A 63,904-nucleotide genomic window follows, 5' to 3' on the forward strand; every position below is an offset into this window, starting at 1 on the left:
TAGAATGAAAATTTTAAAGCCTCCTGTTAGTGCTTCATCTACACGTTATAGCCCTGAATTTTCCAATGCCTATCTCTTTGCAAAAGAGAGATATCGGCAAGGAAAAGCTGTATTGTACCTTTGCATTTTTCTCCCAAACGAAGGACACTAGAATGAAAATTTTAAAGCCTCCTGTTAGTGCTTCATCTACACGTTATAGCCCTGAATTTTCCAATGCCTATCTCTTAGCAAAAGAGAGATATCAGCAAGGAAAAGCTGTATTGTACCTTTGCATTTTTCTCCCAAACGAAAGACACTAGAATGAAAATTTTAAAGCCTCCTGTTAGTGCTTCATATACACTTTATAGCCCTGAATTTTCTCATGCCTATCTCTTTGCAAAAGAGAGATATCGGCAAGGAAAAGCTGCATTGTACTTTTACATTTTTCTCCCAAACGAAAGACACTAGAATGAAAATTTTAAAGCCTCCTGTTAGTGCTTCATCTACACGTTATAGCCCTGAATTTTCCAATGCCTATCTCTTTGCAAAAGAGAGATATCGGCAAGGAAAAGCGGCATTGTACTTTTACATTTTTCTCCCAAACGAAAGACACTAGAATGAAAATTTTAAAGCCTCCTTTTAGTGCTTCATCTACACGTAATAGCCCTGAATTTTCCAATGCCTATCTCTTTGCAAAAGAGAGATATCGGCAAGGAAATGCTGTATTGTACCTTTGCATTTTTCTCCCAAACGAAAGACACTAGAATGAAAATTTTAAAGCCTCCTGTTAGTGCTTCATCTACACGTTATAGCCCTGAATTTTCCAATGCCTAGCTCTTTGCAAAAGAGAGATATTGGCAAGGAAAAGCTGTAATGTACCTTTGCATTTTTCTCCCAAACGAAGGACACTAGAATGAAAATTTTAAAGCCTCCTGTTAGTGCTTCATCTACACGTTATAGCCCTGAATTTTCCAATGCCTATCTCTTTGCAAAAGAGAGATATCGGCAAGGAAAAGCAGCATTGTACTTTTGCATTTTTCTCCCAAACGAAAGACACTAGAATGAAAATTTTAAAGCCTCCTATTAGTGCTTCATCTACACGTTATAGCCCTGAATTTTCCAATGCCTAGCTCTTTGCAAAAGAGAGATATCGGCAAGGAAAAGCTGTATTGTACCTTTGCATTTTTCTCCCAAACGAAAGACACTAGAATGAAAATTTTAAAGCCTCCTGTTAGTGCTTCATCTACACGTTATAGCCCTGAATTTTCCAATGCCTATCTCTTTGCAAAAGAGAGATATCGGCAAGGAAAAGCTGTATTGTACCTTTGCATGTTTCTCCCAAACGAAGGACACTAGAATGAAAATTTTAAAGCCTCCTATTAGTGCTTCATCTACACGTTATAGCCCTGAATTTTCCAATGCCTATCTCTTTGCAAAAGAGAGATATCGGCAAGGAAAAGCTGTATTGTACCTTTGCATTTTTCTCCCAAACGAAGGACACTAGAATGAAAATTTTAAAGCCTCCTGTTAGTGCTTCATCTACACGTTATAGCCCTGAATTTTCAAATGCCTATCTCTTTGCAAAAGAGAGATATCGGCAAGGAAAAGCTGTATTGTACCTTTGCATTTTTCTCCCAAACGAAAGACACTAGAATGAAAATTTTAAAGCCTCCTGTTAGTGCTTCATCTACACGTTATAGCCCTGAATTTTCCAAAGCCTAGCTCTTTGCAAAAGAGAGATATTGGCAAGGAAAAGCTGTATTGTACCTTTGCATTTTTCTCCCAAACGAAAGACACTAGAATGAAAATTTTAAAGTCTACTGTTAGTGCTTCATCTACACGTTATAGCCCTGAATTTTCCAATGCCTAGCTCTTTGCAAAAGAGAGATATCGGCAAGGAAAAGCTGTATTGTACCTTTGCATTTTTCTCCCAAACGAAAGACACTAGAATGAAAATTTTAAAGCCTCCTGTTAGTGCTTCATCTACACGTTATAGCCCTGAATTTTCCAATGCCTATCTCTTTGCAAAAGAGAGATATCGGCAAGGAAAAGCTGTATTGTACCTTTGCATTTTCCTCCCAAACGAAGGACACTAGAATGAAAATTTTAAAGCCTCCTGTTAGTGCTTCATCTACACGTTATAGCCCTGAATTTTCCAATGCCTAGCTCTTTGCAAAAGAGAGATATTGGCAAGGAAAAGCTGTAATGTACCTTTGCATTTTTCTCCCAAACGAAGGACACTAGAATGAAAATTTTAAAGCCTCCTGTTAGTGCTTCATCTACACGTTATAGCCCTGAATTTTCCAATGCCTATCTCTTTGCAAAAGAGAGATATCGGCAAGGAAAAGCAGCATTGTACTTTTGCATTTTTCTCCCAAACGAAAGACACTAGAATGAAAATTTTAAAGCCTCCTATTAGTGCTTCATCTACACGTTATAGCCCTGAATTTTCCAATGCCTAGCTCTTTGCTAAAGAGAGATATCGGCAAGGAAAAGCTGTATTGTACCTTTGCATTTTTCTCCCAAACGAAAGACACTAGAATGAAAATTTTAAAGCCTCCTGTTAGTGCTTCATCTACACGTTATAGCCCTGAATTTTCCAATGCCTATCTCTTTGCAAAAGAGAGATATCGGCAAGGAAAAGCTGTATTGTACCTTTGCATGTTTCTCCCAAACGAAGGACACTAGAATGAAAATTTTAAAGCCTCCTATTAGTGCTTCATCTACACGTTATAGCCCTGAATTTTCCAATGCCTATCTCTTTGCAAAAGAGAGATATCGGCAAGGAAAAGCTGTATTGTACCTTTGCATTTTTCTCCCAAACGAAGGACACTAGAATGAAAATTTTAAAGCCTCCTGTTAGTGCTTCATCTACACGTTATAGCCCTGAATTTTCAAATGCCTATCTCTTTGCAAAAGAGAGATATCGGCAAGGAAAAGCTGTATTGTACCTTTGCATTTTTCTCCCAAACGAAAGACACTAGAATGAAAATTTTAAAGCCTCCTGTTAGTGCTTCATCTACACGTTATAGCCCTGAATTTTCCAATGCCTATCTCTTTGCAAAAGAGAGATATCGGCAAGGAAAAACTGTATTGTACCTTTGCATTTTTCTCCCAAACGAAAGACACTAGAATGAAAATTTTAAAGCCTCCTGTTAGTGCTTCATCTACACGTTATAGCCCTGAATTTTCCAATGCCTAGCTCTTTGCAAAAGAGAGATATTGGCAAGGAAAAGCTGTATTGTACCTTTGCATTTTTCTCCCAAACGAAAGACACTAGAATGAAAATTTTAAAGTCTACTGTTAGTGCTTCATCTACACGTTATAGCCCTGAATTTTGCAATGCCTAGCTCTTTGCAAAAGAGAGATATCGGCAAGGAAAAGCTGTATTGTACCTTTGCATTTTTCTCCCAAACGAAAGACACTAGAATGAAAATTTTAAAGCCTCCTGTTAGTGCTTCATCTACACGTTATAGCCCTGAATTTTCCAATGCCTATCTCTTTGCAAAAGAGAGATATCGGCAAGGAAAAGCTGCATTGTACTTTTACATTTTTCTCCCAAACGAAAGACACTAGAATGAAAATTTTAAAGCCTCCTTTTAGTGCTTCATCTACACGTTATAGCCCTGAATTTTCCAATGCCTAGCTCTTTGCAAAAGAGAGATATTGGCAAGGAAAAGCTGTATTGTACCTTTGCATTTTTCTCCCAAACGAAGGACACTAGAATGAAAATTTTAAAGCCTCCTGTTAGTGCTTCATCTACACGTTATAGTCCTGAATTTTCCAATGCCTATCTCTTTGCAAAAGAGAGATATCGGCAAGGAAAAACTGTATTGTACCTTTGCATTTTTCTCCCGAACGAAAGACACTAGAATGAAAATTTTAAAGCCTCCTGTTAGTGCTTCATCTACACGTTATAGCCCTGAATTTTCCAATGCCTAGCTCTTTGCAAAAGAGAGATATTGGCAAGGAAAAGCTGTATTGTACCTTTGCATTTTTCTCCCAAACGAAAGACACTAGAATGAAAATTTTAAAGTCTACTGTTAGTGCTTCATCTACACGTTATAGCCCTGAATTTTCCAATGCCTATCTCTTTGCAAAAGAGAGATATCGGCAAGGAAAAGCTGTATTGTACCTTTGCATTTTTCTCCCAAACGAAAGACACTAGAATGAAAATTTTAAAGCCTCCTGTTAGTGCTTCATATACACGTTATAGCCCTGAATTTTCCAATGCCTATCTCTTTGCAAAAGAGAGATATCGGCAAGGAAAAGCTGTATTGTACCTTTGCATTTTTCTCCCAAACGAAAGACACTAGAATGAAAATTTTAAAGCCTCCTGTTAGTGCTTCATCTACACGTTATAGCCCTGAATTTTCCAATGCCTATCTCTTTGCAAAAGAGAGATATCGGCAAGGAAAAGCTGTATTGTACCTTTGCATTTTTCTCCCAAACGAAGGACACTAGAATGAAAATTTTAAAACCTCCTATTAGTGCTTCATCTACACGTTATAGCCCTGAATTTTCCAATGCCTATCTCTTTGCAAAAGAGAGATATCGGCAAGGAAAAGCTGTATTGTACCTTTGCATTTTTCTCCCAAACGAAGTACACTAGAATGAAAATGTTAAAGCCTCCTGTTAGTGCTTCATCTACACGTTATAGCCCTGAATTTTCCAATGCCTATCTCTTTGCAAAAGAGAGATATCGGCAAGGAAAAGCTGTATTGTACCTTTGCATTTTTCTCCCAAACGAAAGACACTAGAATGAAAATTTTAAAGCCTACTGTTAGTGCTTCATCTACACGTTATAGCCCTCAATTTTCCAATGCCTAGCTCTTTGCAAAAGAGAGATATCGGCAAGGAAATGCTGTATTGTACCTTTGCATTTTTCTCCCAAACGAAAGACACTAGAATGAAAATGTTAAAGCCTACTGTTAGTGCTTCATCTACACGTTATAGCCCTGAATTTTCCAATGCCTAGCTCTTTGCAAAAGAGAGATATCGGCAAGGAAAAGCTGTATTGTACCTTTGCATTTTTCTCCCAAACGAAAGACACTAGAATGAAAATTTTAAAGCCTCCTGTTAGTGCTTCATCTACACGTTATAGCCCTGAATTTTCCAATGCCTATCTCTTTGCAAAAGAGAGATATCAGCAAGGAAAAGCTGTATTGTACCTTTGCATTTTTCTCCCAAACGAAGGACACTAGAATGAAAATTTTAAAGCCTCCTATTAGTGCTTCATCTACACGTTATAGCCCTGAATTTTCCAATGCCTGTCTCTTTGCAAAAGAGAGATATCGGCAAGGAAAAACTGTATTGTACCTTTGCATTTTTCTCCCAAACGAAAGACACTAAAATGAAAATTTTAAAGCCTCCTGTTAGTGCTTCATCTACACGTTATAGCCCTGAATTTTCCAATGCCTATCTCTTTGCAAAAGAGAGATATCGGCAAGGAAAAGCTGTATTGTACCTTTGCATTTTTCTCCCAAACGAAAGATACTAGAATGAAAATTTTAAATCCTACTGTTAGTGCTTCATCTGCACGTTATAGCCCTGAATTTTCCAATGCCTAGCTCTTTGCAAAAGAGAGATATCGGCAAGGAAAAGCTGTATTGTACCTTTGCATTTTTCTCCCAAACGAAAGACACTAGAATGAAAATTTTAAAGCCTACTGTTAGTGCTTCATCTACACGTTATAGCCCTGAATTTTCCAATGCCTAGCTCTTTGCAAAAGAGAGATATCGGCAAGGAAAAGCTGTATTGTACCTTTGCATTTTTCTCCCAAACGAAAGACACTAGAATGAAAATTTTAAAGCCTCCTGTTAGTGCTTCATCTACACGTTATAGCCCTGAATTTTCCAATGCCTATCTCTTTGCAAAAGAGAGATATCGGCAAGGAAAAGTGTATTGTACTTTTGCATTTTTCTCCCAAACGAAAGACACTAGAATGATAATTTTAGTGCTTCATCTACACGTTATAGCCCTGCATTTTCCAATGCCTATCTCTTTGCAAAAGAGAGATATCGGCAAGGAAAAGCTGCATTGTACTTTTGCATTTTTCTCCCAAACGAAAGACACTAGAATGAAAATTTTAAAGCCTCCTGTTAGTGCTTCATCTACACGTTATAGCCCTGAATTTTCCAATGCCTATCTCTTTGCAAAAGAGAGATATCGGCAAGGAAATGCTGTATTGTACCTTTGCATTTTTCTCCCAAACGAAAGACACTAGAATGAAAATTTTAAAGCCTCCTGTTAGTGCTTCATCTACACGTTATAGCCCTGCATTTTCCAATGCCTATCTCTTTGCAAAAGAGAGATATCGGCAAGGAAAAGCTGCATTGTACTTTTGCATTTTTCTCCCAAACGAAAGACACTAGAATGAAAATTTTAAAGCCTCCTGTTAGTGCTTCATCTACACGATATAGCCCTGAATTTTCCAATGCCTATCTCTTTGCAAAAGAGAGATATCGGCAAGGAAAAGCTGTATTGTACCTTTGCATTTTTCTCCCAAACGAAGGACACTAGAATGAAAATTTTAAAGCCTCCTGTTAGTGCTTCATCTACACGTTATAGCCCTGAATTTTCCAATGCCTATTTCTTTGCAAAAGAGAGATATCGGCAAGGAAAAGCTGTATTGTACCTTTGCATTTTTCTCCCAAACGAAAGACACTAGAATGAAAATTTTAAAGCCTACTGTTAGTGCTTCATCTACACGTTATAGCCCTGAATTTTCCAATGCCTAGCTCTTTGCAAAAGAGAGATATCGGCAAGGAAAAGCTGTATTGTACCTTTGCATTTTTCTCCCAAACGAAAGACACTAGAATGAAAATTTTAAAGCCTCCTGTTAGTGCTTCATCTACACGTTATAGCCCTGAATTTTCCAATGCCTATCTCTTTGCAAAAGAGAGATATCGGCAAGGAAAAGCTGTATTGTACCTTTGCTTTTTTCTCCCAAACGAAAGACACTAGAATGAAAATTTTAAAGCCTCCTATTAGTGCTTCATCTACACGTTATAGCCCTGAATTTTCCAATGCCTATCTCTTTGCAAAAGAGAGATATCGGCAAGGAAAAGCTGCATTGTACTTTTGCATTTTTCTCCCAAACGAAAGACACTAGAATGAAAATTTTAAAGCCTCCTGTTAGTGCTTCATCTACACGTTATAGCCCTGAATTTTCCAATGCCTAGCTCTTTGCAAAAGAGAGATATTGGCAAGGAAAAGCTGTATTGTACCTTTGCATTTTTCTCCCAAACGAAAGACACTAGAATGAAAATTTTAAAGCCTCCTGTTAGTGCTTCATGTACGCGGTATAGCCCTGAATTTTCCAATGCCTAGCTCTTTGCAAAAGAGAGATATCGGCAAGGAAAAGCTGTATTGTACCTTTGCATTTTTCTCCCAAACGAAAGACACTAGAATGAAAATTTTAAAGCCTCCTGTTAGTGCTTCATCTACACGTTATAGCCCTGAATTTTCCAATGCCTATCTCTTTGCAAAAGAGAGATATCGGCAAGGAAATGCTGTATTGTACCTTTGCATTTTTCTCCCAAACGAAAGACACTAGAATGAAAATTTTAAAGCCTCCTGTTAGTGCTTCATCTACACGTTATAGCCCTGCATTTTCCAATGCCTATCTCTTTGCAAAAGAGAGATATCGGCAAGGAAAAGCTGCATTGTACTTTTGCATTTTTCTCCCAAACGAAAGACACTAGAATGAAAATTTTAAAGCCTCCTGTTAGTGCTTCATCTACACGTTATTGCCCTGAATTTTCCAATGCCTAGCTCTTTGCAAAAGAGAGATATTGGCAAGGAAAAGCTGTATTGTACCTTTGCATTTTTCTCCCAAACGAAAGACACTAGAATGAAAATTTTAAAGCCTCCTGTTAGTGCTTCATCTACACGTTATAGCCCTGAATTTTCCAATGCCTATCTCTTTGCAAAAGAGAGATATCGGCAAGGAAAAACTGTATTGTACCTTTGCATTTTTCTCCCAAACGAAAGACACTAGAATGAAAATTTTAAAGCCTCCTGTTAGTGCTTCATCTACACGTTATAGCCCTGAATTTTCCAATGCCTATCTCTTTGCAAAAGAGAGATATCGGCAAGGAAAAGCTGTATTGTACCTTTGCATTTTTCTCCCAAACGAAGGACACTAGAATGAAAATTTTAAAGCCTCCTATTAGTGCTTCATCTACACGTTATAGCCCTGAATTTTCCAATGCCTATCTCTTTGCAAAAGAGAGATATCGGCAAGGAAAAGCTGTATTGTACCTTTGCATTTTTCTCCCAAACGAAGTACACTAGAATGAAAATGTTAAAGCCTCCTGTTAGTGCTTCATCTACACGTTATAGCCCTGAATTTTCCAATGCCTATCTCTTTGCAAAAGAGAGATATCGGCAAGGAAAAGCTGTATTGTACCTTTGCATTTTTCTCCCAAACGAAAGACACTAGAATGAAAATTTTAAAGCCTCCTGTTAGTGCTTCATCTACACGTTATAGCCCTGAATTTTCCAATGCCTATCTCTTTGCAAAAGAGAGATATCGGCAAGGAAATGCTGTATTGTACCTTTGCATTTTTCTCCCAAACGAAAGACACTAGAATGAAAATTTTAAAGCCTCCTGTTAGTGCTTCATCTACACGTTATAGCCCTGCATTTTCCAATGCCTATCTCTTTGCAAAAGAGAGATATCGGCAAGGAAAAGCTGCATTGTACTTTTGCATTTTTCTCCCAAACGAAAGACACTAGAATGAAAATTTTAAAGCCTCCTGTTAGTGCTTCATCTACACGTTATAGCCCTGAATTTTCCAATGCCTAGCTCTTTGCAAAAGAGATATTGGCAAGGAAAAGCTGTATTGTACCTTTGCATTTTTCTCCCAAACGAAAGACACTAGAATGAAAATTTTAAAGCCTACTGTTAGTGCTTCATCTACACGTTATAGCCCTGAATTTTCCAATGCCTAGCTCTTTGCAAAAGAGAGATATCGGCAAGGAAAAGCTGTATTGTACCTTTGCATTTTTCTCCCAAACGAAAGACACTAGAATGAAAATTTTAAAGCCTACTGTTAGTGCTTCATCTACACGTTATAGCCCTGAATTTTCCAATGCCTAGCTCTTTGCAAAAGAGAGATATCGGCAAGGAAATGCTGTATTGTACCTTTGCATTTTTCTCCCAAACGAAAGACACTAGAATGAAAATTTTAAAGCCTCCTGTTAGTGCTTCATCTACACGTTATAGCCCTGAATTTTCCAATGCCTAGCTCTTTGCAAAAGAGAGATATTGGCAAGGAAAAGCTGTATTGTACCTTTGCATTTTTCTCCCAAACGAAAGACACTAGAATGAAAATTTAAAAGCCTCCTGTTAGTGCTTCATCTACACGGTATAGCCCTGAATTTTCCAATGCCTAGCTCTTTGCAAAAGAGAGATATCGGCAAGGAAAAGCTGTATTGTACCTTTGCATTTTTCTCCCAAACGAAAGACACTAGAATGCAAACTACAGGTAGTGCTGCAGGGCCCACACCCTTTTACTTGCCTTACAGAGCAGCTCTGGAGCTGTTACAGTGCCCAGCTGCTGCAAGAAATCAGCTTGAATGCTTCAGGGGATGGGGCATGACCAAAGGAGGGGGGAGGTGTTTAATGCGAACTAGGGGTCATCCAAGCACTGCAAAAGGCCGCCATGCCCTGCATGCCCCTTTTCTCTTTTCATATGCAGATGAGGGTTCCAGTCAACTTTGGCCCACTGCTTGGATAACATCACCGTATGCAAATCCGTCTGCTGCAGACCTTCCCCCAGGAGTGCTTGTACTAGTTGTTGCATATGGTTTGATATTTGATGGTGCTTCAGTATTAGGCAGCCTTCCGCCCTCCCATGTTCATCTGAAAAGATGTGGTCTCCCTGCAGTTGTTGTCCCCAGATGAGAGTTCACTTGTGCTGCCTCAGTTGAATCTCCTTTACTTGACAGAGATGTGCCTGAGCAGCTGCCCTCACCAGCCCTATCCCAAATCATACTTATTTTGCATAGGAGATACCATGGTCATGAAGATTGTTCTCCAAGGGTGAGGTTCATTCATTGCATTCTGGGTATGCTGACCCCTGTGATTTTCCCAAATGTGGGAAACTCGACTGCATTATTTGTGGTAGTGGGGGACTGTGTTTGTGCTTTCCTCTGGTCAGCTCTGGTAAAAGTCAGATTTCTTTGTCTCAGATCTTCCTCTAGCCTTGTTCTTCTTTCGAGAGTTCCCTTGTGCTGCCTCAGTTGGATCTCTTTCACTTGACAGGGGGGTGCCCGAACAGCGACCCTCCCCAGCTCTAGCCCAACTCCTACTTACCTGCCAGGTGAGATACTATGATCATGAAGGTGCTTCTCCCAGGGCAAGGCTCACCCATTGCACTCTGGGTGTGCTGCCCCTGCGATTTCCCCAAATGTGGGAAACTTGACTGCATAATTTGTGTTTCCCCTGGTCGGCTCTCGTATAATTCAGATCTCTTTGTCTCAGGTCTCTCTCCAGCCTAGTTTGCTGTCTGTTTCCACTTCTCTTTTCTTCAACCGCTCCCTTCTATACCCTTGTGCACTATCCTGACTTCTCCTCCCGTCTGCTTACTTTGTGCCTTCCAATGCACAATGCAAACTACAGGTAGTGCTGCAGGGCCCACACCCTTTTACTTGCCTTACAGAGCAGCTCTGGAGCTGTTACAGTGCCCAGCTGCTGCAAGAAATCAGCTTGAATGCTTCAGGGGATGGGGCATGGCCAACATGAGCCCCACACCAAAGGAGGGTGGAGGTGTTTAATGCGAACTAGGGGTCATCCAAGCACCGCAAAAGGCCGCCATGCCCTGCACGCCCCTTTTCTCTTTTCATATGCAGATGAGGGTTGAAGCCAACTTTGACCCACTGCTTGGATGACATCACCGTATGCAAATCCGTCTTCTGCAGAACTTCCCCCAGGAATGCTTGCACTAGTTGTTGCATTTGGTTTGTTGTTTGGGGGTGCTTCAGTATTAGGCAGCCTTCTGCCCTCCCATGTTCATCTGAAAATATGTGTTCTCCCTGCAGTTGTTGTCCCCAGATGAGAGATCCCTTGTGCTGCCTCAGTTGAATCTCCTTTACTTGACAGAGATGTGCATGAGCAGCGGCCCTCCCCAGCCCTATTCCAAATCATACTTATTTTGCATAGGAGATACCATGGTCATGAAGATTGTTCTCCCAGGGTGAGGTTCATTCATTGCATTTTGGGTATGCTGACCCCTGTGATTTCCCCAAATGTGGGAAACTTGACTGCATTATTTGTGGTAGTGGGGGACTGTGTTTGTGCTTTCCTCTGGTCAGCTCTGGTAAAAGTCAGATTTCTTTGTCTCAGATTTTCCTCTAGCCTTGTTCTTCTTTCGAGAGTTCCATTGTGCTGCCTCAGTTGGATCTCCTTCACTTGACAGGGGGGTACCCGAGCAGCGACCCTCCCCAGCTCTAGCCCAACTCCTACTTACCTGCCAGGTGAGATACTATGATCATGAAGGTGCTTCTCCCAGGGCAAGGCTCACCCATTGCACTCTGGGTGTGCTGCCCCTGCGATTTCCCCAAATGTGGGAAACTTGACTGCATAATTTGTGTTTCCCCTGGTCGGCTCTCGTATAATTCAGATCTATTTGTCTCAGGTCTCTCTCCAGCCTAGTTTGCTGTCTGTTTCCACTTCTCTTTTCTTCAGCCGCTCCCTTCTATACCCTTGTGCACTATCCTGACTTCTCCTCCCGTCTGCTTACTTTGTGCCTTCCAATGCACAATGCAAACTACAGGTAGTGCTGCAGGGCCCACACCCTTTTACTTGCCTTACAGAGCAGCTCTGGAGCTGTTACAGTGCCCAGCTGCTGCAAGAAATCAGCTTGAATGCTTCAGGGGATGGGGCATGGCCAACATGAGCCCCACACCAAAGGAGGGGGGAGGTGTTTAATGCGAACTAGGGGTCATCCAAGCACTGCAAAAGGCCGCCATGCCCTGCATGCCCCTTTTCTCTTTTCATATGCAGATGAGGGTTCCAGTCAACTTTGGCCCACTGCTTGGATAACATCACCGTATGCAAATCCGTCTGCTGCAGACCTTCCCCCAGGAGTGCTTGTACTAGTTGTTGCATATGGTTTGATATTTGATGGTGCTTCAGTATTAGGCAGCCTTCCGCCCTCCCATGTTCATCTGAAAAGATGTGGTCTCCCTGCAGTTGTTGTCCCCAGATGAGAGTTCACTTGTGCTGCCTCAGTTGAATCTCCTTTACTTGACAGAGATGTGCCTGAGCAGCTGCCCTCACCAGCCCTATCCCAAATCATACTTATTTTGCATAGGAGATACCATGGTCATGAAGATTGTTCTCCCAGGGTGAGGTTCATTCATTGCATTCTGGGTATGCTGACCCCTGTGATTTTCCCAAATGTGGGAAACTCGACTGCATTATTTGTGGTAGTGGGGGACTGTGTTTGTGCTTTCCTCTGGTCAGCTCTGGTAAAAGTCAGATTTCTTTGTCTCAGATCTTCCTCTAGCCTTGTTCTTCTTTCGAGAGTTCCCTGGTGCTGCCTCAGTTGGATCTCCTTCACTTCACAGGGGGGAACCCGAGCAGCGACCCTCCCCAGCTCTAGCCCAACTCCTACTTACCTGCCAGGTGAGATACTATGATCATGAAGGTGCTTCTCCCAGGGCAAGGCTCAACCATTGCACTCTGGGTGTGCTGCTCCTGCGATTTCCCCAAATGTGGGAAACTTGACTGCATAATTTGTGTTTCCCCTCGTCGGCTCTCGTATAATTCAGATCTCTTTGTCTCAGGTCTCTCTCCAGCCTAGTTTGCTGTCTGTTTCCACTTCTCTTTTCTTCAGCCGCTCCCTTCTATACCCTTGTGCACTATCCTGACTTCTCCTCCCGTCTGCTTACTTTGTGCCTTCCAATGCACAATGCAAACTACAGGTAGTGCTGCAGGGCCCACACCCTTTTACTTGCCTTACAGAGCAGCTCTGGAGCTGTTACAGTGCCCAGCTGCTGCAAGAAATCAGCTTGAATGCTTCAGGGGCTGGGGCATAGCCAACATGAGCCCCACACCAAAGGAGGGTGGAGGTGTTTAATGCAAACTAGGGGTCAGCCAAGCGCCGCAAAAGGCCACCATGCCCTGCACGCCCCTTTTCTCTTTTCATATGCAGACGAGGGTTGAAGCCAACTTTGACCCACTGCTTGGATGACATCACCATATGCAAATCCATCTGCGGCAGGCCTTCCCCCAGGAATGCTTGCACTAGTTGTTGCATTTGGTTTGTTGTTTGGGGGTGCTTCAGTATTAGGCAGCCTTCTGCCCTCCCATGTTCATCTTCAGGGGATGGGGCATGGCCAACATGAGCCCCACACCAAAGGAGGGTGGAGGTGTTTAATGCGAACTAGGGGTCATCCAAGCACCGCAAAAGGCCGCCATGCCCTGCACGCCCCTTTTCTCTTTTCATATGCAGATGAAGGTTGAAGCCAACTTTGACCCACTGCTTGGATGACATCACCGTATGCAAATCCGTCTTCTGCAGAACTTCACTTGACAGGGGGGTGCCCGAGCAGCGACCCTCCCCATCTCTAGCCCAACTCCTACTTACCTGCCAGGTGAGATACTATGATCAGGAAGGTGCTTCTCCCAGGGCAAGGCTCACCCATTGCACTCTGGGTGTGCTGCTCCTACGATTTCCCCAAATGTGGGACACTTGACTGCATAATTTGTGTTTCCTCTAGTCGGCTACTCGTATAATTCAGATCTCTTTGTCTCAGGTCTCTCTCCAGCCTAGTTTGCTGTCTGTTTCCACTTCTCTTTTCTTGAGCCGCTGCCTTCTATGCCCTTGTGCACTCTCCTGACTTCTCCTGTCTGCTTACTTTGTGCCTTCCAACGCACAATGCAAACTACAGGTAGTGCTGCAGGGCCCACACCCTTTTACTTGCCTTTCAGAGCAGCTCTGGAGCTGTTACAGTGCCCAGCTGCTGCAAGAAATCAGCTTGAATGCTTCAGGGGCTGGGGCATAGCCAACATGAGCCCCACACCGACGGAGGGTGGAGGTGTTTAATGCGAACTAAGGGTCATCCAAGCGCCGCAAAAGGCCGCCATGCCCTGCATACCCCTTTTCTCTTTTCATATGCAGATGAGGGTTCCAGCCAACTTTGGCCCACTGCTTGGATGACATCACCGTATGCAAATCCGTCTTCTGCAGACCTTCCCCCAGGAATGCTTGTACTAGTTGTTGCATTTGGTTTGTTGTTTGGGGTGCTTCAGTATTAGGCAGCCTTCAGCTCTCCCATGTTCATCTGAAAATATGTGTTCTCCCTGCAGTTGTTGTCCCCAGATGAGAGTTCACTTGTGCTGCCTCAGTTGAATCTCCTTTACTTGACAGAGATGTGCCTGAGCAGCTGCCCTCCCCAGCCCTATCCCAAATCATACTTATTTTGCATAGGAGATACCATGGTCATGAAGATTGTTCTCCCAGGGTGAGGTTCATTCATTGCATTCTGGGTATGCTGACCCCTGTGATTTCCCCAAATGTGGGAAACTCGACTGCATTATTTGTGGTAGTGGGGGACTGTGTTTGTGCTTTCCTCTGGTCAGCTCTGGTAAAAGTCAGATTTCTTTGTCTCAGATCTTCCTCTAGCCTTGTTCTTTTTTTGAGAGTTTCCTTGTGCTGCCTCAGTTGGATCTCCTTCACTTGACAGGGGGGTGCCCGAGCAGCGACCCTCCCCAGCTCAAGCCCAACTCCTACTTACCTGCCAAGTGAGATACTATGATCAGGAAGGTGCTTCTACCAGGGCAAGGCTCACCCATTGCACTCTGGGTGTGCTGCTCCTACGATTTCCCCAAATGTGGGACACTTGACTGCATAATTTGTGTTTCCTCTGGTCGGCTACTCGTATAATTCAGATCTCTTTGTCTCAGGTCTCTCTCCAGCCTAGTTTGCTGTCTGTTTCCACTTCTCTTTTCTTGAGCCCCTGCCTTCTATGCCCTTGTGCACTCTCCTGACTTCTCCTGTCTGCTTACTTTGTGCCTTCCAATGCACAATGCAAACTACAGGTAGTGCTGCAGGGCCAACACCCTTTTACTTGCCTTACAGAGCAGCTCTGGAGCTGTTACAGTGCCCAGCTGCTGCAAGAAATCAGCTTGAATGCTTCAGGGGCTGGGGCATAGCCAACATGAGCAGCAAGATGCAGCACTGGACTATTAGTAATGTACTGTTGTATGCTGAGCACCACAATGCAGCACAAGACAATGAGCAGTGATACTGAGCACTGATGAGGATACTACTGAGAACTGACACTGAGCAGGAGAGACACACTACTAGTATTACTGAGCAGCAATAAGTAACCACTGATACTGGGCACTGATATTGAGATTTCCACTGAGAGAACATAGCCACGTCCTCTCCGCTCTCTCTTCAATGCACGAGTAAAAATGGCGGCAACGCGCAGCTCTTTATATGGAATCCGAATCTCGCGAGAATCCGACAGCGGGATGATGACATTTTCCCTTGTTCAGGTTTTCCGAGTCAGGCGGGAACAACCGAGCCTGCCACGGACCAGTGTAAACCACGTGGAGTTCGTCGGGAATTCGGTTCTCGGAGTACCGAACCCGCTCCTCTATATATACTATATTACTATGTTACTGTAGTATACAGAACACCACAATGCAATGAGCAGTGATAGTGAGCACTGATGAGGATACTAGAACTGACACTGAGCAGCAAGATGCAGCACTGGACTATTAGTAATGTACTGTAGTATGCTGAGCACCACAATGCAGCACAAGACAATGAGCAGTGATACTGAGCACTGATGAGGATACTACTGAGAACTGACACTGAGCAGGAGAGACACACTACTAGTATTACTGAGCAGCAATAAGTAACCACTGATACTGAGCACTGATATTGAGATTTCCACTGAGAGAACATAGCCACGTCCTCTCCGCTCTCTCTTCAATGCACGAGTAAAAATGGCAGCAATGCGCAGCTCTTTATATGGAATCCGAATCTCGCAAGAATCCGACAGCGGGATGATGACATTTTCCCTTGTTCAGGTTTTCCGAGTCAGGCGGGAACAACCGAGCCTGCCTCGGACCAGTGTAAACCACGTGGAGTTCGTGGGGAATTCGGTTCTCGGAGAACCGAACCCGCTCCTCTCTACCTTATACCCATCAATTTTTTTATTTTCAATCTAAGCCCCTGCAGTTTTCTGTAAGCATCTGCTTCGCTATGATGATCAACAAGTCACAAGGGCAAACACTCAGGGCTTGAGGCGTAGATCTTAGGACCAGCTGCTACAAGCATGGCTGAGGTGTCACTATCACTGGTGACACCCAGAAAGGTGGCGAGGGAGATTGTAATGCAGTGCGCGCAGATAAACAGCGCAATGGTAAAAAGGAGGCATGGTTTCATAGGTAGGGGCGTGGCCTGGTGGCCTGAATCTACATTTTGTTGCTCCGGGTGTCCCGGGGGTTGGGGGCTGCACCCGGGGACTAGTGTGTGAGCTGTGCTGGCTCCTGCACAGTGACAGGGCATGGCCACCCAGCATGACGCCTCCCTTCTTGACCATGCTGTAATTGCAGTCGCACTGCAGTTCAGCGTGATCATAAAAAATGGTGTAGGCTCCTGCTGGTGCAGGCTGTAGAGAAAAGCTGCTGTGACCACGCCCCCTGTGTCTCCTCCGTTGCAGACCCCATTTTGAAGCCTTGCCCCCGGACTAAGAGAAAAGTATGCCCTTGCGCACTATCCTGACTTCTCCTCCCGTCTGCTTAATTTGTGCCTTCCAACGCACAATGCGAACAACAGGTGGTGCTGCAGGGCCCACACCCTTTTACTTGCCTTACAGAACAGCTCTGGAGCTGTTACAGTGCCCAGCTGCTGCAAGAAATCAGCTTGAATGCTTCAGGGGATGGGGCATGGCCAACATGAGCCCCACACCAAAGGAGGGTGGGGGTGTTTAATGCGAACTAGGGGTCATCCAAGCACTGCAAAAGGCCGCCATGCCCTGCATGCCCCTTTTCTCTTTTCATATGCAGATGAGGGTTCCAGTCAACTTTGGCCCACTGCTTGGATAACATCACCGTATGCAAATCCGTCTGCTGCAGACCTTCCCCAAGGAGTGCTTGTACTAGTTGTTGCATATGGTTTGATATTTGATGGTGCTTCAGTATTAGGCAGCCTTCCGCCCTCCCATGTTCATCTGAAAAGATGTGGTCTCCCTGCAGTTGTTGTCCCCAGATGAGAGTTCCCTTGTGCTGCCTCAGTTGAATCTCCTTTACTTGACAGAGATGTGCCTGAGCAGCGGCCCTCACCAGCCCTATCCCAAATCATACTTATTTTGCATAGGAGATACCATGGTCATGAAGATTGTTCTCCCAGGGTGAGGTTCATTCATTGCATTCTGGGTATGCTGACCCCTGTGATTTTCCCAAATGTGGGAAACTCGACTGCATTATTTGTGGTAGTGGGGGACTGTGTTTGTGCTTTCCTCTGGTCAGCTCTGGTAAAAGTCAGATTTCTTTGTCTCAGATCTTCCTCTAGCCTTGTTCTTCTTTCGAGAGTTCCCTTGTGCTGCCTCAGTTGGATCTCTTTCACTTGACAGGGGGGTGCCCGAACAGCGACCCTCCCCAGCTCTAGCCCAACTCCTACTTACCTGCCAGGTGAGATACTATGATCATGAAGGTGCTTCTCCCAGGGCAAGGCTCACCCATTGCACTCTGGGTGTGCTGCCCCTGCGATTTCCCCAAATGTGGGAAACTTGACTGCATAATTTGTGTTTCCCCTGGTCGGCTCTCGTATAATTCAGATCTCTTTGTCTCAGGTCTCTCTCCAGCCTAGTTTGCTGTCTGTTTCCACTTCTCTTTTCTTCAACCGCTCCCTTCTATACCCTTGTGCACTATCCTGACTTCTCCTCCCGTCTGCTTACTTTGTGCCTTCCAATGCACAATGCAAACTACAGGTAGTGCTGCAGGGCCCACACCCTTTTACTTGCCTTACAGAGCAGCTCTGGAGCTGTTACAGTGCCCAGCTGCTGCAAGAAATCAGCTTGAATGCTTCAGGGGATGGGGCATGGCCAACATGAGCCCCACACCAAAGGAGGGTGGAGGTGTTTAATGCGAACTAGGGGTCATCCAAGCACCGCAAAAGGCCGCCATGCCCTGCACGCCCCTTTTCTCTTTTCATATGCAGATGAGGGTTGAAGCCAACTTTGACCCACTGCTTGGATGACATCACCGTATGCAAATCCGTCTTCTGCAGAACTTCCCCCAGGAATGCTTGCACTAGTTGTTGCATTTGGTTTGTTGTTTGGGGGTGCTTCAGTATTAGGCAGCCTTCTGCCCTCCCATGTTCATCTGAAAATATGTGTTCTCCCTGCAGTTGTTGTCCCCAGATGAGAGTTCCCTTGTGCTGCCTCAGTTGAATCTCCTTTACTTGACAGAGATGTGCATGAGCAGCGGCCCTCCCCAGCCCTATTCCAAATCATACTTATTTTGCATAGGAGATACCATGGTCATGAAGATTGTTCTCCCAGGGTGAGGTTCATTCATTGCATTTTGGGTATGCTGACCCCTGTGATTTCCCCAAATGTGGGAAACTTGACTGCATTATTTGTGGTAGTGGGGGACTGTGTTTGTGCTTTCCTCTGGTCAGCTCTGGTAAAAGTCAGATTTCTTTGTCTCAGATTTTCCTCTAGCCTTGTTCTTCTTTCGAGAGTTCCATTGTGCTGCCTCAGTTGGATCTCCTTCACTTTACAGGGGGGTACCCGAGCAGCGACCCTCCCCAGCTCTAGCCCAACTCCTACTTACCTGCCAGGTGAGATACTATGATCATGAAGGTGCTTCTCCCAGGGCAAGGCTCACCCATTGCACTCTGGGTGTGCTGCCCCTGCGATTTCCCCAAATGTGGGAAACTTGACTGCATAATTTGTGTTTCCCCTGGTCGGCTCTCGTATAATTCAGATCTATTTGTCTCAGGTCTCTCTCCAGCCTAGTTTGCTGTCTGTTTCCACTTCTCTTTTCTTCAGCCGCTCCCTTCTATACCCTTGTGCACTATCCTGACTTCTCCTCCCGTCTGCTTACTTTGTGCCTTCCAATGCACAATGCAAACTACAGGTAGTGCTGCAGGGCCCACACCCTTTTACTTGCCTTACAGAGCAGCTCTGGAGCTGTTACAGTGCCCAGCTGCTGCAAGAAATCAGCTTGAATGCTTCAGGGGATGGGGCATGGCCAACATGAGCCCCACACCAAAGGAGGGGGGAGGTGTTTAATGCGAACTAGGGGTCATCCAAGCACTGCAAAAGGCCGCCATGCCCTGCATGCCCCTTTTCTCTTTTCATATGCAGATGAGGGTTCCAGTCAACTTTGGCCCACTGCTTGGATAACATCACCGTATGCAAATCCGTCTGCTGCAGACCTTCCCCCAGGAGTGCTTGTACTAGTTGTTGCATATGGTTTGATATTTGATGGTGCTTCAGTATTAGGCAGCCTTCCGCCCTCCCATGTTCATCTGAAAAGATGTGGTCTCCCTGCAGTTGTTGTCCCCAGATGAGAGTTCACTTGTGCTGCCTCAGTTGAATCTCCTTTACTTGACAGAGATGTGCCTGAGCAGCTGCCCTCACCAGCCCTATCCCAAATCATACTTATTTTGCATAGGAGATACCATGGTCATGAAGATTGTTCTCCCAGGGTGAGGTTCATTCATTGCATTCTGGGTATGCTGACCCCTGTGATTTTCCCAAATGTGGGAAACTCGACTGCATTATTTGTGGTAGTGGGGGACTGTGTTTGTGCTTTCCTCTGGTCAGCTCTGGTAAAAGTCAGATTTCTTTGTCTCAGATCTTCCTCTAGCCTTGTTCTTCTTTCGAGAGTTCCCTGGTGCTGCCTCAGTTGGATCTCCTTCACTTCACAGGGGGGAACCCGAGCAGCGACCCTCCCCAGCTCTAGCCCAACTCCTACTTACCTGCCAGGTGAGATACTATGATCATGAAGGTGCTTCTCCCAGGGCAAGGCTCAACCATTGCACTCTGGGTGTGCTGCTCCTGCGATTTCCCCAAATGTGGGAAACTTGACTGCATAATTTGTGTTTCCCCTGGTCGGCTCTCGTATAATTCAGATCTCTTTGTCTCAGGTCTCTCTCCAGCCTAGTTTGCTGTCTGTTTCCACTTCTCTTTTCTTCAGCCGCTCCCTTCTATACCCTTGTGCACTATCCTGACTTCTCCTCCCGTCTGCTTACTTTGTGCCTTCCAATGCACAATGCAAACTACAGGTAGTGCTGCAGGGCCCACACCCTTTTACTTGCCTTACAGAGCAGCTCTGGAGCTGTTACAGTGCCCAGCTGCTGCAAGAAATCAGCTTGAATGCTTCAGGGGCTGGGGCATAGCCAACATGAGCCCCACACCAAAGGAGGGTGGAGGTGTTTAATGCAAACTAGGGGTCAGCCAAGCGCCGCAAAAGGCCACCATGCCCTGCACGCCCCTTTTCTCTTTTCATATGCAGACGAGGGTTGAAGCCAACTTTGACCCACTGCTTGGATGACATCACCATATGCAAATCCATCTGCGGCAGGCCTTCCCCCAGGAATGCTTGCACTAGTTGTTGCATTTGGTTTGTTGTTTGGGGGTGCTTCAGTATTAGGCAGCCTTCTGCCCTCCCATGTTCATCTGAAAATATATGTTCTCCCTGCAGTTGTTGTCCCAAGATGAGAGTTCCCTTGTGCTGCCTCAGTTGAATCTCCTTTACTTGACAGAGATGTGCATGAGCAGCGGCCCTCCCCAGCCCTATTCCAAATCATACTTATTTTGCATAGGAGATACCATGGTCATGAAGATTTTTCTCCCAGGGTGAGGTTCATTCATTGCATTTTGGGTATGCTGACCCCTGTGATTTCCCCAAATGTGGGAAACTTGACTGCAATATTTGTGGTAGTGGGAGACTGTGTTTGTGCTTTCCTCTGGTCAGCTCTGGTAAAAGTCAGATTTCTTTGTCTCAGATTTTCCTTTAGCCTTGTTCTTTTTTCGAGAGTTCCCTTGTGCTGCCTCAGTTGGATCTCCTTCACTTTACAGGGGGGTACCCGAGCAGCGACCCTCCCCAGCTCTAGCCCAACTCCTACTTACCTGCCAGGTGAGATACTATGATCATGAAGGTGCTTCTCCCAGGGCAAGGCTCACCCATTGTACTCTGGGTGTGCTGCTCCTGTGATTTCCCCAAATGTGGGAAACTTGACTGCATAATTTGTGTTTCCCCTGGTCGGCTCTCGTATAATTCAGATCTCTTTGTCTCAGGTCTCTCTCCAGCCTAGTTTGCTGTCTGTTTCCACTTCTCTTTTCTTCAGCCGCTCCCTTCTATACCCTTGTGCACTATCCTGACTTCTCCTCCCGTCTGCTTACTTTGTGCCTTCCAATGCACAATGCAAACTACAGGTAGTGCTGCAGGGCCCACACCCTTTTACTTGCCTTACAGAGCAGCTCTGGAGCTGTTACAGTGCCCAGCTGCTGCAAGAAATCAGCTTGAATGCTTCAGGGGATGGGGCATGGCCAACATGAGCCCCACACCAAAGGAGGGTGGAGGTGTTTAATGCGAACTAGGGGTCATCCAAGCACCGCAAAAGGCCGCCATGCCCTGCACGCCCCTTTTCTCTTTTCATATGCAGATGAGGGTTGAAGCCAACTTTGACCCACTGCTTGGATGACATCACCGTATGCAAATCCGTCTTCTGCAGAACTTCCCCCAGGAATGCTTGCACTAGTTGTTGCATTTGGTTTGTTGTTTGGGGGTGCTTCAGTATTAGGCAGCCTTCTGCCCTCCCATGTTCATCTGAAAATATGTGTTCTCCCTGCAGTTGTTGTCCCCAGATGAGAGTTCCCTTGTGCTGCCTCAGTTGAATCTCCTTTACTTGACAGAGATGTGCCTGAGCAGCGGCCCTCCCCAGCTCTATCCCAAATCATACTTATTTTGCATAGGAGATACCATGGTCATGAAGATTATTCTCCCAGGGTGAGGTTCATTCATTGCATTATGGGTATGCTGACCCCTGTGATTTCCCCAAATGTGGGAAACTCGACTGCTTTATTTGTGGTAGTGGGGGACTGTGTTTGTGTTTTCCTCTGGTCAGCTCTGGTAAAAGTCAGATTTCTTTGTTCAGATCTTCCTCTAGCCTTGTTCTTCTTTCGAGAGTTCCCTTGTGCTGCCTCAGTTGGATCTCCTTCACTTGACAGGGGGGTGCCCAAGCAGAGACCCTCCCCAGCTCTAGCCCAACTCCTACTTACCTGCCAGGTGAGATACTATGATCATGAAGGTGCTTCTCCCAGGGCAAGGCTCACCCATTGCACTCTGGGTGTGCTGCCCCTGCGATTTCCCCAAATGTGGGAAACTTGACTGCATAATTTGTGTTTCCCCTGGTCGGCTCTCGTGTAATTCAGATCTCTTTGTCTCAGGTCTCTCTCCAACCTAGTTTGCTGTCTGTTTCCACTTCTCTTTTCTTCAGCCGCTCCCTTCTATACCCTTGTGCACTATCCTGACTTCTCCTCCCGTCTGCTTACTTTGTGCCTTCCAATGCACAATGCAAACTACAGGTAGTGCTGCAGGGCCCACACCCTTTTACTTGCCTTTCAGAGCAGCTCTGGAGCTGTTACAGTGCCCAGCTGCTGCAAGAAATCAGCTTGAATGCTTCAGGGGCTGGGGCATAGCCAACATGAGCCCCACACCGACGGAGGGTGGAGGTGTTTAATGCGAACTAAGGGTCATCCAAGCGCCGCAAAAGGCCGCCATGCCCTGCATACCCCTTTTCTCTTTTCATATGCAGATGAGGGTTCCAGCCAACTTTGGCCCACTGCTTGGATGACATCACCGTATGCAAATCCGTCTTCTGCAGACCTTCCCCCAGGAATGCTTGTACTAGTTGTTGCATTTGGTTTGTTGTTTGGGGTGCTTCAGTATTAGGCAGCCTTCAGCTCTCCCATGTTCATCTGAAAATATGTGTTCTCCCTGCAGTTGTTGTCCCCAGATGAGAGTACCCTTGTGCTGCCTCAGTTGAATCTCCTTTACTTGAAAGAGATGTGCCTGAGCAGCGGCCCTCCCCAGCCCTATCCCAAATCATACTTATTTTGCATAGGAGATACCATGGTCATGAAGATTGTTCTCCCAGGGTGAGGTTCATTCATTGCATTCTGGGTATGCTGACCCCTGTGATTTCCCCAAATGTGGGAAACTCGACTGCATTATTTGTGGTAGTGGGGGACTGTGTTTGTGCTTTCCTCTGGTCAGCTCTGGTAAAAGTCAGATTTCTTTGTCTCAGATCTTCCTCTAGCCTTGTTCTTTTTTTGAGAGTTTCCTTGTGCTGCCTCAGTTGGATCTCCTTCACTTGACAGGGGGGTGCCCGAGCAGCGACCCTCCCCAGCTCAAGCCCAACTCCTACTTACCTGCCAAGTGAGATACTATGATCAGGAAGGTGCTTCTACCAGGGCAAGGCTCACCCATTGCACTCTGGGTGTGCTGCTCCTACGATTTCCCCAAATGTGGGACACTTGACTGCATAATTTGTGTTTCCTCTGGTCGGCTACTCGTATAATTCAGATCTCTTTGTCTCAGGTCTCTCTCCAGCCTAGTTTGCTGTCTGTTTCCACTTCTCTTTTCTTGAGCCCCTGCCTTCTATGCCCTTGTGCACTCTCCTGACTTCTCCTGTCTGCTTACTTTGTGCCTTCCAATGCACAATGCAAACTACAGGTAGTGCTGCAGGGCCAACACCCTTTTACTTGCCTTACAGAGCAGCTCTGGAGCTGTTACAGTGCCCAGCTGCTGCAAGAAATCAGCTTGAATGCTTCAGGGGCTGGGGCATAGCCAACATGAGCAGCAAGATGCAGCACTGGACTATTAGTAATGTACTGTTGTATGCTGAGCACCACAATGCAGCACAAGACAATGAGCAGTGATACTGAGCACTGATGAGGATACTACTGAGAACTGACACTGAGCAGGAGAGACACACTACTAGTATTACTGAGCAGCAATAAGTAACCACTGATACTGGGCACTGATATTGAGATTTCCACTGAGAGAACATAGCCACGTCCTCTCCGCTCTCTCTTCAATGCACGAGTAAAAATGGCGGCAACGCGCAGCTCTTTATATGGAATCCGAATCTCGCGAGAATCCGACAGCGGGATGATGACATTTTCCCTTGTTCAGGTTTTCCGAGTCAGGCGGGAACAACCGAGCCTGCCACGGACCAGTGTAAACCACGTGGAGTTCGTCGGGAATTCGGTTCTCGGAGAACCGAACCCGCTCCTCTATATATACTATATTACTATGTTACTGTAGTATACAGAACACCACAATGCAATGAGCAGTGATAGTGAGCACTGATGAGGATACTAGAACTGACACTGAGCAGCAAGATGCAGCACTGGACTATTAGTAATGTACTGTAGTATGCTGAGCACCACAATGCAGCACAAGACAATGAGCAGTGATACTGAGCACTGATGAGGATACTACTGAGAACTGACACTGAGCAGGAGAGACACACTACTAGTATTACTGAGCAGCAATAAGTAACCACTGATACTGAGCACTGATATTGAGATTTCCACTGAGAGAACATAGCCACGTCCTCTCCGCTCTCTCTTCAATGCACGAGTAAAAATGGCAGCAACGCGCAGCTCTTTATATGGAATCCGAATCTCGCAAGAATCCGACAGCGGGATGATGACATTTTCCCTTGTTCAGGTTTTCCGAGTCAGGCGGGAACAACCGAGCCTGCCTCGGACCAGTGTAAACCACGTGGAGTTCGTGGGGAATTCGGTTCTCGGAGAACCGAACCCGCTCCTCTCTACCTTATACCCATCAATTTTTTTATTTTCAATCTAAGCCCCTGCAGTTTTCTGTAAGCATCTGCTTCGCTATGATGATCAACAAGTCACAAGGGCAAACACTCAGGGCTTGAGGCGTAGATCTTAGGACCAGCTGCTACAAGCATGGCAGAGGTGTCACTATCACTGGTGACACCCAGAAAGGTGGCGAGGGAGATTGTAATGCAGTGCGCGCAGATAAACAGCGCAATGGTAAAAAGGAGGCATGGTTTCATAGGTAGGGGCGTGGCCTGGTGGCCTGAATCTACATTTTGTTGCTCCGGGTGTCCCGGGGGTTGGGGGCTGCACCCGGGGACTAGTGTGTGAGCTGTGCTGGCTCCTGCACAGTGACAGGGCATGGCCACCCAGCATGACGCCTCCCTTCTTGACCATGCTGTAATTGCAGTCGCACTGCAGTTCAGCGTGATCATAAAAAATGGTGTAGGCTCCTGCTGGTGCAGGCTGTAGAGAAAAGCTGCTGTGACCACGCCCCCTGTGTCTCCTCCGTTGCAGACCCCATTTTGAAGCCTTGCCCCCGGACTAAGAGAAAAGTATGCCCTTGCGCACTATCCTGACTTCTCCTCCCGTCTGCTTAATTTGTGCCTTCCAACGCACAATGCGAACAACAGGTGGTGCTGCAGGGCCCACACCCTTTTACTTGCCTTACAGAACAGCTCTGGAGCTGTTACAGTGCCCAGCTGCTGCAAGAAATCAGCTTGAATGCTTCAGGGGATGGGGCATGGCCAACATGAGCCCCACACCAAAGGAGGGTGGGGGTGTTTAATGCGAACTAGGGGTCATCCAAGCACTGCAAAAGGCCGCCATGCCCTGCATGCCCCTTTTCTCTTTTCATATGCAGATGAGGGTTCCAGTCAACTTTGGCCCACTGCTTGGATAACATCACCGTATGCAAATCCGTCTGCTGCAGACCTTCCCCAAGGAGTGCTTGTACTAGTTGTTGCATATGGTTTGATATTTGATGGTGCTTCAGTATTAGGCAGCCTTCCGCCCTCCCATGTTCATCTGAAAAGATGTGGTCTCCCTGCAGTTGTTGTCCCCAGATTAGAGTTCCCTTGTGCTGCCTCAGTTGAATCTCCTTTACTTGACAGAGATGTGCCTGAGCAGCGGCCCTCACCAGCCCTATCCCAAATCATACTTATTTTGCATAGGAGATACCATGGTCATGAAGATTGTTCTCCCAGGGTGAGGTTCATTCATTGCATTCTGGGTATGCTGACCCCTGTGATTTTCCCAAATGTGGGAAACTCGACTGCATTATTTGTGGTAGTGGGGGACTGTGTTTGTGCTTTCCTCTGGTCAGCTCTGGTAAAAGTCAGATTTCTTTGTCTCAGATCTTCCTCTAGCCTTGTTCTTCTTTCGAGAGTTCCCTTGTGCTGCCTCAGTTAGATCTCTTTCACTTGACAGGGGGGTGCCCGAACAGCGACCCTCCCCAGCTCTAGCCCAACTCCTACTTACCTGCCAGGTGAGATACTATGATCATGAAGGTGCTTCTCCCAGGGCAAGGCTCACCCATTGCACTCTGGGTGTGCTGCCCCTGCGATTTCCCCAAATGTGGGAAACTTGACTGCATAATTTGTGTTTCCCCTGGTCGGCTCTCGTATAATTCAGATCTATTTGTCTCAGGTCTCTCTCCAGCCTAGTTTGCTGTCTGTTTCCACTTCTCTTTTCTTCAACCGCTCCCTTCTATACCCTTGTGCACTATCCTGACTTCTCCTCCCGTCTGCTTACTTTGTGCCTTCCAATGCACAATGCAAACTACAGGTAGTGCTGCAGGGCCCACACCCTTTTACTTGCCTTACAGAGCAGCTCTGGAGCTGTTACAGTGCCCAGCTGCTGCAAGAAATCAGCTTGAATGCTTCAGGGGATGGGGCATGGCCAACATGAGCCCCACACCAAAGGAGGGTGGAGGTGTTTAATGCGAACTAGGGGTCATCCAAGCACCGCAAAAGGCCGCCATGCCCTGCACGCCCCTTTTCTCTTTTCATATGCAGATGAGGGTTGAAGCCAACTTTGACCCACTGCTTGGATGACATCACCGTATGCAAATCCGTCTTCTGCAGAACTTCCCCCAGGAATGCTTGCACTAGTTGTTGCATTTGGTTTGTTGTTTGGGGGTGCTTCAGTATTAGGCAGCCTTCTGCCCTCCCATGTTCATCTGAAAATATGTGTTCTCCCTGCAGTTGTTGTCCCCAGATGAGAGTTCCCTTGTGCTGCCTCAGTTGAATCTCCTTTACTTGACAGAGATGTGCATGAGCAGCGGCCCTCCCCAGCCCTATTCCAAATCATACTTATTTTGCATAGGAGATACCATGGTCATGAAGATTGTTCTCCCAGGGTGAGGTTCATTCATTGCATTTTGGGTATGCTGACCCCTGTGATTTCCCCAAATGTGGGAAACTTGACTGCATTATTTGTGGTAGTGGGGGACTGTGTTTGTGCTTTCCTCTGGTCAGCTCTGGTAAAAGTCAGATTTCTTTGTCTCAGATTTTCCTCTAGCCTTGTTCTTCTTTCGAGAGTTCCATTGTGCTGCCTCAGTTGGATCTCCTTCACTTTACAGGGGGGTACCCGAGCAGCGACCCTCCCCAGCTCTAGCCCAACTCCTACTTACCTGCCAGGTGAGATACTATGATCATGAAGGTGCTTCTCCCAGGGCAAGGCTCACCCATTGCACTCTGGGTGTGCTGCCCCTGCGATTTCCCCAAATGTGGGAAACTTGACTGCATAATTTGTGTTTCCCCTGGTCGGCTCTCGTATAATTCAGATCTATTTGTCTCAGGTCTCTCTCCAGCCTAGTTTGCTGTCTGTTTCCACTTCTCTTTTCTTCAGCCGCTCCCTTCTATACCCTTGTGCACTATCCTGACTTCTCCTCCCGTCTGCTTACTTTGTGCCTTCCAATGCACAATGCAAACTACAGGTAGTGCTGCAGGGCCCACACCCTTTTACTTGCCTTACAGAGCAGCTCTGGAGCTGTTACAGTGCCCAGCTGCTGCAAGAAATCAGCTTGAATGCTTCAGGGGATGGGGCATGGCCAACATGAGCCCCACACCAAAGGAGGGGGGAGGTGTTTAATGCGAACTAGGGGTCATCCAAGCACTGCAAAAGGCCGCCATGCCCTGCATGCCCCTTTTCTCTTTTCATATGCAGATGAGGGTTCCAGTCAACTTTGGCCCACTGCTTGGATAACATCACCGTATGCAAATCCGTCTGCTGCAGACCTTCCCCCAGGAGTGCTTGTACTAGTTGTTGCATATGGTTTGATATTTGATGGTGCTTCAGTATTAGGCAGCCTTCCGCCCTCCCATGTTCATCTGAAAAGATGTGGTCTCCCTGCAGTTGTTGTCCCCAGATGAGAGTTCACTTGTGCTGCCTCAGTTGAATCTCCTTTACTTGACAGAGATGTGCCTGAGCAGCTGCCCTCACCAGCCCTATCCCAAATCATACTTATTTTGCATAGGAGATACCATGGTCATGAAGATTGTTCTCCCAGGGTGAGGTTCATTCATTGCATTCTGGGTATGCTGACCCCTGTGATTTTCCCAAATGTGGGAAACTCGACTGCATTATTTGTGGTAGTGGGGGACTGTGTTTGTGCTTTCCTCTGGTCAGCTCTGGTAAAAGTCAGATTTCTTTGTCTCAGATCTTCCTCTAGCCTTGTTCTTCTTTCGAGAGTTCCCTGGTGCTGCCTCAGTTGGATCTCCTTCACTTCACAGGGGGGAACCCGAGCAGCGACCCTCCCCAGCTCTAGCCCAACTCCTACTTACCTGCCAGGTGAGATACTATGATCATGAAGGTGCTTCTCCCAGGGCAAGGCTCAACCATTGCACTCTGGGTGTGCTGCTCCTGCGATTTCCCCAAATGTGGGAAACTTGACTGCATAATTTGTGTTTCCCCTCGTCGGCTCTCGTATAATTCAGATCTCTTTGTCTCAGGTCTCTCTCCAGCCTAGTTTGCTGTCTGTTTCCACTTCTCTTTTCTTCAGCCGCTCCCTTCTATACCCTTGTGCACTATCCTGACTTCTCCTCCCGTCTGCTTACTTTGTGCCTTCCAATGCACAATGCAAACTACAGGTAGTGCTGCAGGGCCCACACCCTTTTACTTGCCTTACAGAGCAGCTCTGGAGCTGTTACAGTGCCCAGCTGCTGCAAGAAATCAGCTTGAATGCTTCAGGGGCTGGGGCATAGCCAACATGAGCCCCACACCAAAGGAGGGTGGAGGTGTTTAATGCAAACTAGGGGTCAGCCAAGCGCCGCAAAAGGCCACCATGCCCTGCACGCCCCTTTTCTCTTTTCATATGCAGACGAGGGTTGAAGCCAACTTTGACCCACTGCTTGGATGACATCACCATATGCAAATCCATCTGCGGCAGGCCTTCCCCCAGGAATGCTTGCACTAGTTGTTGCATTTGGTTTGTTGTTTGGGGGTGCTTCAGTATTAGGCAGCCTTCTGCCCTCCCATGTTCATCTGAAAATATATGTTCTCCCTGCAGTTGTTGTCCCAAGATGAGAGTTCCCTTGTGCTGCCTCAGTTGAATCTCCTTTACTTGACAGAGATGTGCATGAGCAGCGGCCCTCCCCAGCCCTATTCCAAATCATACTTATTTTGCATAGGAGATACCATGGTCATGAAGATTTTTCTCCCAGGGTGAGGTTCATTCATTGCATTTTGGGTATGCTGACCCCTGTGATTTCCCCAAATGTGGGAAACTTGACTGCAATATTTGTGGTAGTGGGAGACTGTGTTTGTGCTTTCCTCTGGTCAGCTCTGGTAAAAGTCAGATTTCTTTGTCTCAGATTTTCCTTTAGCCTTGTTCTTTTTTCGAGAGTTCCCTTGTGCTGCCTCAGTTGGATCTCCTTCACTTTACAGGGGGGTACCCGAGCAGCGACCCTCCCCAGCTCTAGCCCAACTCCTACTTACCTGCCAGGTGAGATACTATGATCATGAAGGTGCTTCTCCCAGGGCAAGGCTCACCCATTGTACTCTGGGTGTGCTGCTCCTGTGATTTCCCCAAATGTGGGAAACTTGACTGCATAATTTGTGTTTCCCCTGGTCGGCTCTCGTATAATTCAGATCTCTTTGTCTCAGGTCTCTCTCCAGCCTAGTTTGCTGTCTGTTTCCACTTCTCTTTTCTTCAGCCGCTCCCTTCTATACCCTTGTGCACTATCCTGACTTCTCCTCCCGTCTGCTTACTTTGTGCCTTCCAATGCACAATGCAAACTACAGGTAGTGCTGCAGGGCCCACACCCTTTTACTTGCCTTACAGAGCAGCTCTGGAGCTGTTACAGTGCCCAGCTGCTGCAAGAAATCAGCTTGAATGCTTCAGGGGATGGGGCATGGCCAACATGAGCCCCACACCAAAGGAGGGTGGAGGTGTTTAATGCGAACTAGGGGTCATCCAAGCACCGCAAAAGGCCGCCATGCCCTGCACGCCCCTTTTCTCTTTTCATATGCAGATGAGGGTTGAAGCCAACTTTGACCCACTGCTTGGATGACATCACCGTATGCAAATCCGTCTTCTGCAGAACTTCCCCCAGGAATGCTTGCACTAGTTGTTGCATTTGGTTTGTTGTTTGGGGGTGCTTCAGTATTAGGCAGCCTTCTGCCCTCCCATGTTCATCTGAAAATATGTGTTCTCCCTGCAGTTGTTGTCCCCAGATGAGAGTTCCCTTGTGCTGCCTCAGTTGAATCTCCTTTACTTGACAGAGATGTGCATGAGCAGCGGCCCTCCCCAGCCCTATTCCAAATCATACTTATTTTGCATAGGAGATACCATGGTCATGAAGATTATTCTCCCAGGGTGAGGTTCATTCATTGCATTATGGGTATGCTGACCCCTGTGATTTCCCCAAATGTGGGAAACTCGCCTGCTTTATTTGTGGTAGTGGGGGACTGTGTTTGTGTTTTCCTCTGGTCAGCTCTGGTAAAAGTCAGATTTCTTTGTTCAGATCTTCCTCTAGCCTTGTTCTTCTTTCGAGAGTTCCCTTGTGCTGCCTCAGTTGGATCTCCTTCACTTGACAGGGGGGTGCCCAAGCAGAGACCCTCCCCAGCTCTAGCCCAACTCCTACTTACCTGCCAGGTGAGATACTATGATCATGAAGGTGCTTCTCCCAGGGCAAGGCTCACCCATTGCACTCTGGGTGTGCTGCCCCTGCGATTTCCCCAAATGTGGGAAACTTGACTGCATAATTTGTGTTTCCCCTGGTCGGCTCTCGTGTAATTCAGATCTCTTTGTCTCAGGTCTCTCTCCAACCTAGTTTGCTGTCTGTTTCCACTTCTCTTTTCTTCAGCCGCTCCCTTCTATACCCTTGTGCACTATCCTGACTTCTCCTCCCGTCTGCTTACTTTGTGCCTTCCAATGCACAATGCAAACTACAGGTAGTGCTGCAGGGCCCACACCCTTTTACTTGCCTTACAGAGCAGCTCTGGAGATGTTACAGTGCCCAGCTGCTGCAAGAAATCAGCTTGAATGCTTCAGGGGATGGGGCATGGCCAACATGAGCCCCACACCAAAGGAGGGTGGAGGTGTTTAATGCGAACTAGGGGTCATCCAAGCACCGCAAAAGGCCGCCATGCCCTGCACGCTCCTTTTCTCTTTTCATATGCAGATGAGGGTTGAAGCCAACTTTGACCCACTGCTTGGATGACATCACCGTATGCAAATCCGTCTTCTGCAGAACTTCCCCCAGGAATGCTTGCACTAGTTGTTGCATTTGGTTTGTTGTTTGGGGGTGCTTCAGTATTAGGCAGCCTTCTGCCCTCCCATGTTCATCTGAAAATATGTGTTCTCCCTGCAGTTGTTGTCCCCAGATGAGAGTTCCCTTGTGCTGCCTCAGTTGAATCTCCTTTACTTGACAGAGATGTGCATGAGCAGCGGCCCTCCCCAGCCCTATTCCAAATCATACTTATTTTGCATAGGAGATACCATGGTCATGAAGATTGTTCTCCCAGGGTGAGGTTCATTCATTGCATTTTGGGTATGCTGACCCCTGTGATTTCCCCAAATGTGGGAAACTTGACTGCATTATTTGTGGTAGTGGGGGACTGTGTTTGTGCTTTCCTCTGGTCAGCTCTGGTAAAAGTCAGATTTCTTTGTCTCAGATTTTCCTCTAGCCTTGTTCTTCTTTCGAGAGTTCCCTTGTGCTGCCTCAGTTGGATCTCCTTCAGTTTACAGGGGGGTACCCGAGCAGCGATCCTCCCCAGCTCTAGCCCAACTCCTACTTACCTGCCAAGGTGAGATACTATGATCATGAAGGTGCTTCTCCCAGGGCAAGGCTCACCCATTGCACTCTAGGTGTGCTGCTCCTGCGATTTCCCCAAATGTGGGAAACTTGACTGCATAATTTGTGTTTCCCCTGGTCGGCTCTCGTATAATTCAGATCTCTTTGTCTCAGGTCTCTCTCCAGCCTAGTTTGCTGTTTGTTTCCACTTCTCTTTTCTTGAGCCGCTCCCTTCTATGCCCTTGCGCACTATCCTGACTTCTCCTCCCGTCTGCTTACTTTGTGCCTTCCAATGCACAATGCAAACTACAGGTAGTGCTGCAGGGCCCACACCCTTTTACTTGCCTTACAGAGCAGCTCTGGAGCTGTTACAGTGCCCAGCTGCTGCAAGAAATCAGCTTGAATGCTTCAGGGGATGGGGCATGGCCAACATGAGCCCCACACCAAAGGAGGGTGGAGGTGTTTAATGCGAACTAGGGGTCATCCAAGCACCGCAAAAGGCCGCCATGCCCTGCACGCCCCTTTTCTCTTTTCATATGCAGATGAGGGTTGAAGCCAACTTTGACCCACTGCTTGGATGACATCACCGTATGCAAATCCGTCTTCTGCAGAACTTCCCCCAGGAATGCTTGCACTAGTTGTTGCATTTGGTTTGTTGTTTGGGGGTGCTTCAGTATTAGGCAGCCTTCTGCCCTCCCATGTTCATCTGAAAATATGTGTTCTCCCTGCAGTTGTTGTCCCCAGATGAGAGTTCCCTTGTGCTGCCTCAGTTGAATCTCCTTTACTTGACAGAGATGTGCATGAGCAGCGGCCCTCCCCAGCCCTATTCCAAATCATACTTATTTTGCATAGGAGATACCATGGTCATGAAGATTATTCTCCCAGGGTGAGGTTCATTCATTGCATTATGGGTATGCTGACCCCTGTGATTTCCCCAAATGTGGGAAACTCGCCTGCTTTATTTGTGGTAGTGGGGGACTGTGTTTGTGTTTTCCTCTGGTCAGCTCTGGTAAAAGTCAGATTTCTTTGTTCAGATCTTCCTCTAGCCTTGTTCTTCTTTCGAGAGTTCCCTTGTGCTGCCTCAGTTGGATCTCCTTCACTTGACAGGGGGGTGCCCAAGCAGAGACCCTCCCCAGCTCTAGCCCAACTCCTACTTACCTGCCAGGTGAGATACTATGATCATGAAGGTGCTTCTCCCAGGGCAAGGCTCACCCATTGCACTCTGGGTGTGCTGCCCCTGCGATTTCCCCAAATGTGGGAAACTTGACTGCATAATTTGTGTTTCCCCTGGTCGGCTCTCGTGTAATTCAGATCTCTTTGTCTCAGGTCTCTCTCCAACCTAGTTTGCTGTCTGTTTCCACTTCTCTTTTCTTCAGCCGCTCCCTTCTATACCCTTGTGCACTATCCTGACTTCTCCTCCCGTCTGCTTACTTTGTGCCTTCCAATGCACAATGCAAACTACAGGTAGTGCTGCAGGGCCCACACCCTTTTACTTGCCTTACAGAGCAGCTCTGGAGATGTTACAGTGCCCAGCTGCTGCAAGAAATCAGCTTGAATGCTTCAGGGGATGGGGCATGGCCAACATGAGCCCCACACCAAAGGAGGGTGGAGGTGTTTAATGCGAACTAGGGGTCATCCAAGCACCGCAAAAGGCCGCCATGCCCTGCACGCTCCTTTTCTCTTTTCATATGCAGATGAGGGTTGAAGCCAACTTTGACCCACTGCTTGGATGACATCACCGTATGCAAATCCGTCTTCTGCAGAACTTCCCCCAGGAATGCTTGCACTAGTTGTTGCATTTGGTTTGTTGTTTGGGGGTGCTTCAGTATTAGGCAGCCTTCTGCCCTCCCATGTTCATCTGAAAATATGTGTTCTCCCTGCAGTTGTTGTCCCCAGATGAGAGTTCCCTTGTGCTGCCTCAGTTGAATCTCCTTTACTTGACAGAGATGTGCATGAGCAGCGGCCCTCCCCAGCCCTATTCCAAATCATACTTATTTTGCATAGGAGATACCATGGTCATGAAGATTGTTCTCCCAGGGTGAGGTTCATTCATTGCATTTTGGGTATGCTGACCCCTGTGATTTCCCCAAATGTGGGAAACTTGACTGCATTATTTGTGGTAGTGGGGGACTGTGTTTGTGCTTTCCTCTGGTCAGCTCTGGTAAAAGTCAGATTTCTTTGTCTCAGATTTTCCTCTAGCCTTGTTCTTCTTTCGAGAGTTCCCTTGTGCTGCCTCAGTTGGATCTCCTTCAGTTTACAGGGGGGTACCCGAGCAGCGATCCTCCCCAGCTCTAGCCCAACTCCTACTTACCTGCCAAGGTGAGATACTATGATCATGAAGGTGCTTCTCCCAGGGCAAGGCTCACCCATTGCACTCTAGGTGTGCTGCTCCTGCGATTTCCCCAAATGTGGGAAACTTGACTGCATAATTTGTGTTTCCCCTGGTCGGCTCTCGTATAATTCAGATCTCTTTGTCTCAGGTCTCTCTCCAGCCTAGTTTGCTGTTTGTTTCCACTTCTCTTTTCTTGAGCCGCTCCCTTCTATGCCCTTGCGCACTATCCTGACTTCTCCTCCTGTCTGCTTACTTTGTGCCTTCCAACGCACAATGCGAACTACAGGTAGTGCTGCAGGGCCCACACCCTTTTACTTGCCTTACAGAGCAGCTCTGGAGCTGTTACAGTGCCCAGCTGCTGCAAGAAATCAGCTTGAATGCTTCAGGGGCTGGGGCATAGCCAACATGAGCCCCACACCAAAGGAGGGTGGAGGTGTTTAATGCAAACTAGGGGTCAGCCAAGTGCCGCAAAAGGCCACCATGCCCTGCACGCCCCTTTTCTCTTTTCATATGCAGACGAGGGTTGAAGCCAACTTTGACCCACTGCTTGGATGACATCACCATATGCAAATCCATCTGCGGCAGGCCTTCCCCCAGGAATGCTTGCACTAGTTGTTGCATTTGGTTTGTTGTTTGGGGGTGCTTCAGTATTAGGCAGCTTTCTGCCCTCCCATGTTCATCTGAAAATATATGTTCTCCCTGCAGTTGTTGTCCCCAGATGAGAGTTCCCTTGTGCTGCCTCAGTTGAATCTCCTTTACTTGACAGAGATGTGCATGAGCAGCGGCCCTCCCCAGCCCTATTCCAAATCATACTTATTTTGCATAGGAGATACCATGGTCATGAAGATTTTTCTCCCAGGGTGAGGTTCATTCATTGCATTTTGGGTATGCTGACCCCTGTGATTTCCCCAAATGTGGGAAACTCAACTGCATTATTTGTGGTAGTGGGGGACTGTGTTTGTGCTTTCCTCTGGTCAGCTCTAGTAAAAGTCAGATTTCTTTGTCTCACATTTTCCTCTAGCCTTGTTCTTCTTTCGAGAGTTCCCTTGTGCTGCCTTTGTTGGATCTCCTTCACTTTACAGGGGGGTACCCGAGCAGCGACCCTCCCCAGCTCTAGCCCAACTCCTACTTACCTGCCAGGTGAGATACTATGATCATTAAGGTGCTTCTCCCAGGGCAAGGCTCACCCATTGTACTCTGGGTGTGCTGCTCCTGCGATTTCCCCAAATGTGGGAAACTTGACTGCATAATTTGTGTTTCCCCTCGTCGGCTCTCGTATAATTCAGATCTCTTTGTCTCAGGTCTCTCTCCAGCCTAGTTTGCTGTCTGTTTCCACTTCTCTTTTCTTCAGCCGCTCCCTTCTATACCCTTGTGCACTATCCTGACTTCTCCTCCCGTCTGCTTACTTTGTGCCTTCCAATGCACAATGCAAACTACAGGTAGTGCTGCAGGGCCCACACCCTTTTACTTGCCTTACAGAGCAGCTCTGGAGCTGTTACAGTGCCCAGCTGCTGCAAGAAATCAGCTTGAATGCTTCAGGGGCTGGGGCATAGCCAACATCAGCCCCACACCGAAGGAGGGTGGAGGTGTTTAATGCAAACTAGGGGTCAGTCAAGCGCCGCAAAAGGCCACCATGCCCTGCACGCCCCTTTTCTGTTTTCATATGCAGATGAGGGTTGAAGCCAACTTTGACCCACTGCTTGGATGACATCACCATATGCAAATCCATCTGCGGCAGGCCTTCCCCCAGGAATGCTTGCACTAGTTGTTGCATTTGGTTTGTTGTTTGGGGGTGCTTCAGTATTAGGCAGCCTTCTGCTGCACCCTGCTTTGGTGTGGGGCTCATGTTGGCCATGCCCCATCCCCTGAAGCTTTCAAGCAGATTTCTTGCAGCAGCTGGGCACTGTAACAGCTCAAGAGCTGCTCTGTAAGGCAAGTAAAAGGGTGTGGGCCCTGCAGCACTACCTGTAGTTTGCATTGTGCATTGGAAGGCACAAAGTAAGCAGACGGGAGGAGAAGTCAGGATAGTGCACAAGGGTATAGAAGGGAGCGGCTGAAGAAAAGAGAAGTGGAAACAGACAGCAAACTAGGCTGGAGAGAGATCTGAGACAAAGAGATCTGAATTATACGATAGCCGACCAGGGGAAACACAAATTATGCAGTCAAGTTTCCCACATTTGGGGAAATCGCAGGGGCAGCACACCCAGAGTGCAATGGGTGAGCCTTGCCCTGGGAGAAGCACCTTCATGATCATAGTATCTCACCTGGCAGGTAAGTATGAGTTGGGCTAGAGCTGGGGAGGGTCGCTGCTCGGGCACCCCCCTGTTAAGTGAAGGAGATCCAACTGAGGCAGCACAAGGGAACTCTCAAAAGAAGAACAAGGCTAGAGGAAGATCTGAAACAAAGAAATCTGACTTTTACCAGAGCTGACCAGAAGAAAACACAAACACAGTCCCCCACTACCACAAATAAAGCAGTCGAGGTGAGGTTCATTCATTGCATTTTGGGTATGCTGACCCCTGTGATTTCCCCAAATGTGGGAAACTCGACTGCTTTATTTGTGGTAGTGGGGGACTGTGTTTGTGTTTTCTTCTGGTCAGCTCTGGTAAAAGTCAGATTTCTTTGTTTCAGATCTTCCTCTAGCCTTGTTCTTCTTTTGAGAGTTCCCTTGTGCTGCCTCAGTTGGATCTCCTTCACTTAACAGGGGGGTGCCCGAGCAGCGACCCTCCCCAGCTCTAGCCCAACTCCTACTTACCTGCCAGGTGAGATACTATGATCATGAAGGTGCTTCTCCCAGGGCAAGGCTCACCCATTGCACTCTGGGTGTGCAGCCCCTGCGATTTCCCCAAATGTGGGAAACTTGACTGCATAATTTGTGTTTCCCCTGGTCGGCTCTCGTATAATTCAGATCTCTTTGTCTCAGATCTCTCTCCAGCCTAGTTTGCTGTCTGTTTCCACTTCTCTTTTCTTCAGCCGCTCCCTTCTATACCCTTGTGCACTATCCTGACTTCTCCTCCCGTCTGCTTACTTTGTGCCTTCCAATGCACAATGCAAACTACAGGTAGTGCTGCAGGGCCCACACCCTTTTACTTGCCTTACAGAGCAGCTCTGGAGCTGTTGCAGTGCCAAGCTGCTGCAAGAAATCAGCTTGAATGCTTCAGGGGCTGGGGCATAGCCAACATGAGCCCCACACCGAAGAAGGGTGGAGGTGTTTAATGCAAACTAGGGGTCAGACAAGCGCAGCAAAAGGCCACCATGCCCTGCACGCCCCTTTTCTGTTTTCATATGCAGACGAGGGTTGAAGCCAACTTTGACCCACTGCTTGGATGACATCACCATATGCAAATCCATCTGCGGCAGGCCTTCCCCCAGGAATGCTTGCACTAGTTGTTGCATTTGGTTTGTTGTTTGGGGGTGCTTCAGTATTAGGCAGCCGTCTGCCCTCCCATGTTCATCTGAAAATATGTGTTCTCCCTGCAGTTGTTGTCCCTAGATGAGAGTTCCCTTGTGCTGCCTCAGTTGAATCTCCTTAACTTGACAGAGATGTGCCTGAGCAGCGGCCCTCCCCAGCTCTATCCCAAATCATACTTATTTTGCATAGGAGATACCATGGTCATGAAGATTATTCTCCCAGGGTGAGGTTCATTCATTGCATTCTGGGTATGCTGACCCCTGTGATTTCCCCAAATGTGGGAAACTCGACTGCTTTATTTGTGGTAGTGGGGGACTGTGTTTGTGTTTTCCTCTGGTCAGCTCTGGTAAAAGTCAGATTTCTTTGTTTCAGAGCCTTGTTCTTCTTTTGAGAGTTCCCTTGTGCTGCCTCAGTTGGATCTCCTTCACTTGACAGGGGGGTGCCCGAGCAGAGACCCTCCCCAGCTCTAGCCCAACTCCTACTTACCTGCCAGGTGAGATACTATGATCATGAAGGTGCTTCTCCCAGGGCAAGGCTCACCCATTGCACTCTGGGTGTGCTGCACCTGCGATTTCCCCAAATGTGGGAAACTTGACTGCATAATTTGTGTTTCCCCTGGTCGGCTCTCGTATAATTCAGATCTCTTTGTCTCAGGTCTCTCTCCAGCCTAGTTTGCTGTCTGTTTCCACTTCTCTTTTCTTCAGCCGCTCCCTTCTATACCCTTGTGCACTATCCTGACTTCTCCTCCCGTCTGCTTACTTTGTGCCTTCCAATGCACAATGCAAACTACAGGTAGTGCTGCAGGGCCCACACCCTTTTACTTGCCTTACAGAGCAGCTCTGGAGCTGTTACAGTGCCCAGCTGCTGCAAGAAATCTGCTTGAATGCTTCAGGGGATGGGGCATGGCCAACATGAGCCCCACACCAAAGGAGGGGTGGAGGTGTTTAATGCGAACTAGGGGTCATCCAAGCACCGCAAAAGGCCGCCATGCCCTGCACGCCCCTTTTCTCTTTTCATATGCAGATGAGGGTTGAAGCCAACTTTGACCCACTGCTTGTATGACATCACCGTATGCAAATCCGTCTTCTGCAGAACTTCCCCCAGGAATGCTTGCACTAGTTGTTGCATTTGGTTTGTTGTTTGGGGGTGCTTCAGTATTAGGCAGCCTTCTGCCCTCCCATGTTCATCTGAAAATATGTGTTCTCCCTGCAGTTGTTGTCCCCAGATGAGAGTTCCCTTGTGCTGCCTCAGTTGAATCTCCTTTACTTGACAGAGATGTGCATGAGCAGCGGCCCTCCCCAGCCCTATTCCAAATCATACTTATTTTGCATAGGAGATACCATGGTCATGAAGATTGTTCTCCCAGGGTGAGGTTCATTCATTGCATTTTGGGTATGCTGACCCCTGTGATTTCCCCAAATGTGGGAAACTCAACTGCATTATTTGTGGTAGTGGGGGACTGTGTTTGTGCTTTCCTCTGGTCAGCTCTGGTAAAACTCAGATTTCTTTGTCTCAGATTTTCCTCTTGCCTTGTTCTTCTTTCGAGAGTTCCCTTGTGCTGCCTCAGTTGGATCTCCTTCACTTGACAGGGGGGGTACCCGAGCAGCGACCCTCCCCAGCTCTAGCCCAACTCCTACTTACCTGCCAGGTGAGATACTATGATCATGAAGGTGCTTCTCCCAGGGCAAGGCTCACCCATTGCACTCTGGGTGTGCTGCTCCTGCGATTTCCCCAAATGTGGGAAACTTGACTGCATAATTTGTGTTTCCCCTGGTCGGCTCTCGTATAATTCAGATCTCTTTGTCTCAGGTCTCTCTCCAGCCTAGTTTGCTGTCTGTTTCCACTTCTCTTTTCTTCAGCCGCTCCCTTCTATACCCTTGTGCACTATCCTGACTTCTCCTCCCGTCTGCTTACTTTGTGCCTTCCAATGCACAATGCAAACTACAGGTAGTGCTGCAGGGCCCACACCCTTTTACTTGCCTTACAGAGCAGCTCTGGAGCTGTTAAAGTGCCCAGCTGCTGCAAGAAATCAGCTTGAATGCTTCAGGGGCTGGGGCATAGCCAACATGAGCCCCACACCGAAGGAGGGTGGAGGTGTTTAATGCAAACTAGGGGTCGGTCAAGCGCCGCAAAAGGCCACCATGCCCTGCACGCCCCTTTTCTGTTTTCATATGCAGACGAGGGTTGAAGCCAACTTTGACCCACTGCTTGGATGACATCACCATATGCAAATCCATCTGCGGCAGGCCTTCCCCCAGGAATGCTTGCACTAGTTGTTGCATTTGGTTTGTTGTTTGGGGGTGCTTCAGTATTAGTCAGCCTTCTGCTCCACCCTCCTTTGGTGTGGGGCTCATGTTGGCCATGTCCCATCCCCTGAAGCATTCAAGCAGATTTCTTGCAGCAGCTGGGCACTGTAACAGCTCCAGAGCTGCTCTGTAAGGCAAGTAAAAGGGTGTGGGCCCTGCAGCACTACCTGTAGTTTGCATTGTGCATTGGAAGGCACAAAGTAAGCAGACGGGAGGAGAAGTCAGGATAGTGCACAAGGGTATAGAAGGGAGCGGCTGAAGAAAAGAGAAGTGGAAACAGACAGCAAACTAGGCTGGAGAGAGATCTGAGACAAAGAGATCTGAATTATACGAGAGCCGACCAGGGGAAACACAAATTATGCAGTCAAGTTTCCCACATTTGGGGAAATCGCAGGGGCTGCACACCCAGAGTGCAATGGGTGAGCCTTGCCCTGGGAGAAGCACCTTCATGATCATAGTATCTCACCTGGCAGGTAAGTAGGAGTTGGGCTAGAGCTGGGGAGGGTCGCTGCTCGGGCACCCCCCTGTTAAGTGAAGGAGATCCAACTGAGGCAGCACAAGGGAACTCTCAAAAGAAGAACAAGGCTAGAGGAAGATCTGAAACAAAGAAATCTGACTTTTACCAGAGCTGACCAGAAGAAAACACAAACACAGTCCCCCACTACCACAAATAAAGCAGTCGAGTTTCCCACATTTGGGGAAATCACAGGGGTCAGCATACCCAAAATGCAATGAATGAACCTCACCTCGACTGCTTTATTTGTGGTAGTGGGGGACTGTGTTTGTGTTTTCTTCTGGTCAGCTCTGGTAAAAGTCAGATTTCTTTGTTTCAGATCTTCCTCTAGCCTTGTTCTTCTTTTGAGAGTTCCCTTGTGCTGCCTCAGTTGGATCTCCTTCACTTAACAGGGGGGTGCCCGAGCAGCGACCCTCCCCAGCTCTAGCCCAACTCATACTTACCTGCCAGGTGAGATACTATGATCATGAAGGTGCTTCTCCCAGGGCAAGGCTCACCCATTGCACTCTGGGTGTGCTGCCCCTGCGATTTCCCCAAATGTGGGAAACTTGACTGCATAATTTGTGTTTCCCCTGGTCGGCTATCGTATAATTCAGATCTCTTTGTCTCAGATCTCTCTCCAGCCTAGTTTGCTGTCTGTTTCCACTTCTCTTTTCTTCAGCCGCTCCCTTCTATACCCTTGTGCACTATCCTGACTTCTCCTCCCGTCTGCTTACTTTGTGCCTTCCAATGCACAATGCAAACTACAGGTAGTGCTGCAGGGCCCACACCCTTTTACTTGCCTTACAGAGCAGCTCTTGAGCTGTTACAGTGCCCAGCTGCTGCAAGAAATCTGCTTGAAAGCTTCAGGGGATGGGGCATGGCCAACATGAGCCCCACACCAAAGCAGGGTGCAGCAGAAGGCTGCCTAATACTGAAGCACCCCCAAACAACAAACCAAATGCAACAACTAGTGCAAGCATTCCTGGGGGAAGGCCTGCCGCAGATGGATTTGCATATGGTGATGTCATCCAAGCAGTGGGTCAAAGTTGGCTTCAACCCTCATCTGCATATGAAAACAGAAAAGGGGCGTGCAGGGCATGGTGGCCTTTTGCGGCGCTTGACTGACCCCTAGTTTGCATTAAACACCTCCACCCTCCTTCGGTGTGGGGCTGATGTTGGCTATGCCCCAGCCCCTGAAGCATTCAAGCTGATTTCTTGCAGCAGCTGGGCACTGTAACAGCTCCAGAGCTGCTCTGTAAGGCAAGTAAAAGGGTGTGGGCCCTGCAGCACTACCTGTAGTTTGCATTGTGCATTGGAAGGCACAAAGTAAGCAGACGGGAGGAGAAGTCAGGATAGTGCACAAGGGTATAGAAGGGAGCGGCTGAAGAAAAGAGAAGTGGAAACAGACAGCAAACTAGGCTGGAGAGAGACCTGAGACAAAGAGATCTGAATTATACGAGAGCCGACGAGGGGAAACACAAATTATGCAGTCAAGTTTCCCACATTTGGGGAAATCGCAGGAGCAGCACACCCAGAGTACAATGGGTGAGCCTTGCCCTGGGAGAAGCACCTTAATGATCATAGTATCTCACCTGGCAGGTAAGTAGGAGTTGGGCTAGAGCTGGGGAGGGTCGCTGCTCGGGTACCCCCCTGTAAAGTGAAGGAGATCCAACAAAGGCAGCACAAGGGAACTCTCGAAAGAAGAACAAGGCTAGAGGAAAATGTGAGACAAAGAAATCTGACTTTTACTAGAGCTGACCAGAGGAAAGCACAAACACAGTCCCCCACTACCACAAATAATGCAGTTGAGCTTCCCACATTTGGGGAAATCACAGGGGTCAGCATACCCAAAATGCAATGAATGAACCTCACCCTGGGAGAAAAATCTTCATGACCATGGTATCTCCTATGCAAAATAAGTATGATTTGGAATAGGGCTGGGGAGGGCCGCTGCTCATGCACATCTCTGTCAAGTAAAGGAGATTCAACTGAGGCAGCACAAGGGAACTCTCATCTGGGGACAACAACTGCAGGGAGAACATATATTTTCAGATGAACATGGGAGGGCAGAAAGCTGCCTAATACTGAAGCACCCCCAAACAACAAACCAAATGCAACAACTAGTGCAAGCATTCCTGGGGGAAGGCCTGCCGCAGATGGATTTGCATATGGTGATGTCATCCAAGCAGTGGGTCAAAGTTGGCTTCAACCCTCGTCTGCATATGAAAAGAGAAAAGGGGCGTGCAGGGCATGGTGGCCTTTTGCGGCACTTGGCTGACCCCTAGTTTGCATTAAACACCTCCACCCTCCTTTGGTGTGGGGCTCATGTTGGCTATGCCCCAGCCCCTGAAGCATTCAAGCTGATTTCTTGCAGCAGCTGGGCACTGTAACAGCTCCAGAGCTGCTCTGTAAGGCAAGTAAAAGGGTGTGGGCCCTGCAGCACTACCTGTAGTTCGCATTGTGCGTTGGAAGGCACAAAGTAAGCAGACAGGAGGAGAAGTCAGGATAGTGCGCAAGGGCATAGAAGGGAGCGGCTCAAGAAAAGAGAAGTGGAAACAGACAGCAAACTAGGCTGGAGAGAGACCTGAGACAAAGAGATCTGAATTATACGAGAGCCGACCAGGGGAAACACAAATTATGCAGTCAAGTTTCCCACATTTGGGGAAATCGCAGGAGCAGCACACCTAGAGTGCAATGGGTGAGCCTTGCCCTGGGAGAAGCACCTTCATGATCATAGTATCTCACCTGGCAGGTAAGTAGGAGTTGGGCTAGAGCTGGGGAGGATCGCTGCTCGGGTACCCCCCTGTAAACTGAAGGAGATCCAACTGAGGCAGCACAAGGGAACTCTCGAAAGAAGAACAAGGCTAGAGGAAAATCTGAGACAAAGAAATCTGACTTTTACCAGAGCTGACCAGAGGAAAGCACAAACACAGTCCCCCACTACCACAAATAATGCAGTCAAGTTTCCCACATTTGGGGAAATCACAGGGGTCAGCATACCCAAAATGCAATGAATGAACCTCACCCTGGGAGAACAATCTTCATGACCATGGTATCTCCTATGCAAAATAAGTATGATTTGGAATAGGGCTGGGGAGGGCCGCTGCTCATGCACATCTCTGTCAAGTAAAGGAGATTCAACTGAGGCAGCACAAGGGAACTCTCATCTGGGGACAACAACTGCAGGGAGAACACATATTTTCAGATGAACATGGGAGGGCAGAAGGCTGCCTAATACTGAAGCACCCCCAAACAACAAACCAAATGCAACAACTAGTGCAAGCATTCCTGGGGGAAGTTCTGCAGAAGACGGATTTGCATACGGTGATGTCATCCAAGCAGTGGGTCAAAGTTGGCTTCAACCCTCATCTGCATATGAAAAGAGAAAAGGAGCGTGCAGGGCATGGCGGCCTTTTGCGGTGCTTGGATGACCCCTAGTTCGCATTAAACACCTCCACCCTCCTTTGGTGTGGGGCTCATGTTGGCCATGCCCCATCCCCTGAAGCATTCAAGCTGATTTCTTGCAGCAGCTGGGCACTGTAACATCTCCAGAGCTGCTCTGTAAGGCAAGTAAAATGGTGTGGGCCCTGCAGCACTACCTGTAGTTTGCATTGTGCATTGGAAGGCACAAAGTAAGCAGACGGGAGGAGAAGTCAGGATAGTGCACAAGGGTATAGAAGGGAGCGGCTGAAGAAAAGAGAAGTGGAAACAGACAGCAAACTAGGTTGGAGAGAGACCTGAGACAAAGAGATCTGAATTACACGAGAGCCGACCAGGGGAAACACAAATTATGCAGTCAAGTTTCCCACATTTGGGGAAATCGCAGGGGCAGCACACCCAGAGTGCAATGGGTGAGCCTTGCCCTGGGAGAAGCACCTTCATGATCATAGTATCTCACCTGGCAGGTAAGTAGGAGTTGGGCTAGAGCTGGGGAGGGTCTCTGCTTGGGCACCCCCCTGTCAAGTGAAGGAGATCCAACTGAGGCAGCACAAGGGAACTCTCGAAAGAAGAACAAGGCTAGAGGAAGATCTGAACAAAGAAATCTGACTTTTACCAGAGCTGACCAGAGGAAAACACAAACACAGTCCCCCACTACCACAAATAAAGCAGTCGAGTTTCCCACATTTGGGGAAATCACAGGGGTCAGCATACCCATAATGCAATGAATGAACCTCACCCTGGGAGAATAATCTTCATGACCATGGTATCTCCTATGCAAAATAAGTATGATTTGGGATAGAGCTGGGGAGGGCCGCTGCTCAGGCACATCTCTGTCAAGTAAAGGAGATTCAACTGAGGCAGCACAAGGGAACTCTCATCTGGGGACAACAACTGCAGGGAGAACACATATTTTCAGATGAACATGGGAGGGCAGAAGGCTGCCTAATACTGAAGCACCCCCAAACAACAAACCAAATGCAACAACTAGTGCAAGCATTCCTGGGGGAAGTTCTGCAGAAGACGGATTTGCATACGGTGATGTCATCCAAGCAGTGGGTCAAAGTTGGCTTCAACCCTCATCTGCATATGAAAAGAGAAAAGGGGCGTGCAGGGCATGGCGGCCTTTTGCGGTGCTTGGATGACCCCTAGTTCGCATTAAACACCTCCACCCTCCTTTGGTGTGGGGCTCATGTTGGCCATGCCCCATCCCCTGAAGCATTCAAGCTGATTTCTTGCAGCAGCTGGGCACTGTAACAGCTCCAGAGCTGCTCTGTAAGGCAAGTAAAAGGGTGTGGGCCCTGCAGCACTACCTGTAGTTTGCATTGTGCATTGGAAGGCACAAAGTAAGCAGACGGGAGGAGAAGTCAGGATAGTGCACAAGGGTATAGAAGGGAGCGGCTGAAGAAAAGAGAAGTGGAAACAGACAGCAAACTAGGCTGGAGAGAGACCTGAGACAAAGAGATCTGAATTATACGAGAGCCGACCAGGGGAAACACAAATTATGCAGTCAAGTTTCCCACATTTGGGGAAATCACAGGAGCAGCACACCCAGAGTACAATGGGTGAGCCTTGCCCTGGGAGAAGCACCTTCATGATCATAGTATCTCACCTGGCAGGTAAGTAGGAGTTGGGCTAGAGCTGGGGAGGGTCGCTGCTCGGGTACCCCCCTGTAAAGTGAAGGAGATCCAACTGAGGCAGCACAAGGGAACTCTCGAAAAAAGAACAAGGCTAAAGGAAAATCTGAGACAAAGAAATCTGACTTTTACCAGAGCTGACCAGAGGAAAGCACAAACACAGTCTCCCACTACCACAAATAATGCAGTCAAGTTTCCCACATTTGGGGAAATCACAGGGGTCAGCATACCCAAAATGCAATGAATGAACCTCACCCTGGGAGAAAAATCTTCATGACCATGGTATCTCCTATGCAAAATAAGTATGATTTGGAATAGGGCTGGGGAGGGCCGCTGCTCATGCACATCTCTGTCAAGTAAAGGAGATTCAACTGAGGCAGCACAAGGGAACTCTCATCTTGGGACAACAACTGCAGGGAGAACATATATTTTCAGATGAACATGGGAGGGCAGAAGGCTGCCTAATACTGAAGCACCCCCAAACAACAAACCAAATGCAACAACTAGTGCAAGCATTCCTGGGGGAAGGCCTGCCGCAGATGGATTTGCATATGGTGATGTCATCCAAGCAGTGGTTCAAAGTTGGCTTCAACCCTCATCTGCATATGAAAAGAGAAAAGGGGCGTGCAGGGCATGGTGGCCTTTTGCGGCGCTTGGCTGACCCCTAGTTTGCATTAAACACCTCCACCCTCCTTTGGTGTGGGGCTCATGTTGGCTATGCCCCAGCCCCTGAAGCATTCAAGCTGATTTCTTGCAGCAGCTGGGCACTGTAACAGCTCCAGAGCTGCTCTGTAAGGCAAGTAAAAGGGTGTGGGCCCTGCAGCACTACCTGTAGTTTGCATTGTGCATTGGAAGGCACAAAGTAAGCAGACGGGAGGAGAAGTCAGGATAGTGCACAAGGGTATAGAAGGGAGCGGCTGAAGAAAAGAGAAGTGGAAACAGACAGCAAACTAGGCTGGAGAGAGACCTGAGACAAAGAGATCTGAATTATACGAGAGCCGACGAGGGGAAACACAAATTATGCAGTCAAGTTTCCCACATTTGGGGAAATCGCAGGAGCAGCACACCCAGAGTGCAATGGTTGAGCCTTGCCCTGGGAGAAGCACCTTCATGATCATAGTATCTCACCTGGCAGGTAAGTAGGAGTTGGGCTAGAGCTGGGGAGGGTCGCTGTTCGGGCACCCCCCTGTCAAGTGAAAGAGATCCAACTGAGGCAGCACAAGGGAACTCTCGAAAGAAGAACAAGGCTAGAGGAAGATCTGAGACAAAGAAATCTGACTTTTACCAGAGCTGACCAGAGGAAAGCACAAACACAGTCCCCCACTACCACAAATAATGCAGTCGAGTTTCCCACATTTGGGAAAATCACAGGGGTCAGCATACCCAGAATGCAATGAATGAACCTCACCCTTGGAGAACAATCTTCATGACCATGGTATCTCCTATGCAAAATAAGTATGATTTGGGATAGGGCTGGTGAGGGCAGCTGCTCAGGCACATCTCTGTCAAGTAAAGGAGATTCAACTGAGGCAGCACAAGTGAACTCTCATCTGGGGACAACAACTGCAGGGAGACCACATCTTTTCAGATGAACATGGGAGGGCGGAAGGCTGCCTAATACTGAAGCACCATCAAATATCAAACCATATGCAACAACTAGTACAAGCACTCCTGGGGGAAGGTCTGCAGTAGACGGATTTGCATACGGTGATGTTATCCAAGCAGTGGGCCAAAGTTGACTGGAACCCTCATCTGCATATGAAAAGAGAAAAGGGGCATGCAGGGCATGGCGGCCTTTTGCAGTGCTTGGATGACCCCTAGTTCGCATTAAACACCTCCCCCCTCCTTTGGTGTGGGGCTCATGTTGGCCATGCCCCATCCCCTGAAGCATTCAAGCTGATTTCTTGCAGCAGCTGGGCACTGTAACAGCTCCAGAGCTGCTCTGTAAGGCAAGTAAAAGGGTGTGGGCCCTGCAGCACTACCTGTAGTTTGCATTCTAGTGTCTTTCGTTTGGGAGAAAAATGCAAAGGTACAATACAGCTTTTCCTTGCCGATATCTCTCTTTTGCAAAGAGCTAGGCATTGGAAAATTCAGGGCTATACCGTGTAGATGAAGCACTAACAGGAGGCTTTTAAATTTTCATTCTAGTGTCTTTCGTTTGGGAGAAAAATGCAAAGGTACAATACAGCTTTTCCTTGCCAATATCTCTCTTTTGTAAAGAGCTAGGCATTGGAAAATTCAGGGCTATACCGTGTAGATGAAGCACTAACAGGAGGCTTTTAAATTTTCATTCTAGTGTCTTTCGTTTGGGAGAAAAATGCAAAGGTACAATACAGCTTTTCCTTGCCAATATCTCTCTTTTGCAAAGAGCTAGGCATTGGAAAATTCAGGGCTATAACGTGTAGATGAAGCACTAGCAGGAGGCTTTAAAATTTTCATTCTAGTGTCTTTCGTTTGGGAGAAAAATGCAAAAGTACAATGCAGCTTTTCCTTGCCGATATCTCTCTTTTGCAAAGAGATAGGCATTGGAAAATTCAGGGCTATAACGTGTAGATGAAGCACTAATAGGAGGCTTTAAAATTTTCATTCTAGTGTCTTTCGTTTGGGAGAAAAAAGCAAAGGTACAATACAGCTTTTCCTTGCCGATATCTCTCTTTTGCAAAGAGATAGGCATTGGAAAATTCAGGGCTATAACGTGTAGATGAAGCACTAACAGGAGGCTTTAAAATTTTCATTCTAGTGTCTTTCGTTTGGGAGAAAAATGCAAAGGTACAATACAGCTTTTCCTTGCCGATATCTCTCTTTTGCAAAGAGCTAGGCATTGGAAAATTCAGGGCTATAACGTGTAGATGAAGCACTAACAGTAGGCTTTAAAATTTTCATTCTAGTGTCTTTCGTTTGGGAGAAAAATGCAAAGGTACAATACAGCTTTTCCTTGCCAATATCTCTCTTTTGCAAAGAGCTAGGCATTGGAAAATTCAGGGCTATAACGTGTAGATGAAGCACTAACAGGAGGCTTTAAAATTTTCATTCTAGTGTCTTTCGTTTGGGAGAAAAATGCAAAAGTACAATGCAGCTTTTCCTTGCCGATATCTCTCTTTTGCAAAGAGATAGGCATTGGAAAATGCAGGGCTATAACGTGTAGATGAAGCACTAACAGGAGGCTTTAAAATTTTCATTCTAGTGTCTTTCGTTTGGGAGAAAAATGCAAAGGTACAATACAGCATTTCCTTGCCGATATCTCTCTTTTGCAAAGAGATAGGCATTGGAAAATTCAGGGCTATAACGTGTAGATGAAGCACTAACAGGAGGCTTTAAAATTTTCATTCTAGTGTCTTTCGTTTGGGAGAAAAATGCAAAGGTACAATACAGCTTTTCCTTGCCGATATCTCTCTTTTGCAAAGAGATAGGCATTGGAAAATTCAGGGCTATAACGTGTAGATGAAGCACTAACAGGAGGCTTTAACATTTTCATTCTAGTGTACTTCGTTTGGGAGAAAAATGCAAAGGTACAATACAGCTTTTCCTTGCCGATATCTCTCTTTTGCAAAGAGATAGGCATTGGAAAATTCAGGGCTATAACGTGTAGATGAAGCACTAATAGGAGGCTTTAAAATTTTCATTCTAGTGTCCTTCGTTTGGGAGAAAAATGCAAAGGTACAATACTGCTTTTCCTTGCCGATATCTCTCTTTTGCAAAGAGATAGGCATTGGAAAATTCAGGGCTATAACGTGTAGATGAAGCACTAACAGGAGGCTTTAAAATTTTCATTCTAGTGTCTTTCGTTTGGGAGAAAAATGCAAAGGTACAATACAGTTTTTCCTTGCCGATATCTCTCTTTTGCAAAGAGATAGGCATTGGAAAATTCAGGGCTATAACGTGTAGATGAAGCACTAACAGGAGGCTTTAAAATTTTCATTCTAGTGTCTTTCGTTTGGGAGAAAAATGCAAAAGTACAATGCAGCTTTTCCTTGCCGATATCTCTCTTTTGCAAAGAGATAGGCATTGGAAAATGCAGGGCTATAACGTGTAGATGAAGCACTAACAGGAGGCTTTAAAATTTTCATTCTAGTGTCTTTCGTTTGGGAGAAAAATGCAAAGGTACAATACAGCATTTCCTTGCCGATATCTCTCTTTTGCAAAGAGATAGGCATTGGAAAATTCAGGGCTATAACGTGTAGATGAAGCACTAACAGGAGGCTTTAAAATTTTCATTCTAGTGTCTTTCGTTTGGGAGAAAAATGCAAAGGTACAATACAGCTTTTCCTTGCCGATATCTCTCTTTTGCAAAGAGCTAGGCATTGGAAAATTCAGGGCTATACCGCGTACATGAAGCACTAACAGGAGGCTTTTAAATTTTCATTCTAGTGTCTTTCGTTTGGGAGAAAAATGCAAAGGTACAATACAGCTTTTCCTTGCCAATATCTCTCTTTTGCAAAGAGCTAGGCATTGGAAAATTCAGGGCTATAACGTGTAGATGAAGCACTAACAGGAGGCTTTAAAATTTTCATTCTAGTGTCTTTCGTTTGGGAGAAAAATGCAAAAGTACAATGCAGCTTTTCCTTGCCGATATCTCTCTTTTGCAAAGAGATAGGCATTGGAAAATTCAGGGCTATAGCGTGTAGATGAAGCACTAATAGGAGGCTTTAAAATTTTCATTCTAGTGTCTTTCGTTTGGGAGAAAAAAGCAAAGGTACAATACAGCTTTTCCTTGCCGATATCTCTCTTTTGCAAAGAGATAGGCATTGGAAAATTCAGGGCTATAACGTGTAGATGAAGCACTAACAGGAGGCTTTAAAATTTTCATTCTAGTGTCTTTCGTTTGGGAGAAAAATGCAAAGGTACAATACAGCTTTTCCTTGCCAATATCTCTCTTTTGCAAAGAGCTAGGCATTGGAAAATTCAGGGCTATAACGTGTAGATGAAGCACTAACAGGAGGCTTTAAAATTTTCATTCTAGTGTCTTTCGTTTGGGAGAAAAATGCAAAAGTACAATGCAGCTTTTCCTTGCCGATATCTCTCTTTTGCAAAGAGATAGGCATTGGAAAATGCAGGGCTATAACGTGTAGATGAAGCACTAACAGGAGGCTTTAAAATTTTCATTCTAGTGTCTTTCGTTTGGGAGAAAAATGCAAAGGTACAATACAGCATTTCCTTGCCGATATCTCTCTTTTGCAAAGAGATAGGCATTGGAAAATTCAGGGCTATAACGTGTAGATGAAGCACTAACAGGAGGCTTTAAAATTTTCATTCTAGTGTACTTCGTTTGGGAGAAAAATGCAAAGGTACAATACAGCTTTTCCTTGCCGATATCTCTCTTTTGCAAAGAGCTAGGCATTGGAAAATTCAGGGCTATAACGTGTAGATGAAGCACTAACAGTAGGCTTTAACATTTTCATTCTAGTGTCTTTCGTTTGGGAGAAAAATGCAAAGGCACAATACAGCTTTTCCTTGCCGATATCTCTCTTTTGCAAAGAGATAGGCATTGGAAAATTCAGGGCTATAACGTGTAGATGAAGCACTAACAGGAGACTTTAAAATTTTCATTCTAGTGTCTTTCGTTTGGGAGAAAAATGCAAAAGTACAATGCAGCTTTTCCTTGCCGATATCTCTCTTTTGCAAAGAGATAGGCATTGGAAAATGCAGGGCTATAACGTGTAGATGAAGCACTAACAGGAGGCTTTAAAATTATCATTCTAGTGTCTTTCGTTTGGGAGAAAAATGCAAAAGTACAATACACTTTTCCTTGCCGATATCTCTCTTTTGCAAAGAGATAGGCATTGGAAAATTCAGGGCTATAACGTGTAGATGAAGCACTAATAGGAGGCTTTAACATTTTCATTCTAGTATCCTTCGTTTGGGAAAAAAATGCAAAGGTACAATACATCTTTTCCTTGCCGATATCTCTCTTTTGAAAAGAGATAGGCATTGGACAATTCATTGCTATAACGTGTAGATGAAGCACTAACAGGAGGCTTTAAAATTTTCATTCTAGTGTCTTTCGTTTGGGAGAAAAATGCAAAGGTACAATACAGCTTTTCCTTGCCGATATCTCTCTTTTGCAAAGAGCTAGGCATTGGAAAATTCAGGGCTATAACGTGTAGATGAAGCACTAACAGTAGGCTTTAAAATTTTCATTCTAGTGTCTTTCGTTTGGGAGAAAAATGCAAAGGTACAATACAGCTTTTCCTTGCCGATATCTCTCTTTTGCAAAGAGCTAGGCATTGGAAAATTCAGGGCTATAACGTGCAGATGAAGCACTAACAGTAGGATTTAAAATTTTCATTCTAGTATCTTTCGTTTGGGAGAAAAATGCAAAGGTACAATACAGCTTTTCCTTGCCGATATCTCTCTTTTGCAAAGAGATAGGCATTGGAAAATTCAGGGCTATAACGTGTAGATGAAGCACTAACAGGAGGCTTTAAAATTTTCATTTTAGTGTCTTTCGTTTGGGAGAAAAATGCAAAGGTACAATACAGTTTTTCCTTGCCGATATCTCTCTTTTGCAAAGAGATAGGCATTGGAAAATTCAGGGCTATAACGTGTAGATGAAGCACTAATAGGAGGCTTTAAAATTTTCATTCTAGTGTCCTTCGTTTGGGAGAAAAATGCAAAGGTACAATACAGCTTTTCCTTGCTGATATCTCTCTTTTGCAAAGAGATAGGCATTGGAAAATTCAGGGCTATAACGTGTAGATGAAGCACTAACAGGAGGCTTTAAAATTTTCATTCTAGTGTCTTTCGTTTGGGAGAAAAATGCAAAGGTACAATACAGTTTTTCCTTGCCGATATCTCTCTTTTGCAAAGAGCTAGGCATTGGAAAATTCAGGGCTATAACGTGTAGATGAAGCACTAACAGTAGGCTTTAACATTTTCATTCTAGTGTCTTTCGTTTGGGAGAAAAATGCAAAGGTACAATACAGCATTTCCTTGCCGATATCTCTCTTTTGCAAAGAGCTAGGCATTGGAAAATTCAGGGCTATAACGTGTAGATGAAGCACTAACATTAGGCTTTAAAATTTTCATTCTAGTGTCTTTCGTTTGGGAGAAAAATGCAAAGGTATAATACAGCTTTTCCTTGCCGATATCTCTCTTTTGCAAAGAGATAGGCATTGGAAAATTCAGGGCTATAACGTGTAGATGAAGCACTAACAGGAGGCTTTAAATTTTTCATTCTAGTGTCCTTCGTTTGGGAGAAAAATGCAAAGGTACAATACAGCTTTTCCTTGCCGATATCTCTCTTTTGCAAAGAGATAGGCATTGGAAAATTCAGGGCTATAAAGTATAGATGAAGCACTAACAGGAGGCTTTAAAATTTTCATTCTAGTGTCTTTCGTTTGGGAGAAAAATGCAAAAGTACAATGCAGCTTTTCCTTGCCGATATCTCTCTTTTGCAAAGAGATAGGCATTGGAAAATGCAGGGCTATAACGTGTAGATGAAGCACTAACAGTAGGATTTAAAATTTTCATTCTAGTATCTTTCGTTTGGGAGAAAAATGCAAAGGTACAATACAGCTTTTCCTTGCCGATATCTCTCTTTTGCAAAGAGATAGGCATTGGAAAATTCAGGGCTATAACGTGTAGATGAAGCACTAACAGGAGGCTTTAAAATTTTCATTTTAGTGTCTTTCGTTTGGGAGAAAAATGCAAAGGTACAATACAGTTTTTCCTTGCCGATATCTCTCTTTTGCAAAGAGATAGGCATTGGAAAATTCAGGGCTATAACGTGTAGATGAAGCACTAATAGGAGGCTTTAAAATTTTCATTCTAGTGTCCTTCGTTTGGGAGAAAAATGCAAAGGTACAATACAGCTTTTCCTTGCTGATATCTCTCTTTTGCAAAGAGATAGGCATTGGAAAATTCAGGGCTATAACGTGTAGATGAAGCACTAACAGGAGGCTTTAAAATTTTCATTCTAGTGTCTTTCGTTTGGGAGAAAAATGCAAAGGTACAATACAGTTTTTCCTTGCCGATATCTCTCTTTTGCAAAGAGCTAGGCATTGGAAAATTCAGGGCTATAACGTGTAGATGAAGCACTAACAGTAGGCTTTAACATTTTCATTCTAGTGTCTTTCGTTTGGGAGAAAAATGCAAAGGTACAATACAGCATTTCCTTGCCGATATCTCTCTTTTGCAAAGAGCTAGGCATTGGAAAATTCAGGGCTATAACGTGTAGATGAAGCACTAACATTAGGCTTTAAAATTTTCATTCTAGTGTCTTTCGTTTGGGAGAAAAATGCAAAGGTATAATACAGCTTTTCCTTGCCGATATCTCTCTTTTGCAAAGAGATAGGCATTGGAAAATTCAGGGCTATAACGTGTAGATGAAGCACTAACAGGAGGCTTTAAATTTTTCATTCTAGTGTCCTTCGTTTGGGAGAAAAATGCAAAGGTACAATACAGCTTTTCCTTGCCGATATCTCTCTTTTGCAAAGAGATAGGCATTGGAAAATTCAGGGCTATAAAGTATAGATGAAGCACTAACAGGAGGCTTTAAAATTTTCATTCTAGTGTCTTTCGTTTGGGAGAAAAATGCAAAAGTACAATGCAGCTTTTCCTTGCCGATATCTCTCTTTTGCAAAGAGATAGGCATTGGAAAATGCAGGGCTATAACGTGTAGATGAAGCACTAACAGGAGTCTTTAAAATTTTCATTCTAGTGTCTTTCGTTTGGGAGAAAAAAGCAAAGGTACAATACAGCTTTTCCTTGCCGATATCTCTCTTTTGCAAAGAGATAGGCATTGGAAAATTCAGGGCTATAACGTGTAGATGAAGCACTAACAGGAGGCTTTAAAATTTTCATTCTAGTGTCTTTCGTTTGGGAGAAAAATGCAAAGGTACAATACAGCTTTTCCTTGCCGATATCTCTCTTTTGCAAAGAGCTAGGCATTGGAAAAATCAGGGCTATAACGTGTAGATGAAGCACTAACAGTAGGCTTTAAAATTTTCATTCTAGTGTCTTTCGTTTGGGAGAAAAATGCAAAGGTACAATACAGCTTTTCCTTGCCAATATCTCTCTTTTGCAAAGAGCTAGGCATTGGAAAATTCAGGGCTATAACGTGTAGATGAAGCACTAACAGGAGGCTTTAAAATTTTCATTCTAGTGTCTTTCGTTTGGGAGAAAAATGCAAAAGTACAATGCAGCTTTTCCTTGCCGATATCTCTCTTTTGCAAAGAGATAGGCATTGGAAAATGCAGGGCTATAACGTGTAGATGAAGCACTAACAGGAGGCTTTAAAATTTTCATTCTAGTGTCTTTCGTTTGGGAGAAAAATGCAAAGGTACAATACAGCATTTCCTTGCCGATATCTCTCTTTTGCAAAGAGATAGGCATTGGAAAATTCAGGGCTATAACGTGTAGATGAAGCACTAACAGGAGGCTTTAAAATTTTCATTCTAGTGTCTTTCGTTTGGGAGAAAAATGCAAAGGTACAATACAGCTTTTCCTTGCCGATATCTCTCTTTTGCAAAGAGATAGGCATTGGAAAATTCAGGGCTATAACGTGTAGATGAAGCACTAACAGGAGGCTTTAACATTTTCATTCTAGTGTACTTCGTTTGGGAGAAAAATGCAAAGGTACAATACAGCTTTTCCTTGCCGATATCTCTCTTTTGCAAAGAGATAGGCATTGGAAAATTCAGGGCTATAACGTGTAGATGAAGCACTAATAGGAGGCTTTAAAATTTTCATTCTAGTGTCCTTCGTTTGGGAGAAAAATGCAAAGGTACAATACTGCTTTTCCTTGCCGATATCTCTCTTTTGCAAAGAGATAGGCATTGGAAAATTCAGGGCTATAACGTGTAGATGAAGCACTAACAGGAGGCTTTAAAATTTTCATTCTAGTGTCTTTCGTTTGGGAGAAAAATGCAAAGGTACAATACAGTTTTTCCTTGCCGATATCTCTCTTTTGCAAAGAGATAGGCATTGGAAAATTCAGGGCTATAACGTGTAGATGAAGCACTAACAGGAGGCTTTAAAATTTTCATTCTAGTGTCTTTCGTTTGGGAGAAAAATGCAAAAGTACAATGCAGCTTTTCCTTGCCGATATCTCTCTTTTGCAAAGAGATAGGCATTGGAAAATGCAGGGCTATAACGTGTAGATGAAGCACTAACAGGAGGCTTTAAAATTTTCATTCTAGTGTCTTTCGTTTGGGAGAAAAATGCAAAGGTACAATACAGCATTTCCTTGCCGATATCTCTCTTTTGCAAAGAGATAGGCATTGGAAAATTCAGGGCTATAACGTGTAGATGAAGCACTAACAGGAGGCTTTAAAATTTTCATTCTAGTGTCTTTCGTTTGGGAGAAAAATGCAAAGGTACAATACAGCTTTTCCTTGCCGATATCTCTCTTTTGCAAAGAGCTAGGCATTGGAAAATTCAGGGCTATACCGCGTACATGAAGCACTAACAGGAGGCTTTTAAATTTTCATTCTAGTGTCTTTCGTTTGGGAGAAAAATGCAAAGGTACAATACAGCTTTTCCTTGCCAATATCTCTCTTTTGCAAAGAGCTAGGCATTGGAAAATTCAGGGCTATAACGTGTAGATGAAGCACTAACAGGAGGCTTTAAAATTTTCATTCTAGTGTCTTTCGTTTGGGAGAAAAATGCAAAAGTACAATGCAGCTTTTCCTTGCCGATATCTCTCTTTTGCAAAGAGATAGGCATTGGAAAATTCAGGGCTATAGCGTGTAGATGAAGCACTAATAGGAGGCTTTAAAATTTTCATTCTAGTGTCTTTCGTTTGGGAGAAAAAAGCAAAGGTACAATACAGCTTTTCCTTGCCGATATCTCTCTTTTGCAAAGAGATAGGCATTGGAAAATTCAGGGCTATAACGTGTAGATGAAGCACTAACAGGAGGCTTTAAAATTTTCATTCTAGTGTCTTTCGTTTGGGAGAAAAATGCAAAGGTACAATACAGCTTTTCCTTGCCAATATCTCTCTTTTGCAAAGAGCTAGGCATTGGAAAATTCAGGGCTATAACGTGTAGATGAAGCACTAACAGGAGGCTTTAAAATTTTCATTCTAGTGTCTTTCGTTTGGGAGAAAAATGCAAAAGTACAATGCAGCTTTTCCTTGCCGATATCTCTCTTTTGCAAAGAGATAGGCATTGGAAAATGCAGGGCTATAACGTGTAGATGAAGCACTAACAGGAGGCTTTAAAATTTTCATTCTAGTGTCTTTCGTTTGGGAGAAAAATGCAAAGGTACAATACAGCATTTCCTTGCCGATATCTCTCTTTTGCAAAGAGATAGGCATTGGAAAATTCAGGGCTATAACGTGTAGATGAAGCACTAACAGGAGGCTTTAAAATTTTCATTCTAGTGTACTTCGTTTGGGAGAAAAATGCAAAGGTACAATACAGCTTTTCCTTGCCGATATCTCTCTTTTGCAAAGAGCTAGGCATTGGAAAATTCAGGGCTATAACGTGTAGATGAAGCACTAACAGTAGGCTTTAACATTTTCATTCTAGTGTCTTTCGTTTGGGAGAAAAATGCAAAGGCACAATACAGCTTTTCCTTGCCGATATCTCTCTTTTGCAAAGAGATAGGCATTGGAAAATTCAGGGCTATAACGTGTAGATGAAGCACTAACAGGAGACTTTAAAATTTTCATTCTAGTGTCTTTCGTTTGGGAGAAAAATGCAAAAGTACAATGCAGCTTTTCCTTGCCGATATCTCTCTTTTGCAAAGAGATAGGCATTGGAAAATGCAGGGCTATAACGTGTAGATGAAGCACTAACAGGAGGCTTTAAAATTATCATTCTAGTGTCTTTCGTTTGGGAGAAAAATGCAAAAGTACAATACACTTTTCCTTGCCGATATCTCTCTTTTGCAAAGAGATAGGCATTGGAAAATTCAGGGCTATAACGTGTAGATGAAGCACTAATAGGAGGCTTTAACATTTTCATTCTAGTATCCTTCGTTTGGGAGAAAAATGCAAAGGTACAATACATCTTTTCCTTGCCGATATCTCTCTTTTGAAAAGAGATAGGCATTGGAAAATTCAGGGCTATAACGTGTAGATGAAGCACTAACAGGAGGCTTTAAAATTTTCATTCTAGTGTCTTTCGTTTGGGAGAAAAATGCAAAGGTACAATACAGCTTTTCCTTGCCGATATCTCTCTTTTGCAAAGAGCTAGGCATTGGAAAATTCAGGGCTATAACGTGTAGATGAAGCACTAACAGTAGGCTTTAAAATTTTCATTCTAGTGTCTTTCGTTTGGGAGAAAAATGCAAAGGTACAATACAGCTTTTCCTTGCCGATATCTCTCTTTTGCAAAGAGCTAGGCATTGGAAAATTCAGGGCTATAACGTGCAGATGAAGCACTAACAGTAGGATTTAAAATTTTCATTCTAGTATCTTTCGTTTGGGAGAAAAATGCAAAGGTACAATACAGCTTTTCCTTGCCGATATCTCTCTTTTGCAAAGAGATAGGCATTGGAAAATTCAGGGCTATAACGTGTAGATGAAGCACTAACAGGAGGCTTTAAAATTTTCATTTTAGTGTCTTTCGTTTGGGAGAAAAATGCAAAGGTACAATACAGTTTTTCCTTGCCGATATCTCTCTTTTGCAAAGAGATAGGCATTGGAAAATTCAGGGCTATAACGTGTAGATGAAGCACTAATAGGAGGCTTTAAAATTTTCATTCTAGTGTCCTTCGTTTGGGAGAAAAATGCAAAGGTACAATACAGCTTTTCCTTGCTGATATCTCTCTTTTGCAAAGAGATAGGCATTGGAAAATTCAGGGCTATAACGTGTAGATGAAGCACTAACAGGAGGCTTTAAAATTTTCATTCTAGTGTCTTTCGTTTGGGAGAAAAATGCAAAGGTACAATACAGTTTTTCCTTGCCGATATCTCTCTTTTGCAAAGAGCTAGGCATTGGAAAATTCAGGGCTATAACGTGTAGATGAAGCACTAACAGTAGGCTTTAACATTTTCATTCTAGTGTCTTTCGTTTGGGAGAAAAATGCAAAGGTACAATACAGCATTTCCTTGCCGATATCTCTCTTTTGCAAAGAGCTAGGCATTGGAAAATTCAGGGCTATAACGTGTAGATGAAGCACTAACAGTAGGCTTTAAAATTTTCATTCTAGTGTCTTTCGTTTGGGAGAAAAATGCAAAGGTATAATACAGCTTTTCCTTGCCGATATCTCTCTTTTGCAAAGAGATAGGCATTGGAAAATTCAGGGCTATAACGTGTAGATGAAGCACTAACAGGAGGCTTTAAATTTTTCATTCTAGTGTCCTTCGTTTGGGAGAAAAATGCAAAGGTACAATACAGCTTTTCCTTGCCGATATCTCTCTTTTGCAAAGAGATAGGCATTGGAAAATTCAGGGCTATAACGTATAGATGAAGCACTAACAGGAGGCTTTAAAATTTTCATTCTAGTGTCTTTCGTTTGGGAGAAAAATGCAAAAGTACAATGCAGCTTTTCCTTGCCGATATCTCTCTTTTGCAAAGAGATAGGCATTGGAAAATGCAGGGCTATAACGTGTAGATGAAGCACTAACAGGAGTCTTTAAAATTTTCATTCTAGTGTCTTTCGTTTGGGAGAAACATGCAAAGGTACAATACAGCTTTTCCTTGCCGATATCTCTCTTTTGCAAAGAGATAGGCATTGGAAAATTCAGGGCTATAACGTGTAGATGAAGCACTAACAGGAGGCTTTAACATTTTCATTCTAGTGTACTTCGTTTGGGAGAAAAATGCAAAGGTACAATACAGCTTTTCCTTGCCGATATCTCTCTTTTGCAAAGAGATAGGCATTGGAAAATTCAGGGCTATAACGTGTAGATGAAGCACTAATAGGAGGTTTTAAAATTTTCATTCTAGTGTCCTTCGTTTGGGAGAAAAATGCAAAGGTACAATACAGCTTTTCCTTGCCGATATCTCTCTTTTGCAAAGGGATAGGCATTGGAAAATTCAGGGCTATAACGTGTAGATGAAGCACTAACAGGAGGCTTTAAAATTTTCATTCTAGTGTCTTTCGTTTGGGAGAAAAATGCAAAGGTACAATACAGCTTTTCCTTGCCGATATCTCTCTTTTGCAAAGAGCTAGGCATTGGAAAATTCAGGGCTATAACGTGTAGATGAAGCACTAACAGTAGACTTTAAAATTTTCATTCTAGTGTCTTTCGTTTGGGAGAAAAATGCAAAGGTACAATACAGCTTTTCCTTGCCAATATCTCTCTTTTGCAAAGAGCTAGGCATTGGAAAATTCAGGGCTATAACGTGTAGATGAAGCACTAACAGGAGGCTTTAAAATTTTCATTCTAGTGTCTTTCGTTCGGGAGAAAAATGCAAAGGTACAATACAGTTTTTCCTTGCCGATATCTCTCTTTTGCAAAGAGATAGGCATTGGAAAATTCAGGGCTATAACGTGTAGATGAAGCACTAACAGGAGGCTTTAAAATTTTCATTCTAGTGTCCTTCGTTTGGGAGAAAAATGCAAAGGTACAATACAGCTTTTCCTTGCCAATATCTCTCTTTTGCAAAGAGCTAGGCATTGGAAAATTCAGGGCTATAACGTGTAGATGAAGCACTAAAAGGAGGCTTTAAAATTTTCATTCTAGTGTCTTTCGTTTGGGAGAAAAATGTAAAAGTACAATGCAGCTTTTCCTTGCCGATATCTCTCTTTTGCAAAGAGATAGGCATTGGAAAATTCAGGGCTATAACGTGTAGATGAAGCACTAACAGGAGGCTTTAAAATTTTCATTCTAGTGTCCTTCGTTTGGGAGAAAAATGCAAAGGTACAATACAGCTTTTCCTTGCCGATATCTCTCTTTTGCAAAGAGATAGGCATTGGAAAATTCAGGGCTATAACGTGTAGATGAAGCACTAACAGGAGGCTTTAAAATTTTCATTCTAGTGTCTTTCGTTTGGGAGAAAAATGCAAAGGTACAATACAGCTTTTCCTTGCCGATATCTCTCTTTTGCAAAGAGCTAGGCATTGGAAAATTCAGGGCTATAACGTGTAGATGAAGCACTAACAGTAGACTTTAAAATTTTCATTCTAGTGTCTTTCGTTTGGGAGAAAAATACAGCTTTTCCTTGCCAATATCTCTCTTTTGCAAAGAGATAGGCATTGGAAAATTCAGGGCTATAACGTGTAGATGAAGCACTAATAGGAGGCTTTAAAATTTTCATTCTAGTGTCTTTCGTTTGGGAGAAAAATGCAAAAGTACAATGCTGCTTTTCCTTGCCGATATCTCTCTTTTGCAAAGAGATAGGCATTGGAAAATTCAGGGCTATAACGTGTAGATGAAGCACTAACAGGAGGCTTTAAAATTTTCATTCTAGTGTCCTTCGTTTGGGAGAAAAATGCAAAGGTACATTACAGCTTTTCCTTGCCAATATCTCTCTTTTGCAAAGAGCTAGGCATTGGAAAATTCAGGGCTATAACGTGTAGATGAAGCACTAACAGGAGGCTTTAAAATTTTCATTCTAGTGTCCTTCGTTTGGGAGAAAAATGCAAAGGTACAATACAGCTTTTCCTTGCCGATATCTCTCTTTTGCAAAGAGATAGGCATTGGAAAATTCAGGGCTATAACGTGTAGATGAAGCACTAACAGGAGGCTTTAAAATTTTCATTCTAGTGTCTTTCTTTTGGGAGAAAAATGCAAAGGTACAATACAGCTTTTCCTTGCCGATATCTCTCTTTTGCAAAGAGCTAGGCATTGGAAAATTCAGGGCTATAACGTGTAGATGAAGCACTAACAGGAGGCTTTAAAATTTTCATTCTAGTGTCTTTCGTTTGGGAGAAAAATGCAAAGGTACAATACAGTTTTTCCTTGCCGATATCTCTCTTTTGCAAAGAGATAGGCATTGGAAAATTCAGGGCTATAACGTGTAGATGAAGCACTAACAGGAGGCTTTAAAATTTTCATTCTAGTGTCTTTCGTTTGGGAGAAAAATGCAAAGGTACAATACAGCTTTTCCTTGCCGATATCTCTCTTTTGCAAAGAGATAGGCATTTGAAAATTCAGGGCTATAACGTGTAGATGAAGCACTAACAGGAGGCTTTAAAATTTTCATTCTAGTGTCCTTCGTTTGGGAGAAAAATGCAAAGGTACAATACAGCTTTTCCTTGCCGATATCTCTCTTTTGCAAAGAGATAGGCATTGGAAAATTCAGGGCTATAACGTGTAGATGAAGCACTAATAGGAGGCTTTAAAATTTTCATTCTAGTGTCCTTCGTTTGGGAGAAACATGCAAAGGTACAATACAGCTTTTCCTTGCCGATATCTCTCTTTTGCAAAGAGATAGGCATTGGAAAATTCAGGGCTATAACGTGTAGATGAAGCACTAACAGGAGGCTTTAAAATTTTCATTCTAGTGTCTTTCGTTTGGGAGAAAAATGCAAAGGTACAATACAGCTTTTCCTTGCCGATATCTCTCTTTTGCAAAGAGCTAGGCATTGGAAAATTCAGGGCTATAACGTGTAGATGAAGCACTAATAGGAGGCTTTAAAATTTTCATTCTAGTGTCTTTCGTTTGGGAGAAAAATGCAAAAGTACAATGCTGCTTTTCCTTGCCGATATCTCTCTTTTGCAAAGAGATAGGCATTGGAAAATTCAGGGCTATAACGTGTAGATGAAGCACTAACAGGAGGCTTTAAAATTTTCACTCTAGTGTCCTTCGTTTGGGAGAAAAATGCAAAGGTACATTACAGCTTTTCCTTGCCAATATCTCTCTTTTGCAAAGAGCTAGGCATTGGAAAATTCAGGGCTATAACGTGTAGATGAAGCACTAACAGGAGGCTTTAAAATTTTCATTCTAGTGTCTTTCGTTTGGGAGAAAAATGCAAAGGTACAATACAGCATTTCCTTGCCGATATCTCTCTTTTGCAAAGAGATAGGCATTGGAAAATTCAGGGCTATTACGTGTAGATGAAGCACTAAAAGGAGGCTTTAAAATTTTCATTCTAGTGTCTTTCGTTTGGGAGAAAAATGTAAAAGTACAATGCCGCTTTTCCTTGCCATTATCTCTCTTTTGCAAAGAGATAGGCATTGGAAAATTCAGGGCTATAACGTGTAGATGAAGCACTAACAGGAGGCTTTAAAATTTTCATTCTAGTGTCTTTCGTTTGGGAGAAAAATGTAAAAGTACAATGCAGCTTTTCCTTGCCGATATCTCTCTTTTGCAAAGAGATATGCATGAGAAAATTCAGGGCTATAAAGTGTATATGAAGCACTAACAGGAGGCTTTAAAATTTTCATTCTAGTGTCTTTCGTTTGGGAGAAAAATGCAAAGGTACAATACAGCTTTTCCTTGCTGATATCTCTCTTTTGCTAAGAGATAGGCATTGGAAAATTCAGGGCTATAACGTGTAGATGAAGCACTAACAGGAGGCTTTAAAATTTTCATTCTAGTGTCCTTCGTTTGGGAGAAAAATGCAAAGGTACAATACAGCTTTTCCTTGCCGATATCTCTCTTTTGCAAAGAGATAGGCATTGGAAAATTCAGGGCTATAACGTGTAGATGAAGCACTAATAGGAGGCTTTAAAATTTTCATTCTAGTGTCCTTCGTTTGGGAGAAAAATGCAAAGGTACAATACAGCTTTTCCTTGCCGATATCTCTCTTTTGCAAAGAGATAGGCATTGGAAAATTCAGGGCTATAACGTGTAGATGAAGCACTAACAGGAGGCTTTAAAATTTTCATTCTAGTGTCTTTCGTTTGGGAGAAAAATGCAAAGGTACAATACAGCTTTTCCTTGCCGATATCTCTCTTTTGCAAAGAGCTAGGCATTGGAAAATGCAGGGCTATAACGTGTAGATGAAACACTAACAGGAGGCTTTAAAATTTTCATTCTAGTGTCTTTCGTTTGGGAGAAAAATGCAAAGGTACAATACAGTTTTTCCTTGCCGATATCTCTCTTTTGCAAAGAGATAGGCATTGGAAAATTCAGGGCTATAACGTGTAGATGAAGCACTAACAGGAGGCTTTAAAATTTTCATTCTAGTGTCCTTCGTTTGGGAGAAAAATGCAAAGGTACAATACAGCTTTTCCTTGCCAATATCTCTCTTTTGCAAAGAGCTAGGCATTGGAAAATTCAGGGCTATAACGTGTAGATGAAGCACTAACAGGAGGCTTTAAAATTTTCATTCTAGTGTCTTTCGTTTGGGAGAAAAATGCAAAGGTACAATACAGCATTTCCTTGCCGATATCTCTCTTTTGCAAAGAGATAGGCATTGGAAAATTCAGGGCTATTACGTG

General features: G+C 45.1%; 52 non-coding genes and 5 pseudogenes across 52 annotated transcripts; 45 read left to right on the forward strand and 12 right to left on the reverse strand.

Moving 5' to 3' along the window:
* Positions 1-9,979: 9,979 nt before the first annotated feature.
* LOC135025476 (U1 spliceosomal RNA) lies at positions 9,980-10,143 on the forward strand. The gene has a single exon (XR_010222225.1). It is a non-coding gene; the product is annotated as a U1 spliceosomal RNA (small nuclear RNA).
* Positions 10,144-10,295: 152 nt separating this feature from the next.
* Positions 10,296-10,458, forward strand: LOC135025323 (U1 spliceosomal RNA). Its single transcript, XR_010222106.1, has one exon. It is a non-coding gene; the product is annotated as a U1 spliceosomal RNA (small nuclear RNA).
* Positions 10,459-11,132: 674 nt separating this feature from the next.
* LOC135025235 (U1 spliceosomal RNA) lies at positions 11,133-11,296 on the forward strand. Its single transcript, XR_010222020.1, has one exon. It is a non-coding gene; the product is annotated as a U1 spliceosomal RNA (small nuclear RNA).
* A 152-nt stretch (positions 11,297-11,448) lies between these two features.
* Positions 11,449-11,611, forward strand: LOC135025334 (U1 spliceosomal RNA). Its single transcript, XR_010222117.1, has one exon. It is a non-coding gene; the product is annotated as a U1 spliceosomal RNA (small nuclear RNA).
* Positions 11,612-12,285: 674 nt separating this feature from the next.
* LOC135025460 (U1 spliceosomal RNA) lies at positions 12,286-12,449 on the forward strand. The gene has a single exon (XR_010222209.1). It is a non-coding gene; the product is annotated as a U1 spliceosomal RNA (small nuclear RNA).
* Positions 12,450-12,601: 152 nt separating this feature from the next.
* LOC135025393 (U1 spliceosomal RNA) lies at positions 12,602-12,737 on the forward strand (annotated as a pseudogene).
* An 835-nt stretch (positions 12,738-13,572) lies between these two features.
* On the forward strand, positions 13,573-13,736 carry LOC135025382 (U1 spliceosomal RNA). The gene has a single exon (XR_010222163.1). It is a non-coding gene; the product is annotated as a U1 spliceosomal RNA (small nuclear RNA).
* Positions 13,737-14,406: 670 nt separating this feature from the next.
* On the forward strand, positions 14,407-14,570 carry LOC135025305 (U1 spliceosomal RNA). The gene has a single exon (XR_010222088.1). It is a non-coding gene; the product is annotated as a U1 spliceosomal RNA (small nuclear RNA).
* A 152-nt stretch (positions 14,571-14,722) lies between these two features.
* Positions 14,723-14,886, forward strand: LOC135025421 (U1 spliceosomal RNA). The gene has a single exon (XR_010222182.1). It is a non-coding gene; the product is annotated as a U1 spliceosomal RNA (small nuclear RNA).
* Positions 14,887-17,310: 2,424 nt separating this feature from the next.
* On the forward strand, positions 17,311-17,474 carry LOC135025461 (U1 spliceosomal RNA). Its single transcript, XR_010222210.1, has one exon. It is a non-coding gene; the product is annotated as a U1 spliceosomal RNA (small nuclear RNA).
* Positions 17,475-17,626: 152 nt separating this feature from the next.
* On the forward strand, positions 17,627-17,789 carry LOC135025324 (U1 spliceosomal RNA). The gene has a single exon (XR_010222107.1). It is a non-coding gene; the product is annotated as a U1 spliceosomal RNA (small nuclear RNA).
* A 674-nt stretch (positions 17,790-18,463) lies between these two features.
* Positions 18,464-18,627, forward strand: LOC135025237 (U1 spliceosomal RNA). Its single transcript, XR_010222021.1, has one exon. It is a non-coding gene; the product is annotated as a U1 spliceosomal RNA (small nuclear RNA).
* Positions 18,628-18,779: 152 nt separating this feature from the next.
* Positions 18,780-18,942, forward strand: LOC135025335 (U1 spliceosomal RNA). The gene has a single exon (XR_010222118.1). It is a non-coding gene; the product is annotated as a U1 spliceosomal RNA (small nuclear RNA).
* A 674-nt stretch (positions 18,943-19,616) lies between these two features.
* LOC135025462 (U1 spliceosomal RNA) lies at positions 19,617-19,780 on the forward strand. Its single transcript, XR_010222211.1, has one exon. It is a non-coding gene; the product is annotated as a U1 spliceosomal RNA (small nuclear RNA).
* A 152-nt stretch (positions 19,781-19,932) lies between these two features.
* LOC135025366 (U1 spliceosomal RNA) lies at positions 19,933-20,095 on the forward strand. The gene has a single exon (XR_010222148.1). It is a non-coding gene; the product is annotated as a U1 spliceosomal RNA (small nuclear RNA).
* Positions 20,096-20,769: 674 nt separating this feature from the next.
* Positions 20,770-20,933, forward strand: LOC135025291 (U1 spliceosomal RNA). Its single transcript, XR_010222074.1, has one exon. It is a non-coding gene; the product is annotated as a U1 spliceosomal RNA (small nuclear RNA).
* A 152-nt stretch (positions 20,934-21,085) lies between these two features.
* Positions 21,086-21,248, forward strand: LOC135025377 (U1 spliceosomal RNA). Its single transcript, XR_010222158.1, has one exon. It is a non-coding gene; the product is annotated as a U1 spliceosomal RNA (small nuclear RNA).
* Positions 21,249-21,922: 674 nt separating this feature from the next.
* Positions 21,923-22,086, forward strand: LOC135025269 (U1 spliceosomal RNA). Its single transcript, XR_010222053.1, has one exon. It is a non-coding gene; the product is annotated as a U1 spliceosomal RNA (small nuclear RNA).
* A 151-nt stretch (positions 22,087-22,237) lies between these two features.
* On the forward strand, positions 22,238-22,400 carry LOC135025300 (U1 spliceosomal RNA). The gene has a single exon (XR_010222083.1). It is a non-coding gene; the product is annotated as a U1 spliceosomal RNA (small nuclear RNA).
* A 673-nt stretch (positions 22,401-23,073) lies between these two features.
* Positions 23,074-23,237, forward strand: LOC135025316 (U1 spliceosomal RNA). Its single transcript, XR_010222099.1, has one exon. It is a non-coding gene; the product is annotated as a U1 spliceosomal RNA (small nuclear RNA).
* A 152-nt stretch (positions 23,238-23,389) lies between these two features.
* LOC135025422 (U1 spliceosomal RNA) lies at positions 23,390-23,553 on the forward strand. The gene has a single exon (XR_010222183.1). It is a non-coding gene; the product is annotated as a U1 spliceosomal RNA (small nuclear RNA).
* A 2,424-nt stretch (positions 23,554-25,977) lies between these two features.
* Positions 25,978-26,141, forward strand: LOC135025463 (U1 spliceosomal RNA). Its single transcript, XR_010222212.1, has one exon. It is a non-coding gene; the product is annotated as a U1 spliceosomal RNA (small nuclear RNA).
* A 152-nt stretch (positions 26,142-26,293) lies between these two features.
* On the forward strand, positions 26,294-26,456 carry LOC135025336 (U1 spliceosomal RNA). Its single transcript, XR_010222119.1, has one exon. It is a non-coding gene; the product is annotated as a U1 spliceosomal RNA (small nuclear RNA).
* Positions 26,457-27,130: 674 nt separating this feature from the next.
* Positions 27,131-27,294, forward strand: LOC135025239 (U1 spliceosomal RNA). The gene has a single exon (XR_010222023.1). It is a non-coding gene; the product is annotated as a U1 spliceosomal RNA (small nuclear RNA).
* A 152-nt stretch (positions 27,295-27,446) lies between these two features.
* LOC135025337 (U1 spliceosomal RNA) lies at positions 27,447-27,609 on the forward strand. Its single transcript, XR_010222120.1, has one exon. It is a non-coding gene; the product is annotated as a U1 spliceosomal RNA (small nuclear RNA).
* A 674-nt stretch (positions 27,610-28,283) lies between these two features.
* On the forward strand, positions 28,284-28,447 carry LOC135025464 (U1 spliceosomal RNA). The gene has a single exon (XR_010222213.1). It is a non-coding gene; the product is annotated as a U1 spliceosomal RNA (small nuclear RNA).
* Positions 28,448-28,599: 152 nt separating this feature from the next.
* Positions 28,600-28,735, forward strand: LOC135025394 (U1 spliceosomal RNA; annotated as a pseudogene).
* A 701-nt stretch (positions 28,736-29,436) lies between these two features.
* Positions 29,437-29,600, forward strand: LOC135025292 (U1 spliceosomal RNA). The gene has a single exon (XR_010222075.1). It is a non-coding gene; the product is annotated as a U1 spliceosomal RNA (small nuclear RNA).
* A 152-nt stretch (positions 29,601-29,752) lies between these two features.
* On the forward strand, positions 29,753-29,915 carry LOC135025378 (U1 spliceosomal RNA). The gene has a single exon (XR_010222159.1). It is a non-coding gene; the product is annotated as a U1 spliceosomal RNA (small nuclear RNA).
* Positions 29,916-30,589: 674 nt separating this feature from the next.
* LOC135025289 (U1 spliceosomal RNA) lies at positions 30,590-30,753 on the forward strand. The gene has a single exon (XR_010222072.1). It is a non-coding gene; the product is annotated as a U1 spliceosomal RNA (small nuclear RNA).
* Positions 30,754-30,904: 151 nt separating this feature from the next.
* Positions 30,905-31,067, forward strand: LOC135025301 (U1 spliceosomal RNA). The gene has a single exon (XR_010222084.1). It is a non-coding gene; the product is annotated as a U1 spliceosomal RNA (small nuclear RNA).
* Positions 31,068-31,741: 674 nt separating this feature from the next.
* On the forward strand, positions 31,742-31,905 carry LOC135025240 (U1 spliceosomal RNA). The gene has a single exon (XR_010222024.1). It is a non-coding gene; the product is annotated as a U1 spliceosomal RNA (small nuclear RNA).
* A 152-nt stretch (positions 31,906-32,057) lies between these two features.
* On the forward strand, positions 32,058-32,221 carry LOC135025434 (U1 spliceosomal RNA). The gene has a single exon (XR_010222186.1). It is a non-coding gene; the product is annotated as a U1 spliceosomal RNA (small nuclear RNA).
* Positions 32,222-32,895: 674 nt separating this feature from the next.
* Positions 32,896-33,059, forward strand: LOC135025290 (U1 spliceosomal RNA). Its single transcript, XR_010222073.1, has one exon. It is a non-coding gene; the product is annotated as a U1 spliceosomal RNA (small nuclear RNA).
* A 151-nt stretch (positions 33,060-33,210) lies between these two features.
* Positions 33,211-33,373, forward strand: LOC135025302 (U1 spliceosomal RNA). The gene has a single exon (XR_010222085.1). It is a non-coding gene; the product is annotated as a U1 spliceosomal RNA (small nuclear RNA).
* Positions 33,374-34,047: 674 nt separating this feature from the next.
* LOC135025241 (U1 spliceosomal RNA) lies at positions 34,048-34,211 on the forward strand. The gene has a single exon (XR_010222025.1). It is a non-coding gene; the product is annotated as a U1 spliceosomal RNA (small nuclear RNA).
* A 152-nt stretch (positions 34,212-34,363) lies between these two features.
* On the forward strand, positions 34,364-34,527 carry LOC135025435 (U1 spliceosomal RNA). The gene has a single exon (XR_010222187.1). It is a non-coding gene; the product is annotated as a U1 spliceosomal RNA (small nuclear RNA).
* A 674-nt stretch (positions 34,528-35,201) lies between these two features.
* LOC135025470 (U1 spliceosomal RNA) lies at positions 35,202-35,365 on the forward strand. Its single transcript, XR_010222219.1, has one exon. It is a non-coding gene; the product is annotated as a U1 spliceosomal RNA (small nuclear RNA).
* Positions 35,366-35,517: 152 nt separating this feature from the next.
* Positions 35,518-35,653, forward strand: LOC135025400 (U1 spliceosomal RNA; annotated as a pseudogene).
* Positions 35,654-36,508: 855 nt separating this feature from the next.
* On the reverse strand, positions 36,509-36,671 carry LOC135025306 (U1 spliceosomal RNA). The gene has a single exon (XR_010222089.1). It is a non-coding gene; the product is annotated as a U1 spliceosomal RNA (small nuclear RNA).
* Positions 36,672-37,139: 468 nt separating this feature from the next.
* On the forward strand, positions 37,140-37,302 carry LOC135025353 (U1 spliceosomal RNA). The gene has a single exon (XR_010222135.1). It is a non-coding gene; the product is annotated as a U1 spliceosomal RNA (small nuclear RNA).
* A 674-nt stretch (positions 37,303-37,976) lies between these two features.
* On the forward strand, positions 37,977-38,140 carry LOC135025266 (U1 spliceosomal RNA). Its single transcript, XR_010222050.1, has one exon. It is a non-coding gene; the product is annotated as a U1 spliceosomal RNA (small nuclear RNA).
* A 142-nt stretch (positions 38,141-38,282) lies between these two features.
* On the forward strand, positions 38,283-38,445 carry LOC135025359 (U1 spliceosomal RNA). The gene has a single exon (XR_010222141.1). It is a non-coding gene; the product is annotated as a U1 spliceosomal RNA (small nuclear RNA).
* A 675-nt stretch (positions 38,446-39,120) lies between these two features.
* LOC135025479 (U1 spliceosomal RNA) lies at positions 39,121-39,284 on the forward strand. Its single transcript, XR_010222228.1, has one exon. It is a non-coding gene; the product is annotated as a U1 spliceosomal RNA (small nuclear RNA).
* A 153-nt stretch (positions 39,285-39,437) lies between these two features.
* On the forward strand, positions 39,438-39,600 carry LOC135025348 (U1 spliceosomal RNA). The gene has a single exon (XR_010222130.1). It is a non-coding gene; the product is annotated as a U1 spliceosomal RNA (small nuclear RNA).
* An 828-nt stretch (positions 39,601-40,428) lies between these two features.
* LOC135025354 (U1 spliceosomal RNA) lies at positions 40,429-40,591 on the reverse strand. Its single transcript, XR_010222136.1, has one exon. It is a non-coding gene; the product is annotated as a U1 spliceosomal RNA (small nuclear RNA).
* Positions 40,592-41,059: 468 nt separating this feature from the next.
* LOC135025307 (U1 spliceosomal RNA) lies at positions 41,060-41,222 on the forward strand. Its single transcript, XR_010222090.1, has one exon. It is a non-coding gene; the product is annotated as a U1 spliceosomal RNA (small nuclear RNA).
* Positions 41,223-42,077: 855 nt separating this feature from the next.
* LOC135025401 (U1 spliceosomal RNA) lies at positions 42,078-42,213 on the reverse strand (annotated as a pseudogene).
* Positions 42,214-42,365: 152 nt separating this feature from the next.
* LOC135025246 (U1 spliceosomal RNA) lies at positions 42,366-42,529 on the reverse strand. Its single transcript, XR_010222030.1, has one exon. It is a non-coding gene; the product is annotated as a U1 spliceosomal RNA (small nuclear RNA).
* Positions 42,530-43,203: 674 nt separating this feature from the next.
* LOC135025406 (U1 spliceosomal RNA) lies at positions 43,204-43,366 on the reverse strand. The gene has a single exon (XR_010222172.1). It is a non-coding gene; the product is annotated as a U1 spliceosomal RNA (small nuclear RNA).
* A 152-nt stretch (positions 43,367-43,518) lies between these two features.
* On the reverse strand, positions 43,519-43,682 carry LOC135025242 (U1 spliceosomal RNA). Its single transcript, XR_010222026.1, has one exon. It is a non-coding gene; the product is annotated as a U1 spliceosomal RNA (small nuclear RNA).
* A 674-nt stretch (positions 43,683-44,356) lies between these two features.
* On the reverse strand, positions 44,357-44,519 carry LOC135025303 (U1 spliceosomal RNA). Its single transcript, XR_010222086.1, has one exon. It is a non-coding gene; the product is annotated as a U1 spliceosomal RNA (small nuclear RNA).
* A 151-nt stretch (positions 44,520-44,670) lies between these two features.
* LOC135025270 (U1 spliceosomal RNA) lies at positions 44,671-44,834 on the reverse strand. The gene has a single exon (XR_010222054.1). It is a non-coding gene; the product is annotated as a U1 spliceosomal RNA (small nuclear RNA).
* A 674-nt stretch (positions 44,835-45,508) lies between these two features.
* LOC135025379 (U1 spliceosomal RNA) lies at positions 45,509-45,671 on the reverse strand. Its single transcript, XR_010222160.1, has one exon. It is a non-coding gene; the product is annotated as a U1 spliceosomal RNA (small nuclear RNA).
* A 152-nt stretch (positions 45,672-45,823) lies between these two features.
* LOC135025288 (U1 spliceosomal RNA) lies at positions 45,824-45,987 on the reverse strand. The gene has a single exon (XR_010222071.1). It is a non-coding gene; the product is annotated as a U1 spliceosomal RNA (small nuclear RNA).
* Positions 45,988-46,688: 701 nt separating this feature from the next.
* On the reverse strand, positions 46,689-46,824 carry LOC135025395 (U1 spliceosomal RNA; annotated as a pseudogene).
* A 152-nt stretch (positions 46,825-46,976) lies between these two features.
* On the reverse strand, positions 46,977-47,140 carry LOC135025477 (U1 spliceosomal RNA). Its single transcript, XR_010222226.1, has one exon. It is a non-coding gene; the product is annotated as a U1 spliceosomal RNA (small nuclear RNA).
* Between the last annotated feature and the right edge of the window lie 16,764 nt (positions 47,141-63,904).

The sequence above is a fragment of the Pseudophryne corroboree genome, unplaced genomic scaffold (genome assembly GCF_028390025.1).
Source record: "Pseudophryne corroboree isolate aPseCor3 unplaced genomic scaffold, aPseCor3.hap2 scaffold_415, whole genome shotgun sequence".
In the NCBI taxonomy this organism is placed as follows: Eukaryota; Metazoa; Chordata; class Amphibia; order Anura; family Myobatrachidae; genus Pseudophryne; species Pseudophryne corroboree.